This window comes from Protopterus annectens, chromosome 1.part1, assembly GCF_019279795.1.
Source record: "Protopterus annectens isolate FY-2018-M chromosome 1.part1, PAN1.0, whole genome shotgun sequence".
Taxonomy (NCBI): Eukaryota; Metazoa; Chordata; order Ceratodontiformes; family Protopteridae; genus Protopterus; species Protopterus annectens.
Window position 1 is genome coordinate 655,482,973 of NC_056726.1, and position 72,089 is coordinate 655,555,061.

Sequence of the window (72,089 nt, forward strand, 5' to 3'; positions counted from 1 at the left end):
CATGTTACTGTAAACACAGGATGATGGGGGTGCTGGCACTGAAAAAGTATCATTAGCCCTTTCTGTGTTTATTTGTGTGTGTGTGTGTCTGTGTGTGTGTGTGTGTGTGTGTGTGTGTGTGTGTGTGTGTGTGTGTTTATGTATGCAAAATTATCTTGAACAAGTTTAACTTACTGATTATTAGATAGAACTGGAAGACATTGGGTTGTGTGAAAGGTAGGTAAAAGTTTCAGAACTGACTTCTTATAACTAATCTGGAACAGTAAAGCTTATTGGAGCAAGTGTTGGATATAACTCAATGCAGCAGTCTGCTTTTGTTGTACACTCCTAAGGCAATTTTTCCTTTAGCTAGTAACCTGCCTATTACACATTAATTTGTGGAGGTGGTGTAGATTGTGAGACTGCACCTACAATCATCACATATTGATTGGTTTGCTGTGGTATAAGTGTTATAAACTAGGCTTATATGGCTTTCAAAACAGTTTTGCCACTAAGATGTACATGTACACTTACAGTCACAAGGTAAATATATATATAATTATACGTTGCATAGAATTTATTTTCAATATTTTAATTTTTGCACAGTGAGAGTTAGGAAACAAACAAAAAAAGGTCTGTATGATATGGAAAAGTATAAGTGTCACCAGAACCATAATTAGGGTGGGGGTGGTTGCCAAAGGACTGGGTGGTTAGAGTGTCCAATCCTCAGTTCATGAAGGAACACAAGTGCAGTGGCAACACAGTCACATTGTCAGTGGCTAAACATGTGCACACTCACCTATGGTGATGGAAGACCAGAAGGACATGAATTCTGTTTCAACTACAAATAATTGGAGCATTTATTTTACTGACACTGAAGTGTAGAATTAGGGATGTGGGTTCTGCGATCCTGAGTGTGCTGTCCTTTGGATGAGACAGTAAACCAAGGTCCCATGTACCTGTGTTGGTGGTAGCTCAGGTGGTAATAAAAGATCCCATGGCACTTACCAAAAAATAGTAGCTGGGCTTTTTATATAACATCATAATTCAGTACTTTTACATATTTATTTAAACATTATCTATTTCGCATTATTCATCTTTTAACACAATAACATTTTTAAACATTTCTACATCAACTACAACAAACAAAACAAGTATCTTTCTCTTTTTTCTTACAATTCACCTTCTCTACCCCTTTGCCTACAGCCATTACCTTGTCCCCGTTAACACTACTTTGTTATACAATAATTATTCATGCTATATTGCCATACATTCCATATTGACTCATCAAAATTTAATCCTTTGTTATCTGTTTGCATCTTTGTAACATCTTTATATTCCGTATATAACTATATGTCCATATTTATTTCTGGAAACAGTAATATCTTTACTCTTCTTGGACATTTTTCTCAAACACTTTCATCCTCCCTCACTCCATTGTTTTCTCTATATCACTAATGTTACATAGTTATCCATTCTGCTGGTTATATGTCATTTGTCCCTTCACAGGCAATTTTCCCAACATTAATCTCCATATAAAATAATTTATTTCATCCACTTCTTTGAACATTTCTTGACCCCATTTTATAAATATATATATATATATATATATATATATATATATATATATATATATATATATATTTTTTTTTTTTCTACAAAAATTATCCAGGGTCAAGTGTAATAAAACATACAATTTATTGCCTCATATCAACATTTTCCTTTAAAACCTTTTAACACCAATTTTCAATTTCCTTCATCATATTTTATGTATTTATTTCTCCATCTCTTTACTTACAGGACTGCATTTATTTTTCCATCTGAATACTTAACTACCGTGTTTCATACTCTTATTCCTTAAAATTTTTTGTAATATATTTCTTCTCCCTTGTTCCATCTTCATCAGCATTCAGGACAAATTTAAAAATACAAAAGTAAAACCCACTAGAATGATTAAAACCAACCTCCCCATTTTTTGTACACTATAATACTCTATATCTAAGATGATTCAGCTTCCAGACCCATGTAACCCCAAATATTATCCCTGATAATGCTTTTCTTTACATGGTGGAAAGGCATATATTCCCATATTTAAAAACAATATGTTAGAAAGCTTTCCATATCAAAGGATTGCTTCTAACTATCCCTAAAATCCCTTCTCACTGCTTCATTCTTATTTCCTACTGCCCAAACCTCACACTAAACATACATATCTCCTAATTAGTGAAATATAGCTGCCCTTTTTGTCACAGCCCCAGAGCACATATTTTTTTCCTTAACATATCTTCCAGTACCCAGATATTTTGCTTCATACATCCTTTATGCTTCATGATAACTAATTAATCATCACACCATAAAACAGGATACCTTTAACTATCTTACAGATTACTTCATTTGCTTTCCTTCTACTCTCAACTATCACAATATTCATTACTAAAGCAAATACCCACTTATAGGCCAACCTTGCTTAGCCCCTTTCTGTACTTTCAGTTTTTTCCTATCCATTCATCTTTTTTACCATAACCCTATTCCATATATGTTCATGTACTCTTTTAAAAACTTTTATCACTTTATCACTCAAATTATAACTCATGAATACTGCCCACCTTTCCTCATGCTTTACACTGTCAAATATTTTTCCGTATCATGCAATATCTTCCTATTCCCCCTTTACTCTATTCCATTATGCACTATTCATCCCCCTGCTTTTGATAACTTCACTTGTGTAATCACGATAAGAATTTTATGATCCCTATTTCCTCACATCATAGGTCATAGGTAAATTACATTGTGAATGCCTGTTATAGTATATGGTGCCAACTAGGAGATTTGTAATAAATGTAATTTACGCATCAAGTGCATCTCTGTCTTCTGACAGAGATATACATTATTATCATCTCACTATCATAAGAATAACTATTTTGTTTTATGCCATTATATTCAGTGTGCATTTATTGTGTTTTTTATGTTTTTTTATATAAAAGGAAGATTTTATATATATGTATATGTTTTGTGGAGGGTCCTAAACTTATGTGCTTTTAAGTTCTGATTGATGTTGATTCTCATTGGATGATTGATTTTTAAAAAGATTAATTAGTTGAGTGTCACCTAATTATTTGATGAAGGGGTTTGTATTTAAATGGAGACCGAGGCACCTTAGAGTATGTCTGAAGAAGCATTCAGTGTGAATGCGAAAGTGCGTACTCAGTATACTGTTTTTAATTTTGGAATAAACGTTTTTTCAACCTCCTGTCTTTTGGTGATACCTCAAAGTTTTTTTACCAGTGGATAATATTTGCTTTCTCGTTGAGGCGCCTTATCCTGTGTCAGTTTTTGTTTTTAACGTTGTACTTCTAAAATAGCTTCTTAATGCCTAATAGTGTCTCCTTTCTCATTTCTCATACTTTCCATTCTTTCTTCTTCATATTTCATAATTTTATATAATCAAGGTGTCACGACTTCCTTGTTTTCTTTTAACCACCCACTTCAGGTTATACATGTAGTCCTTTATCTTGTCTTTATTTCTAACATATATTCCTCATTTCTTTATTAGCACTCTTCAAGAAACATCTTGATGAGTGGATGGGAAATAGAAAATACACCCCGGGGATCACTTCTGTGTCTCTGCTCGACAGTGGCACAGGAAAATAACTTTCTTGGGTGGCATAAGCCAGGGAACCTTGTTGGCTAGGCTTACTTAGGCCCTCGGGCCGATAGCCTAGTACCTATCTATGAACCTATTTCTTCAGTACCCTAACTTTCTTATTGCCCCCAAATTCCCCATACTATTTAACTATTTGCCTAGAATCATTTCCCAATTCCCTTACTTCCATTTCTACCATTATAAAACATTTCTGTATTCTGTTTAAATATCATCCACCATTCCACCCGGTTTCTATAAAACAGCCACACACTTTCATTATTCTTCCCCATCCTAATTATTTCCTGTCAATTCTTCATCGTTTTGCATTTTTCAATATAATTTTTCTCTACCCTAGTTCTGGATCAAGCTGCCATATGAGCAGGAAAAAAAAATCCTATTCTCCTTCGTTTACCTCCAGTAACACTTGTGATAATAATACCTAACCAACTTCTGTTCTGCTACTTCCTTTTTCTGTAAGTAAAGTGTATAACTTTGCCTAACCTTAACTTCCTCCATCTCCTAACACCCCTACCAGTTCACGCATCATGCATCAATTTTCCAACTTCTGCCTTATGTTACAGTTAAAATCTCCTACTATTAATATGTCCATATTCACAGTCACATATTTTTTAAATTCTTCCAACATCTCTATCGTTTTTTCCATCACCACAATATACATATACCACAATAAGCCTACATGCACCTCGTCTACACTCATATCTGCAAAAAGTACCCTACCAAAAATAAGTACTGTCATATCTAGTGGTTTAAATCTTCCTTCTTTCAGCAACACTACTATTCCTAAGTGGGTTTCATTACCTGGACTTCATACTACTTTCCCCCAACACACATGGCTTTAATTTGATATTTTTTGTTTCTGTGATAGCAACATTCTGCAGACTTACAATATCTGCACTTAACTTTTTATGCCATTTTCACACTTATATTTTCCTAACTTTATTTCCCATACTGTTAAGATTTACTGTCACAACAAAGCAGTATTCCTTTTCTGCTCTTTGCAGTTTTTGAACCTCCTAATTTCAGTTTTCTTTTTTTTTTACCTCTAGTACCTATGAAATTCATCCTTCTCCCTCCATTCTATTTCCTCTTTCTCTACATCCTTTTGGAACACTTCATATTTATTATGTGCGGGAATGCCATGTATGTACTCCTCTTCCTGCTCCTCTTATTCACTTTCTGCATGCGATTTGTTCTTACTCAGCCCTTCTTCACCTTCATCTTCATTAAGGATTACCACTTTTTGTCTATCTTCTTCATTACTCAATTGTCCTCTTCCCAGTTTTCATTCTGATGCACAATATTTATTGCTGAAACTTTTTGTAAAGCTCCTTCCTGCGCTAGTAACATTGGACAGTCAAACAAGAAATGGTCTGACTTATTACATTTTCTACATTTTGTCCCACATTTTTTTAAATAAATGACATACTTCTCCTTGCTGTGCTCATCTTTTCTTTTGGTGTTAATGAACTAAAAAAAATATTTTCTGCTGCCACCCCATCCCCCCATATTTCATGTTGTCCCTTTGCTTGACAAGATTATTAGCTATATAAATAGTATTCCCTTCTTTCATGGTTAATGCAATCCATACCTATAATGCCCCCATTCCAAATATTTATATCATTCTATACTTTTTAATTTCATATACAACATGACAACATTGCTGAAAGTAGATTATTCAGTATCAGCTATTCTAAACTACATGCTTAGTTTATTTTTTGTATTAAATTTCTTTCATGAAAAAATATAATTTTTCTAGTGCTCACAAAAACCTTTAGCATCCCACAGTCTTACAAACTTTTCTGCTAATCTAGCTTTCTCAAATGTTTATTTATTTATTTTACATTTGTTGACCGGGGTAGTCTGACTGGATGCATGTCCATTTTCAGCCGAGGTCCGGGGAGAAAAGCTCCAGGGTAGAACATACAGTAAAAAATCACAAAATGATTACAAGTTACACACAGTTTACAGGCTCCAGTTGAGCAAGCAGGTAACATTATCATACATTTTTAAAACAGTGTTGACAAACTGACTAGGTAATGTAACATGATTACAGACTATAGAGGAGAATCTAGTCAGGTTTTGGACAAGGACATAGCCAGTGAGTTTTAAAATATAGCTTGAGGCTTTTTTTGAACTGAGTAAGAGAGGTTTCAAGAGTAATTATTTATTATTTATTTATTTGCTTTGGTTAACCAGGAAAGTCCACTGGGCTGAAATGAGTCCATTTTCACTGGAGGCCCGGGGAGAAAAGCTCCAAAAAAACAAAAAAAACATAAGAAAAAAAAAAAAACAATGTACATAATTAATTGATTATTTAGAGAGTTGATAACAACATTTAACGATATACAAGAGTAATAACAGCATTTAACAATATGCAATAGAATAATATATGAGTCAAAAGTGAAACAGTAAACATAGGCAATGTATAGCAACATTTTGTGGAAGACTCGGGTGTTTGCCAGGTATTCGATAGATCAGACAGATAATGATTTGCTTGACAGGTATTCGATAGATCAGACAGATAATGATTTGCTTGGCAGGTATTCGATAGATCAGACAGATAATGATTTGCTTGGCAGGTATTCGATAGATCAGACAGATAATGATTTGCTTGGCAGGTATTCAGTAGATCAGACAGATAATGATTTGCTTGGCAGGTATTCAATAGATCAGACAGATAATGATTTGCTTGTTAGGTATTCGATAGATCAGACAGATAATGATTTGCTTGGCAGGTATTCAATAGATCAGACAGATAATGATTTGCTTGGCAGGTGTTCGATAGATCAGACAGATAATGATTTGCTTGTCAGGCATTCGATAGATCAGACAGATAATGATTTGCTTGGCAGGTATTCAATAGATCAGACAGATAATGATTGGCTTGGCAGGTATTCGATAGATCAGACAGATAATGATTTGCTTGTCAGGTATTCGATAGATCAGACAGATAATGATTTGCTTGTCAGGTATTCGATAGATCAGACAGATAATGATTTGCTTGGCAGGTATTCGCTAGATCAGACAGATAATGATTTGCTTGTCAGGTATTCAGTAGATCAGACAGATAATGATTTGCTTGGCAGGTATTCGATAGATCAGACAGATAATGATTTGCTTGGCAGGTGTTCGATAGATCAGACAGATAATGATTTGCTTGCCAGGTATTCGATAGATCAGACAGATAATGATTTGCTTGCCAGGTATTCGATAGATCAGACAGATAATGATTTGCTTGGCAGGTATTCAATAGATCAGACAGATAATGATAATGTGCACTTACACAATTTTTACACACCATGTGAGGCAGGGTGAGGCACACTGTGCTGTGATTAAGGGTGAGTGCACAATAGGGAGAGTGAGGAATAGTGTGGGTATCTGATAGAAGAGTCAGGTTAGTAATCAGGTGATTGAGGAATTGGGGATGGTGCAAGGGCATAGCCAGTGAGAGGAGAGATGTTGGTAGAGTTAGTTTTTGAATGATGGGGCATTATTTATAGTCCGTAGAGAAAGTGGAAGGGCATTCCAGAATTTAGCTACAGTGAAAGAGTAAAGGTATTGGTCTACAGGGAGTTTAGGTCTCTTAACTTGGATAAGTGATTGATTTCCAGATCTTAGTGAATGGTTTGGTTGAAAAAGAGTCAGAAGTGAAACCAGGGCTGGGCATTTGGTGGAATTATAGATGAATTTGTGTGCTGTGGCTAGTTGTATGTAAGTTAGGTGTTGTGGGAGTTCTAGCCAGTTCAGGGATTGTAATGAGTGACAGTGGTGGGATGAATATTTTGCTCTAGTAACCAATTTAGCAATTTTGTTATAGCAGCTCTCCATTTTATTTTTTAATGATGATTGGATGTTTGTCAGAATGGGGGCACCATAAAGGAGAGAAGGTAGGAGAAAAGTTTGGGCAAGTGTTTTGCTAGTACAGTAGTTTAAAAAGTGTTTATGTCGGTAGAGGGTACCAAGTTTTTGTTGTGTTTTTTTATGGTGTTGTGGATATGTTGGTCAAAGGTTCAGTTGTCATCTAAGGTTATGCCAAGTAACTTAGTATGGGAAACTACCTCTAAGGCAGTCTTATTGGAGGAGAAAATGATGAAATCAGATTAATTAATGGTGGTACTTTTTTGGGGTGTAAAGAGCAAGAGTTTTGTTTTATTTGGGTTGAGGGCGAGGTGATTATTTGTCATCCAGGTTTTGGTAATAGAGAAAGCATTCTGGGTGATGGTCCGAAGTTTGGTTTCAGAGTTACCAGAGCAGATAATAGTACAATCATCCACGAATTGAATTACAGATCCATGAGTGAGAGTGGAGTGAAAGTCATTAATAAAAATACTGAACAGGAGGGGGCCTAAGATGGATCCTTGGGAAACTCTGGTAGAAGTAATGAGAAAAGGAGAGACAGAGTGCAACCATTTGGTGGATTATTGTCTGTTTGTGAGGTAACTGGTGAACCAGTTAAAGATAGATGTGGACAAGCCAAGGTGTGAGAGCTTAGAAAGGAGGAGAGGATAGGAGATGCTGTCAAAAGCTTTAGAGAGATCAAGAAAGAGTGCGGAGACAAGTTTACCATCATTCCAGCTGTGGTCAACAGTGTCTAGGAAGGATAGGAGAGCAGTTGTAGTACTATGGCCAGGGCAGAATCCATGCTGAGTTGTGGAAAGTAGTTGGTTTTGAGATAGGTAATCCATGAGTTGAATTTGAATACATTTTTCCATTATTTTAGAGTTTCAAGTTTTGCCAACAGAGTTAGCAAACAGAGAGTCCCCAGCAGAGTTGTTGATTTTGGATGTTTGAATCAGTAGTTTATTAGAAGAGTGACGTGACCTCAGGTTGCTATAAGGGTTGATGATATTTTTAAGTGCAGGTGTATTATCAGGGTGGTTGAGAACTTTATGGGCAATTGAAAGCTGGTTGTACTGAAGTAGGCTAGGCCATTCTAGCCACACCAGAAGATTTAGGTTGTAACAGTGGTGGGTCCTGTAGGCCATGCCTTTTTCAAATCTAGCAATATGGTTATAACAGCTGGAGAGTTTGCTAAGAGCAAAGTTGTTCAAATTAGTGAGTAGAGGGGAGGCATAGAGAAGAGTGCAGAGTAGGTGGGAATGAGCAACAGCAGTCCTAGAAAATGGAGTAAGGAAAGATTTGATCTTATTGAGGGAGCCAAGTTTTTTGTTAATGGTTTTGATAGTTTGATTGACATGGATATCAAATTTGAGGGTGTTGTCTATTGTGAAGCCTAAGAGTTTGGTTTGTGCATCTGGGGAGAGATAATGGTACCTTTATTAGATTTTATGGTAAGGAGTAGTGAGGAAGACTTACAAGTGGGAGAGAAAAGAAGCAACTTTGTTTTGTTAGGGTGTAATATCAGCTGATGGTTAGAGAGCCAGTTTTCAACTATACTGAAAGTATTCTGGGTTAATGTCATTAGATCTGTCGGGGAGGTGACTGAACAAATCAAAGTGGAATCATCTGCATATTGGATACGGTTAGCATTTGGGATGATAGTGGCAAGGTCATTAATAAAAAGAAAGAAAAGAAGGGGTCCTAGTATGAACCCCTGGGTTCACCTAAGGTGAAGGGTAGATGAGTTGATAGTTTGTCCTGCCATAGGATGGCTTGTTGTCTACCACACAGGTAAGATTGGAAGCATTGAAGTGCATGGCTATTTAGTGAGAATGCCTTAAGGGTGTGCATGAGTATTTGGTGGTTGACCATAACAAAGGCCTTGGAGAGATCTAAAAAGAGGGCTGAGGAAAGCTTGCTATTATTTCATTTATGGTTTATGGTCTTAGAGAAGGAGAAGGGGGCTGAGGTGGTACTGTGATGTGGCCTATAACCACGCTGAGAGTTAGCCAACAACATATTCTGGGTAAGATAATGCATAAGTTATTTATGGACACACTTCTCCATAATTTTAGCCAATGCTATGGGTCTAAAGTTTGACAGTTTGGAGTTGTCTCCTTTATGGAGTGGTATTACATGAGATATTTTCCAAATAGAGGGGGTAGTGGCTTCAGATAAGGTTCTGCTGATTATGATGGATTTGGGGTATGCTATGGCATCTGCTGCTTTTTGCAGATACTCTGGTGGGAGGAGATCAGCAGCTAGAGTAGTTGGTTTTCATTTCTTAATTAGAGATCTGAGAAGTGATGTAGAAACAGGCTGAAAGCTAAAGGAGAGTGGGGTATTAGCTAAAGGAGAGTGGGGTATTAGCTAAAGGAGAGTGGGGTATTAGCTAAAGGAGAGTGGGGTATTGACTGTGGCAGAATTTGGGTTGGAGCAGCTGGGTGCCAGTCAGCTGGCTAGGGATTGGATAGTCTCTGTGAAGAAACTGTTGAAGGTATTTGCAATATCCTCTGGGGATTTATGGTTCGAAGCTGATGGGGTAGGAGTGGAGGACTGTCCTGGGTGAAGAAGTTTGTTTATTCCTGCCGAAAACCTTTGAGGTTTGTTGTGATGTTTTTGTTGAAGATGGTAGTAGAAGTTTTTTTGTCTAGTACATTAGTTGTCGGTATCTGAGTTGATCTAGTGGGTCTTTTGTGGCACGCCATTTGTCCTGTGCCTTATTTCTAGCTATGATTTTAGATTTGGTCTCCTTTGAGAGCCACGGGGCAGTTTTTGTTTTTGTTCTAATGGAGCGAGCAGGAGTGTGAGAATCAAGAATAGTAAGGAATATGGAATTAAAATATGCTACTGCATCGTCCAGTGAAAGGTGCTTTAGGATTGACCAATTGCAAGCTTTAAGTTCCTTTTGAAAATGGTGGAGTTGAAGTTCTTATTATTTCTGATGGTTTTAAAGGTGGTCTGGTGGGGGTTGCCCACCTTGTGCTTGATAATGTATGTAAGTAAGTGGTCACTTAGGTCATCTGGGAGGGTCCCTGACTTGTACATATAGGGGTGGCTGTTGATAAGTATACAATCTAGGATACTGTCTTTGTTATTGGGTTTGCCTATCCTGGTGGGGGAGGATATCAGCTGTGTAAAACCATGTAAGTTGACATGGGTTGTAGGAGATTCTGAGGAACAGGTGTTCCAATCAATGTTAAAATCTCCAAGCACCATAGTTTCTTGGGGGTAGGTACTGGATAACCAGTGGAGGATGTCCTCTAGGGTGTTTGTATTATTTCCTGGGGGAATGTAAATGCATACAATGTTTATGCATTTGTTATTGTTAATCTGTAGTGTGGTAATAAGAATGTCTGCATTATTAAACTGGGGTGGTTGTAGGGGAGACTGTAGTAACATATGTATTTTTATGGAGTACAGCTACTCCACCACCCCCACCCTTCATAGTAGTACAATATAATCTAAGTCTGTTGTACCTGGGTGGTATTACCTCATTGTCTTTAGTTGCCAGTTTTAGCCAGAGGTAACAGCAAAAATAGTAGCAGTATTTTGAGGGATAACATAGTGCCTGGCTGGGGCATTATGTTGGAACTTTATTTGGAGCAGGAGTAAATTAAGAAGACTAGGAGTAGTGGGGTGGTTTGATCTAGGAGATTATCTTTGATAGGTTATAGTGGGGGGTGGTTTTTAGAGCTTTAAATTTAGCATCAATGGGGGAGGGTGAGATTTGGCAGCAGGGTGGGATTTGGGGGCAGGGTGGGGCACGGAGCAAGCCCGAGCACTGTGAGGGCGAGCGGAGTGGGGCCAAAGCAAACCACGAGGTACCTGATTTCTGTGCATGCAAGGTAAGTAATTGTAAAAGTTTATATTTTGTTTCTCTAGTTTTATACTGCAGATGTTATATTTTATTTCTCTAGTTTTAAACTGCAGATTGATAGTACACACTTGGGGAGGTAAAGATTATATTTGCCACTAGTAGCTCTTTAACTAGCGACTACATTAGCTAAAAACAACACTAAGAAATTCCTGAGGTCTAATGGCTTACTAGTGAGCAAAATTCAACTGCTGATGAGCACTTGTGTCCTGATGGGAGACTAGTAATTTAAAGGTGGCTCCACAAACAGCAGGAATCTAATATAAACTTAGTATTGGGGTGGGAGTAGCAAAAAGGGTATGAACCAAGTGCAATGCAAAGAAACCAGCCAAACCAGAACCATAAATGTTATTTCATAAAAGGCTGCAGTTCATAAATGTAAAATAATCCTAATATCTTTAAGAGTGACTCCGTAAGGCACACCGACAATATCTCAAACAATTTACCTATCTGTAGTGTTTGCATTTATTTACAGTATTATAACAGCTAGTTTCCTCCTCTCTCTTATAATTTACACTACTGTTAAACAATTAACTGCCTGCTCCGAGCTCACAGGATGAGCATATGAGCATTTCTCCTCAGTTCTCTTGGTTTTTCTCCTTCTTTCCAGCCCACAAAATTAAATCATTACAATCCACAATGTTTTGCTGCACAGTCTCTTAAGTCCTTTCCCATACCTCTCAACCAACCTCTTAGTGCAAGAAATCTGGACAAAGCCTAAAAAATGAAGGGACAAAGGCTCAACAATAGGAACAGATTTTAAATATTACTCTTATAAACATAGAAAGTTGATAGAATAACAAGATTTGTGTTACCATGCATTTTCTGATGGATATGAACTCTGAAACTCAAATGTATGCCATTATTTAACAACTTCAATCCTCAGTGATTTGCCAGAAAACCACACATTTTATGGCGAACAGATACAAATATGATGCAAACAATGTGGACATTCTGTGAAAATCTGGACAGTTATGAGATATTTAATAACTTTCCCCATTGCCATGATTGCCTTTTTCAGTTTCTGGAGTACCTCCAAAAGAAGTCTCCATTTCAGCATCAGCATAATTCTGCACACAAACACTTTAATAAGCAGCCTCAAATTCAGCATTTTCAGATTCCTGCACACATTTGCCTACAGTATAATTCCAGGAAACTACAGATTTGTTATCCAGTTCATTGCCCTGAATCATCTGCAACATTTTTTCAGTCTCCAGACCTCCTTTCTTCATTACCACAACTTTAGTTTTATTCACTGCTATAACTTCATACTGCATATCTGTTATTTCTCCAGCAACATTTTCCTTCATACTGTATTGTATGCATCCTTCCATCTTTCCTAAGGTTACAGTCATCTGGTGCCACCTACAGGAATAAACCAGGGGAAGTTTGCCAGTGGCCTGGCTATATTTCCCCTAATCAGTATGAATACTACCTTAGGTTCCCCTCAAAAGAGGTCAATGACCTAGTGGGGATAACCTAGCCAACAAATGGTAAAAATTAAAAGTAAAAAATATAACTAACTAACTAACTAACTAACTAACTAACTAACTAACTAACTAACTAACTAACTAACTAACTAACTAACTAACTAACAGAATGAATACATAATAAGGGCAATCATTTAATAAGCCACAGGTGATATTACGGCTTAGAATGTATTTTGTAACTAGAAGCTTGCATTATCAGGTCTGTCAGTCCATACTTTGTCCTCGACTTCTGAAGATGTTTTCTGGTTCACAGAAGAGATTTCCTTTTTTTGGTTCTCATCGTCAGAGGGAGAAAGAGTTGGAAGAGAGGGAAAAGTACTGGCAACATGAAAAGGAGATGCTCAATCTTTAGCAGATGCATGTGAGTAGTGGGTGAAAATCTAGCCCTGGAAGTCAGGTTCAGTACTAAATTGCTTCCTTAGTATAAAGATGGCTGGGACTTTTTTGCTTTTATTGAGGAATTTGAACATGAATACTATCAGTATAAAACTGATGAGTAGCAATGGTCGAGATTTCTTCACCCCTCTCCTTACAAGTAAAGCTATTCATGTAATAAGTGAGATTTCTTATGCTGAATGTCTTGATTATAGTAAATTGAAGAGTATTACTTTTGAATGTTTTAAACTTATGCCAGAAGCTTAGTGAAAAAAAAGTTTGGGCAACACAGGAGGAAAACAGAAGACAGAGTCAGCAGTTTTATTGCTGAATTAAGCAATTACTTTAATAGGTGTGTGAGAATGTACATAGGTTAAGGAGATGGGTCGAAAGGGTTACCTCAAGTTAGCTAACTGTGCACAATCACACAAGAGGGGCTTACCTTGCAATACATAAACCATCATAACAGATTCAACAGGTGAAAGGGGAAACCATTGATTCCAGTGTACACCAGGGCCTGAAGGTTAAATGTTTCCAGTGCAACAAAGGGGGATTATGTGGCTCATGTATAATCCAGATGTCCACAGTGTCGGAAAGGGGAGAAAAAATTCATAAATGAACTAATAGAGGCAATACCTTGATGATTGTGGGTTATCTTGATAATGCAACTTTATAGGTTCATAAGACCTTACTAGGCTAATGGCCACTAGCGCCATTACAAGCCTAGTTGCTCACCACAAACCATTTGGGTCCCAAGTATCATAGGCATCTATGGGGGGGCATGTTAGTGGGGAGGTAACTAAGGATTTGTAGAGGGGGATGTTAGGATAACACTTTTCTTATTGGCATCCTGTGTCCATAAGGGACATGGGGGTTCAAATCAGAGGTAAATTTAAGATTTTCCATCCAGTTGTCAAGGTTTCATTTGAATAAGGTCATGAATGAATTCGGCTTTACAAGGATGGGTAACCTATTCCATAGTGTGGGGATCCCTTGGGACACATATCTGTCGCTCCATCACATTGTGTTTATGTCATAAGCGAAATTCATATCCATGGATCTAGCGTTTATGGTGCTGTTTGTTTAGTCCATGTGCAACAGATCCACCAATGCTGGGTCTGCAGAAGCCCTGTGAGTCAGGCAAAGATCCATTCTCAGTAACTTGTCAGAGACTGAATACAGAAACAGAGCCTTTAGAAGATCAGCATAGGGCAGGGTATTCATGTGTTCCAAGTTTGGCAAGTATCTGGTTAGTTAAATGCCAAAGGGGTATTGTATTCAGTGATAGGTCTGATAAGTGAGGAGTACAATGATACTATAACTTCCTTGGACCTGGATGCCATATGCTTACCTATACGTCGGGTGATATAGAATGATTTTCTAAAGCCACATTACTGTTTACATATGTTCCCATATCCCTTACTACTGGGTCAACTCTTAGAGGCATTTTATTGATGAATTAACTTGGGTTGACAGTTTCCCAAAGGGCATTATAATGCATTTTTCTGGTATTGAATTTTAGGCCATAGCTTTGCCACCAGTCATTTGTCTGTGTTAAACCTAATTGAAAAATGTTTGTGTTTTGGTGGGAATCTATAATAGCTCCCAATTTATAGTCATCTGTGAATTTGGTGAGCTAGAGGCCGTGAATGTTAGCTTTGACTTCTAAGAAGTAGATGGCAAACAAAGTCCTGAGATACTCCACTGGTGACTTCTGTCTTGATGAAGGTTGTCTCACTGATCCTCACTTCTAGGGTCCTGTCTGTGAGCCAGACGGCAATCCATTGAGTTATGTAGTGATTTACATCTAGTTCAGAGAGCTTGTCAACAATGCCTGAGTGGGGTATTCTATAGAATGCCTTAGCCAGGTCATGCACAGTATGCACTGATTTACCCTCATAGATTGCTTTGGTGACCCTCTCAGTGCCTCAAGTGCTCCTGATAGCTCATGTTTTAGACTGTTTAGGAGGCAACTGGGATGTTATTGGTACCAGTGTAGGCAATGTTTTTAGATTTAGTGAGAACTGCCAGCACATGGTCCCTTCTGATAGCTGGGAAAGTATGTTGGGGGGGGTTACCTGGTGGAGCTTGGGGGAACTGGGAGGTGAAGTTTGAACTTGGTTTATCAGACAATAGCTTTGCTATGTCACCCCAACTGGGAAGGTGGTACCATTCAGCACCAGTTCAGCACATTGCTGTGTTTTTCTGTCAAGGTTCTGTACGAAACGGAAGAAGGCCTTCTGGTTGCCCTTAGCCTGTGAAGCTATCCTGACCCCATAGTTTGCCTTGTTGGACTTAATTAGACCTCTTATTTTCTTGTTTATTTGTTGATTTGTATAAGAGAGCACCTCCTCCTTTGGCCCTAGTCTAAGCTGTTGTTGGTCTAAATGTATGAAAGGCACTGTAGCCTTCCACTTCCACAGTACTTTCTATGGCTTTAAACCCAGTTTCACTCAAGGCACATATGTCTACATTCTACAGAGTAAGGAGGGCTTGAAGGATGTGGTGTTTTTTTGTTTAGGCTCCAAGCATCGAGCAGTTAACACCTTAAGGTTGCAACTACCAAAATTTAAGTCCATGGCTAATTCAACCTTCTGCAAGGAGATTTAGAGGCTAACAGAACTAGAAAAGCCAACAAATAGAGAAATTACTATTTTGGCCACAAAATGAAATGAATGATTTAAAAAATACACAAAAACAGTAGTGATCACTGTGTAAAACAAGTACAAGTGCAGTAAATCACTGCTCCAGATTACCTCAATGGCCTGTACCTTAGTGTAGCAGAGGCTAAAGGACTATTGCTTAGATGGGTACCGCACCAAACATAAAACTATTGTTTAGCTTGCGGTTGATAGAGAGGAGTATTACTTGCCTGAGCAGCCACCTCCAGTTAAGGTCGATGGGGTGTGTGTTTTCAGGTACCAATGTCAAGGCTGGGGAACACGTAGTGTGGTGGTTATCTCAGCAAATGTTTTAAGAGAAAATGATTTTGGTGCTACAGCACCTCGTGTACATGCAGTTACATACAGCCAGGCCCAGCGACTAGCATATGGTGAATTCAGCAATGGGGATCCCTAGTCACTTTTCATATCTTCAGTTGAGGCTAGTGATTTGGCTATTTCATGGAAAGAGTTAACTAGTATCAGTGATATTAAATTGGAGCCACAAATCCCCAAAGGTACTGGATGTCCTTTGGAAGGGGCTACTGTACAGAAGAACTAGGTGACAGCAGTAATTCTAAACCTGAGTCACAAGGTGCCAAAATGTATTATTCTTCATCTGGAAACAGAGCTGGAGAGGATCATAAAAAAGATTGCAGATAGGCAAAGCTGTAAGATCTTACCAAACAGGGCTCGAGAGAGAAAGCCAAGGAGGATCCTACTACTGGATGGCAGACGGACTCTATGTATTGGGAAAAGAGGCTATTGTACAGATTGGACTTCTGAAGGGAAGGTCAATGGAGAAATGTCACAGCAGCAGGTAGTCCCAATGGCTTGCCAAAAGACATAGCCTATGGTATTCTTTTTTTTAGAATATGTTGACAAAAGAGCAGAAAAATGAAGCCTATAAAAGTTTTTGCATGCAGAGAGATAGCCCAAAATCTCATGGTCTTTTTTCCATTTGAACTACTTTTACATGCCAGGATGAGAGGATATTTTGAATTAATTCATGGTGCACAGCAGGGTGAATGTGATTATTACTATTGTGGACAGTGTACTAATTTTCAGGAATAAGGTTAGGGAGCACGTGTTTGGCAGAAGCAAACCTTGTACAAGTACAAGAGCAGCAAAGCGTAAATTGCAATAGCATGATAATATATTGTTGGATAAAATGCAACTGTGACTATTCCCGTTCATCACAATAAGCTTCAGGAAGCATGGGAGGGTCTTATTAGTGTTGTGAGGAGGATATGTGGTGTTAATTATATGGTGAGTTACCTAGGAAGAAGGCATAAGCAATAGTACCACACTGACATGATGAATCTGTACCTTAGTGAAGAAATATTTGTGCTCATTATTTGCACAGTTTTATGGTGAGGTACCTAGGAAGAAGGCACAAGCAATAGTACCACACTGACATGATGAATCTGTACCTTAGTGACGAAATATTTGTGCTCATTATTTGCACAGTTTTACAAGAAGACTCTGGGGGAGGGTCTTGTGGTTGACCTTCTCTGTGAGGCTCATTCTGATGCTTCATTGAATGAGATGGTGCTATCACAGTGACCATTTCCTATCCAGGTTAAGGAAATCCAAGCAGTACTACAAGTGTTGGTAACATGTCCATTGCTATATCAGAGTACACTTAAACAGTGGAGCATTGTATGGTCACAGGGACCCAATATCAAATAAAACAAGCTCCTCTATGAGTTGCCTGAGGAAGTTAAGTAAACTATTTGGAAGGAACTGCAGGAGATGTGGGTTCTGGGTAAACCCAGGAATCCAAGAGGTCACCTCACCAGTAGTGCCAGTGTCAACTAAGGATGGCAGCACCATATATTTTTGTAGTGTATCGGAAGTTAAATAGACATATAGAATCCTACACTTATCCTATGACCACAGCAGATGAAACATTGGAGCAGATGGGTGGAATTGAGTATCTAACTACTATTGATCTGATTAAAGGTTAATTGCAATTACCCTTGATGCCTGCCACAAAGGAAAGGTCAATTTTTTACTCAGATTATCTGAATTCATCAAGGCACCCTTTAGAATGAAAAATGTCTCCTTATCTTTTGAGAGTCTAGGAGACTGCATCCTGGTATCTGTTAGAAACTATATTCTTACTCATATAGAAAACACTACAATGTATAGTCTTTCCTAGCAGGACTATGCTCAACCTGTTCAGGAGGTACTTTATAGACTATAAAGTGGAGGGCTAACAATTAAATCAAACAAATGCCAAGTATGAATGCCAGAAGTAGGTTACCTTGGTTATTTGATGGATGGTAGCAAAATTTGTCCAGAGCCTGCCATGGTGGTAGTAGCTCTACAGATATAGTCTACTCTTTTTACCAAAAAACAGATAAGGATGTCTTGAGACAGTGACTTATTACAGAAAGTTTGTCTGTCACAGTGGCCATGCCTTCTATATATCCTATTCAACAGAACAAGACATTAAGGTTATATGTACCTCAGGTAGTGAATATTCATTCCAGAAAGTAAAGGAAACCTTGACTGGATCCCCTGTACTAACCATGCAGGTAGATGCTTTAAACCATGTCCTGGACAGCATACCTAACCAGATTCCTTCAAAGGGAAAACAGCACCCAGTAGTTCATATTAGTCACAGACTCTAGTGAATGGTACAATCATATGCATGGTGTGAAAAACAAATAGATCTTCAAAGCTTCAACCCTACCTATTAGGTAGGAAGTTTATTATTGTTACAAATCATAATTCCATAAAGCAGTTACATAGAGCCAATGGGAAAACTGTTAAGCTTCTTAGATGGAGTTTGGGATTACATTCGTGTAACATGACAATCCTGCACCAGAGCTGCCAGTACTGCAAATACAGATAGCCTGCCAAGGCTGGGGACTAAGTAATAGAACTTAGTTGCACTTTTAACCCACCAAGTTTCATTCATAAGTTCATAGGTTCAGAGGTGTATGCTAGGCTAACGGCCAATATGGCCTTTATAAGCCCAGCTGTGCAACCCAAATGCGACCCAGAAGTTTGATTTATATAGGTGGTGATTTACTGACTGCCTTTGTCCATCAGAGGCATAGGAGCCAGACCAGGGGTTTCCCATTATCCATCCATTGGTCCAAGTTCTGTTCAAAAAGGGATAAGGATGAACTCTGCTTTAAAGAAATAACCACCATGGAAATTAAACCCATAATTCGGGGAGAACAGTCTTTTGCTTTCTTGATTACCCAGTTGAGTTAATTGTCCTTGAAAATGTCACAAAAAACATAGTTAAGGTCTAGGAGAGAGGCAGGAAAAGTGAATTAATCTGATATTTAAAAGTAAATACACAGTTTATAATAGGTACAATTTGTATAAGAATATGCAGTTGCTCTCGTTTGTAGAACTTAATAAACTGATTGGTTTTAAACACAAAGAACAGCTCTAGTTTCTTCCTAAGCCTGTGACTTGCTTTCAAAAGCTATTGCAACTTGTTTCAAGGCTAAATGATACTGCAAACATGGTGATTACATTAAAATTCTAAAGATGGCATGAAATTAGACTCTTGAAAAGAGAGATTTGTCTAAAAATAAGCTGAGTTAATTACATTTTCCGGTGTTTCCTCATTCATTTTGACATTTTGCAACTGTTAACTCATCTAACTGCAGCTGTTACGATTTCAGCTTGTATTTGCTATAGTTCTAAACAGTGCGGTGGAAGTTTTGGCAGAGTTCATGTCTGAATTGTATTTTCTCAAAATGCTAAATTGTTTTAAAAGGCATAGGTAGATTGATTACAGTAAATCATCAGCATGTGGTAGTAACAGAATGAGATAGCTGTTAGCAAGTATTTTCCTTATTGCTGTTTGTTACAACTTTTCTTTTTTTACTCTGCTGTGCAGCTGCATATATGTGCAGGCATATTTCATTTTCTGTGCATAGCCTGATTGTCATTCCTTAGTAAAAGTCTCAGTGTTCTTTGTGTTGATCATTGCTGCAGTAGCTTTAGCTATATGGGTTATATCCTGCTAAGGATATAACAGCTAGTCAGCTTCCAATGTTGCAGGGCACCTTGCACACACCCAAAACATTAGTCAGCTTGAGTTGAGCTAATTAAAAGTCAGGTATGGGTATCAAGCCCTTCATGGCTTTCCTTCCACTGAAGAGAGTGTTCCTCTGTGGGCTTTCAAGATCGAGTCGGTTAATGCTGTTCCATTGCTTGACAGATAAGTTCCCCTTCATGGAATATTTCACTTTACTTTTTGTTTTAGAAACTTAATTTTTCTGGGAAATTTTTATTTAAATATTTAAGCTAGAAAAGTGTTTTTTACTGACTGTCATATGACATATCTGGTAAAAAAGTTGTTGAAACTTATTTTCAACTACGTTTTCCATAGAGAAGTTGGTGTTATTCTACTTTTGGGGGCTGCTGAAAACAGTGTTTAAAGTGGTGTTATTGTGTTTTATTGGAGAAAGGTCACTTTTTCACAACTTACCTGTCTTATTAGCCTTTTCAGTTTAACTGTGGAACAGCCTAGGATCTTCCTTCTTCCAGCCACTCAAAATGAAGTAAAGTGTCAGACAGCCTTTGCACCATAGCAGGCTGGTAAAGGGCCTCAGCCATACATGGGTGAGTCTGCTGTGACCAAAGCTAGTTACTTGGACCACTCTTCTTTTTCTTTATGTTCACTAGTGTGATCCCTCTAGCCAAAATGGAGCAGGGCAGTGGTTGGACATGTCTTCTGTAGCTGCTGGAATGCTCTTGGCACGCAACGAAGAGCCACTCTTGTTGGTCCTCAGAGAGTAGATAAGGTCTATTTGTCTAGCTAGAAAGTTGAGCCTATATAAGACTCTAGGGGAGCCTATACCTAGGGAGGTTATTGTGGCTATTCTGGGTATGTTTCTTCAGAAAGTCCTGTCAAAAAGAAACACAAAATTAAACTTATGTCTTATCCTGCCTCACTGACCCTGGACAGGAGTAATTTATTGGGCATAGCTCAGGGCTTAGTGCAGGCTCTTGACCCTTCTTACATGGCTGCTTCTTGTAGAAGAAAAAGGAATTCTTCACTTTATGAAGAGAGTCAAGAAACTGAACCTCAAAATGATTGGAAAGGGAAAGATAATGTGTTATCACAACAGATTTCTGACTCTTGACTCTGATTCTGAGGACAGTGTGGCTTTGACCAGTACCATTTAAGGATTATCTTTCTCTGATACTATGTCTGGAAGACTCAATTGTTTCAATGGGTTAACAGTGATGTTTCTCAGTCCTGTAGGAAATATTGCAACTTGTTACATCTGGAATTTACAGAAAATATTGCTGATTCTCATGTTCTTTCTGCTACAGAAGATGTTTTATCACAACCTGCAGCTTCCCTGACAGTCTGGCTGATGCCCCTAAGAAGCAGAAAGATTACATGAAGTACCTCAGTCCTTTACGTTTTTATACACTCATCCCAGATCTGCTTTAGTAAATTCAGCTGCTGCTAAACTTTTGGTTAATACTAACCCTTTCTGTCTGACAAAGATGGGAAGGCTTTTGATAAGTTTGAGAAAAATGTGCATTATTCTGCAACACTTGTTTTTATAATTCTTAACTGTCATGCTTATATGTTGAAGTTTATGCTTGCTGCTTGTGAGAATCTGAGGTATCTTTTGACATCTGTTTTCTCTTATGAGTTGGAATCTGCTTTGCATAACTTTTGTTTTTCAAGTGACTATATATTGTTTGTAATGTGCATATGACTCAGCTGATTCCAAGGTTGTCTCCGGAAGTATTATGAAGAAATTTGCCTGGCTGCATACTCAAAACCAACCAGATGATATCATAATGACATTTTAAATTCTCCCTTGGATAGAGAACTATTTTTGGGCCTTCTGCAGTAGAGGGTATTAAAACGTGTGATGAGAGATGGAAGTTGCATGACACATTTTTCTACCATCCATCTCCAAGTTTACCCAGGGATTCGGTATCCTGCAACTTTCAATAAAAAATAAAATAAACACTCCCGGCAATCTGCTGGTAAGCAGATGTTTAAAAAAGCAACATCAAGGAGGTTTCAAAAAGAAAGCTGGAACCACCTAGAATAAGGGACAGTCTAATAAGTCTGAATAACTATATGAGGGAATTCCATCTCCCCTCCTACCTGTGTAATCATTTAATTCTTCCAATAAGTCTGCACTTCCATTTGACTCTTTGGCAAAAGATTGTTTTAGACAGAAGGGTTCTTAAATTAATCCATTAAGGTAACACATAGCTGTGGGAATCTCTCCCTCCTTTTCAGTGGATTCCTCTTCATCTACCAGACCAAACTTTTCTTTTCCCTCATGTCATATTTTATATGCTCACTGAGGGGGTAATAGAACGTATTCCTCATCCTCAGCCAAGTGAAAGGTTTTAGTCAAGATGTTTCTGGTGCCAAAGAAGAAAGATTCTTGGAGACCCATTCTGGACCTTTCCTTCCCAAAACAATTTGTGATAATGCCCAAGTTCAAAATTTTATACTTCACAGCTGTAATCCCTTATTCTCCTTTTCAGTTTCCTAATGAACTTAGATTTAAAAGATGCATATCATCACATTCCTATAAATTCAGATTTCAGATGTTGGTTAGTTTTTTTTTTTTTGGCTGGATCACATTATCAGTGATTGTTCTTACCCTTTGGGCTATTTACAGCTCCAAAGGTCTCCTATGGTACTCTACTGCAGACTGCAAGATAGTCACATTTTTTCCTTATTTAGATGACTTGTTTATATCTGTAGAGTCTTTTTCAAAGTGTCATGAATCATCACTGTGGTAATGAATCTCCTATGTAAGCTGGGATTCCAAGAGAACATTCAGGAGTCTTTTCTGACTTCTTCTCACAGAACTGTTTTCCTGGGGTGTCTCCTAGACACCTCAGTTCAAACAACTTTTCTTCCACAGGAAAAAATAGATATGTATTTATATCTATTCTGTAGTTTTTCACTCAGGCTTCTATATCAGCAAGGGTATTCCTCAGGATTCTGGGTTTCATGAAATCTATGATAGTCATAATATCTCTTGCAAGACTCCATATAAGAAAGATCCAGCAGTACTTCAACTCTATATGTTCACATAAGTAACAGGTCTTGACTTTTCAGATTACACTTTTTGGTCTTGTGAAAATAAAATTATGTGGTGTAGACACCACATTTCTCCGAATACAGGTATCCTCTTCTCCCTTCCTGCTCCAGTACAATCAGTCACAATAGCCATCTCAGACCTTGCTGGGGACCGTGTCTATGGGAATAAAAGTGCATGGTCTTTGAAACAAAAAAGACAAACCAAGACACATAAACATAAAGGAGGTGTTATCCTTTATAAATAGGGTGAACTCGCTCCATCATCTGTGGTCCCTGGAACCTCTACAAGTATTTACAAAAACACTAAGGTGATGTGATATTTCACAGACAATGGGGAACCAGAACTTACCCTCTGAGCAAACTAGCCATAACAGCCTGGGATATAGCTTTTCAGCACCATCTCACTCTACAGGCATCTTACATATTGTCAGAGCAAAACTGTGTCTCAGAAAAACTGAGCAGGACCAGCACAAACCCTCACAAATTAAAATTGGATCAAAGGGTCCTCCAAGAATTGATCCATCTGCGGGGAACCCCTCAAATATATATTTTTGCCACTGCTCTAGAAAATCAATTCTGTTTCAAAACTCCATGCAAGAAGACCTGGAAGACAGATTTTTTTTCCCTTGGACAGGAACATTCCTGTATGCTTTTCCATCCTTTCCACTAATATCCAGGGTACTTTGAAGATTCAGAAGGAATGTCCAAAGATCATTGTCATGACTCCCTTCTGGCTCAGGCAGCAGTGATTCTCTCTTGTTTTGGAAATGGCCAGAGCCAATTATCGCACACTTCCTCACAGACTGAATTTACTCACACAAGACCAGGAGTGTTTGATATCACTTGCACCAACACTGTCCTGAAGCCCTCTATTCTTAAACTGCTTCAGGGAAGGTAAAAATGCTTTCCTCTTGTTTTATAGTGCTGCACTATAATCCAATGAGAGCCTCATTTCAGAGTTCCTGATCCTGCTTTTGAGCTTCAAGTCTCTGTCTCTCTTGAGAATTGCCTCCATGTTACCATAGTTCATAGAGCAACAGATGATGTGTTAAGGCATATTAGAGGCAACCTGTTTAATATCATTTCAAGTTCCCATCTAGTAAGTGACACTGGATTCTCAACTTCAATTCCTTCAGCAAGGACAGTGATCCAAAGATTATCGCATCACAACCTGTCCTCCAGGTTATCCAGTTTGAATTGAAGCAGCTTATGGTAGGCTGACGACTCATCCAGTTTGTGTCGGTGGGTGTTTAGGAGATGCATGTGCACCATAATCTCCTGATGCTGCTGATCAAACTGTTTCCCTGTAGCAGGCACCTCATTCCTTGTTTCATCTCCCATTGCCTTTAGTTGTTTAACATCCTTATGTACCTCTTGTAGCAGTGAAGCAGTGCAGAGTACAAATGTTGCATGAGGTTAACTTCCAAAGTATGACAACTTCTCACTGCAGATTTGGCTTTCTGCTTAGTCACCATGTTTGTTGGCACACTTGCCATACTGAGGTCGAATCTGAAGGCAAATGGGTTATTATCAATGTTTTAACAGGTTTTCCTTCTTCTGGGATATGCCAGTCCTTTAAAAATTCTTTAACTGCATTTAGTCAGGGGCTAAAACTGGGACTTTAATATAATCCAGCCTGGTTGAGGAGACGAGCAAGTTAAGGCACCATCCGATCACGTGCATTGTCCTGAGTGCGCCCCCTATTGGACAGTCAGCTGGGTGCCTCCACAACCATTATGTGCCTGGGCTGATGGAGTGACCAGCACTCATCTACCTCCTTTGTGGTTACACCCCAATGGTCAGGCAAATCATGTTCACATACTGCTACTTCCTCCATATTAGCCACCCTGGAGTCTGGGGAAGCATGCCATTAGTGTCCACTGTGATGTGGAGTATGCAACAGTCAGCCACAGGCCATTGACAGGCAGTCACTGTCTCATGTTTTTTTCATTTCCCTGCCAGTGAGTGTTGGTGTCACTGCCAGTTCCCTGAGGGGATGTAGTTAATCCCAGGGATGTCTATGGCCTGCGTTCTTCCCTCCTGAGGCCCCAAAACATCTGTCAAACATATACACATAGTGCACTCATATCTGAATGAGTCCCTTAGCACACACACTCTGAACACACACCCACTTCTATGGATACATACTCCATCATGAAATACTTCCCCCTCCCTACAACGTCCCTTGACCATGTGACACACTCCCTTCCACATCCTTAGTTAACCCCTACCCTAACACTATGCCAGTTGCTGCTTCCTGTATCTGTGCCCCTCCCCAATCATGCCCTGTCCACATGTCTTTGTCATGGATGCAATGGTATGCTAGGTCAAGATGCATCCTTCTGTGTAGTGGACACTGGCTACATGCATGTTCTTTAACAAATTCTGCTTGGCTAAGACATCTATTACACCTAGCATCATAGCATGGTCTTTTTAATGTACAAATCTGCTTGTGTGCATGACTGATTGCACAATTTTAATACATTTCTAAACCTCAACATCATATTGTTTACCCTCATTTGCATTTGGAATGAGCATCTTTAGCATAATGTTGCTAATTTACTTAGTATTATATGAACCTCATAATTTCACCTGTTTGTCTCACAGAGCTGTCTGTGTCTCTGAACTGGCACCACCCCGTGCATTACTACTTGCTCAATTTTGCTTAGTGCAATGTGCTATTTGTTTCTGAATTCCAGTCTATTTATGATAAAAAAAATGTAAAAATAGTTCTACTGTTGGTCAGAGTAACTCAGTTGTATGCAGGGTTCTGTGACAAGATAACCTGAAATTGTACACAGTGACCAGTTCAAGGTGCCTGAAGAAGGAGCTTGCTATTGACTTGCTATAAGTCTGTTGAGAACTAGCATGCTGAATCCTTTACACTGTGGTCCAAAGTATCAGATTAGAAGGCATGTCATTGGTTGTTGAATCAAGGAAGTGCTAGTGCTCTCTAATTCCTCATTAGTATTGAAGCTGCCTTTCGGGCTATGGCTCTGATTGCTGTGGTTTCTTTCTGGACTTCTCACTGACTACGAGATGATTCACAAAGTAGGACAGAGTGTTACACTTTGGGATTATGTAAAACTCTGAAGTAAAACACTTGACTCTTAACAGAGACTGCACTTGCAGCTGCCAAATCCAAATAAAAGAGATGTTATGATAATCTTTTAAAACATTTTATTTAGGTCTGTTTTAAGTTAGTCTCAGTTCAGATAAGTACTTAATTTTATTGTTTATGCTGTATGTATTGAAATGTGGAGTTCCACCTTGATTAGCCTGTGTAAAATGAGTTAGTGTCTTTAGGGAGCGCATGCACAACAGGGCACATACGGATTATTTGAATAGAGTTCTTACTATATAATTAATATATAGTCTTGGTTGTTCCAGAATAATACTATTAAGAATTTGAAATTTCTGGCTATGGTGGTAGCTTTCTTATAGGAAAAATGTAGCACTATATATATCTGTTTAAATAAGGAGGGGTTGTGTGTTTTTGTTTATCATCCTTAATCTATATAAACCAAATGCAGCTATTAATTTATAAGGTTTTTGGAAAGTATACTCGTGATGAATCTAAAACTCATAATCTCAGATACTATGATTTTTTTTACAAAATTAATAAATAAATAAATTATACTGCTGGTAGTCATATAGCAAGTCTGAAAAATAGTTTAGCGCTCATTAGCAAACAATTGAGATAATTAGCATATAATTGCCTAACTTTGGATAACTGATAACTGGAGTGCTGATTGTAGTTAAATGTTAATATAAATGACATGGAATTGAAGTGACAATCTGTTAACATGCACTCTTATACACTTGTAGAACTAGCAAATGATGCTTTTCAATCAGTGCATTTTATCCAGTTGATTTAATCTTAAACTCACACATTAGCTTCGTATCCAAAGTACATGTTGAACAGTGTGATATAGTAAGGATGCTGTACCAGGAATTGTGGTGTTTAACCATTGCTTTACTGAGCTCTTTTTACATAAATAATATCAAATGTCTCTAAGATTTCTAATGGTACAGTGAAAGGCTTATAAATTTAAATAAAGTGCAATCTGTAGAATATGAGACACACATCATACTAAATTCATAAAAAGTAAAACATTTATTTATTTTTATTTTATTTTACATTTGATAACTGGGAAAGTCCACTGGACACAGGTTCTTTTTCAGTGGAGACCCTGGGAGAAAAGCTCCACAAATAACATAACAATTGACATAAGTTGAGCACAGCAATTGAGATAAGCTGACAAATAGTATATGACAGTATATAAGTTGATTTAGAAAACATACATTCTTGATAGTACATAATTTAAAAGAAACACACTCAAAATACACTCAAAATAGTTATACATACAAATGTGTCATCAAAAACATTGTAAATCAGTGTAAGATCATTTAAAATGTAGCCCCCATAGGTACAGTAGTAGATACAGCAATTTCTGGGTAGTGAATGCTCAAATTGGTGAGGTGAGATTGCAGTATAAAAAGGTAGAACTAGCCTGGGCAAGTACAGGAACATAGCCATGTAGTATGGAGGTGAGTTCTTAGTGCTTTCTTAAACTGAGTTAGTGAAGAGATAGAAGATATAGTGAGTGGTTGGTAGTGAGTTCCATGTTTTAGAAATGCAGTTAGAGCAGAGTGATTCGCCTGCTGTGTTACTGACTTTAGTTACTTCAAGAAGGCATTTATTACTGGATAAGGCATTTATTACTGGAGCACAAAGTCAAAGTTCTATTACTAGTATAGGGATGAAGTAGGTTTTGTAGTGAGGGGATTTTTTTTTGGTTGGTTAAGGATTTTATGAGCAAAAGTAAGTTGGTTGTATAGTAAAAGTTGGGGGAACTCTAGCCAGTTGAGCAGCTTTAGAGATGTGCAGTGGTGTGCTCTGAATAGGGAATCAGAGGCAAACCTAGCTATTTTGTTGTGACAGGAGTCTAATTTAGCTAGGTCTGTCTTCCTGTTAGTAAGAATTGGTGAAGCATAGAGACGTGTGGAGACCAGATGAGTGTGTGTTATTGTAGATTTGGTGTGTTTGGTAAAATTCTTCTATAAAGGGTACCCAGCTTTTTATTTACTTTCTTAATGGTTTGGGTGATATGTATGTCGAATCTCAATTTATTATCAATCTTGACTCCAAGATGTTTTGTGTGTGCAGTGGGAGAGATGATAGTGTTATTGTTAGATGTGATGTTAAAGGAAGGGTCTGTAGAGGTGGATCATGTGGGTTTGAAGATAAGAAGTTTAGTTTTAGAAGGGTTAAGAAAAAGTTGAAACTTGGTAAGCCAGGTTTCAACAGAGAGGAAGGATTCTTGTGTTAGGGTGTGAGGTTCCTGTAATGAGGAAACGGCACATATTAATGAGAAGTCATCTGCATATTGTATGACAGACGCATGATGTGTAGAAGTATGAAAGTTGTAAGTATATATAGAGGAGTAATGGTCCGAGTACTGAGCCTTGGGGAACTCCAAGGGTGAGTTGGAGTAAAAGTGAAAGTTCATGCTTCCAAAAACTACTTGTTGGAGACCAGTTAAGTAGCTTTGGAACCAGGTTATGGAGGACTGACTTGAGTCCTAGATCAGTAAGGACTGTGATAGGTATATTATGACTAACCATATCAAAGGCCTTAGACAGATCTAGGAAAGTAGCTGATACATATTTGCCGGTTATTTATGTGGAAATTAACTATGTTAGTAAAAGACATTGGAGCTGTCATGGTACTTTGAAAGGGACAGAAACCATGTTGATGTTAGAGAGGAGTTTATGAGTTTGCAAGTAGTCCATAATTTGGATGTGAATGCATCTTTCCATGATTTTGGCTGTAGGGAATATAATAGCTATTGGTCGGTAGTTAGCTCATTAGAATTACCTCCTTTATGTAGAGGGATAATATGGGATATTTTCCAGGTTTCAGGGACAAGGGCTTCAGACAAAGATCTATTAATAAGGATGATTATTGGGTATGCAATGGCATCGGCAGCAATTTTTATAAATTCAGCTGGTAATTTGTCTGATCCTGGTGTTGTGGGCTTAAGTTTCTTAATGTATTTTCTAATCATATTAGTAGGGATAGGTTGGAAGTGAAATGTGTTAAGGTTGCTGGGTGTCTGACAGGGTTCTGTGGGGGATGAATTATATTGGTTATTTTGCTGGTTGGACAGGACTAGGATGGTTTCAGTAAAGAATTTGTTGAATTGTGTAGCTATGATCTCTGATGTGTCTGTAAGGGTAGGGGAGGGAGTATTACTTCTTCCAAGTAGAAGTATTTTGTTAATGGCAGCCCAGAACTATAATGGGTTGTTTTGATGTTTTATTTGTAGATTATAGTAGTAGTCAATTTTGTCTAGTTTAACTAGTTTCTTACATTCTCTCTTGGTAAGTTTGCTTAGTATTTTGGGACTTACTTTTTTGCCAGTGGTACCAGGCTTTATCTCTGGCTTTGAGGAGGGATCTGGTATTCTTACTTAGCCATGGGGAGGGGTTGGTTTTGATTCTGATGTTTCTGGCAGGGGCATGTAGGTTTATGATATTAAGAAAGCTAGTATTGAAGTGTTTTACAGCTTCATCTAGGTCAAGATGTTTTAATGGTGTCCAATTACAAGTTTTTAGGTCAGAATTGAAGTTGTTGGGGTTGAAGTACTTTTTATTTCTTATTAGTTTGTAGACTGTGCCTTTGGTCTTGTGAATACACTGTCTTAGCAGAAAGGTTGGCAGATGATCACTTAGACTATCAGGGAGGCAACCTACATGAATTGGGAGGAATGGTCTATTAGTGAGTATCCAATCAAGGATAGATTTCCTATTGGATGCTCTATCAATTCTAGTAGGGTACTGGATGGTTCGAGCAAAACCATGAAGGTTAATATCATTAGTGGGGGCATAAGAGTTGCAGGTAAGCCAATCTATGTTAAAGTCGCCCAGGATAATGGTTTCATTTTGGAGTGTGGTACATGACCATTGCAGTAGGTTTTCAAAGAGTGGGAATATTGTTACCTGGTGGGAAGTAGCAGTAACATGTAGAACAATACGGCATATAGTGTACTATATCTAGCAAGAGATAGAAGCAAAACTGCAGTAAAAAGGGCTGCACTGTGTGTAGTCAAGATGAGTTTGTACTAAATACAATAGCACTGTGTTTCTATATTGAAGGATAAATAAATCAACAACTCTGAAGTGTGACATTAGGAAAATGGAAATGGAAATAAGAAAAGCAACCAATACATGGCATGTTTTTCAAGCAGTAGTCAACAAATAACAAGTATTACTGAAGCGTAATAAGTAACTTTAACATACCAAAAAATGTAAAATTGGTTGTCTTGTTTGCATCCTGAGTCACAGCACTGAAACCAAATGAATGCGATATCATATATGGCTAAGACATAATTATTTATATACTGCATACCGAAACAAGAAAACAAATATTCACTGGCAAACATAGTAAGTATTATGGGACAAGTTAGAAATCTAGCCATCCCATCCAGAAATGCTTTTTTTCATAAATGTAGTACATTTGTGCATTTTATTAATGGAATTATTCCTCTAAACCTATTCAATATGGTCTTGACTGAACGGAAGGTACAAACCATTTTGATATGAGTTTTGCCATCTCTCCCTTACATACAGACACACACACACACACACACACACACACACACACACACACACACACACACACACACACACACACACACACACACACACACATCTACTAACTGAGTGTCACTCTACAGTGGTGATGTGACACTCTGTCATAAGAATGGCCATAAAACCGACCCAGGTAGTAGGTTCATAGTTTCATAGGTAGGTACTAGGCTATCATCCCAAGGACCTACGTAGCCTAGCCAACAAGGTTTCCTGGCTTACGCCACCCAAGAAAGTTATTTTCCTGTGCCACTGTCGAGCAGAGACACAGAAGTGATCCCTGGGGTGTATTTCCTATTTCCCATCCACTCATCAAGATTTTTCTTGAAGAGTGCTAATGAAGAACTTTGCCTAACATAGATGGGTAGCCTGTTCCAGAGTATGGGAAGTCTCTGGGACATGAATCTATCCCTCTAGCATATCCTGTTTATTGTGGTGACAAGGTTTAGGTCCCAAGAGCATGTAGCTTGGAGGGATTGGGATTTCATTAGGTGTAGCATGTCCAACAGCTCTGGGTTTGACATAGCTTTATATGTTAGGCAGAGATCACCTCGGAGTAGGCAATATGCTACGGAGTAAAGCTGGAGTTTTTTGAGACAGTCAGTGTAGGGCATTTGTTTGAGACCAGTAATCCTCTTTGTGAGGTACTTCTGTGGCCTTTCCAGCTGCTGCAGATGTCTTCTACATTCCAAAAGGGGCGTTTTACTCTATAATGGGTCTAATGAGTGTCGCGTAGAGAGGAACAATGACCTTTTTTTCCTGGATGAGAACTCTTTTATGATTAGGTGTGCCAGGTAGAAGGACTTCCTGACTACTGTAGCGATGTGACTATCAAAGGAGAGACTACTGTCCACCTGGGTCCCAAGGTCTCTTATCACACATTCGGTGTTAAGTAGATTGCTGCCTATGTGGTAGTTCATGGGTACAGAGTTTTTACCAAAGGGGATGACACTGCACTTTTTGGCATTAAGCTTGAAGTCATGGCTCTGACACCAGGCATCTGTCTCAGCGAGGCCCTTCTATAGGATGTCCACATCATTTGCGGACTTGACTATGGCTCCTAGTTTGCAGTCATCTGCGAACTTTGTTAGCCAGAGGCCTTCTCTGTTAGCCTGTACTTCAGAGAAGCAGCTACCAAACAGGAGACGTCCCAGGATGGAACACTGTGGTACTCCACTTGTCACTGCTATGAGGTCAGATTTGGAGTCTGCAACTTTTACATTGTGGGTTCTGTCAGTGAGCCAGTTGGCAACCCATCTTGTGATGTAGGGATTTATACCTAGTTTAGTGAGTTTAGCTATAATTCCAGAATGGGGATGGTGTCGAAAGCCTTGGCGAGGTCAAGATAGGCTGTGTAAACCATCTTACCCTCATCTACAGCTTTGGTGACTGCCTCAAAGAAGTCGATCAGATTCAGGAGGCATGATCTGCTTTTCACAAACCCGAACTGGGTGGGATCCAGAGTTTGGAGGTTACCAGTGTCTTTGTTAATGAGTTCCATTATGATACGTTCCATGGCCTTGCAGACCAGGCTCATCAGGCTAATAGGCTGATAGTTTCCAAGATCAGTGGTGGCTCCCCTTTGTGGAGTGGGATAACTGTTGCTGTGCGCCATTCAGTGGGCACAAAGCCTGATGCGAAGCTATTATTGAACATGGCGCTTAAGTGGGGAGCCAGTTTGTTCTGAAGTTTGTGTAAAACGCAGCCTGGGATGTTGTCCGGTCCCATGGATGCTGTGTTTTTGGCTTTAGAGAGTGCAGCTTTTACCTGCGTAGTTGTGATTACAGGGACTCTGCATTCTTCCTGTATAGGTATGGGCCCTTTAGGGAGTGAGGCGGGGGTAAAGTTAGCACTGAACATATCTGCCAGGATGTTGGCAATATCAGTTGGTTCTGTAATTTTCATGCTGTTGTGCTGTAACTCAGAGCAGATCTAGGTGCTGCCATCGAGATTCTTGAAATAGCTATAGAATGAATTGTGGTTGTCCTTAGAATTAGTGGTGATTTTGTTTTCGTAGCTAGCTTTGGAGGATCTTATAAGGGATCTCAGCTTCTTACTGAGGCTGACCAGGGAGCTCCTCCACTCATGGGATTTTACTCTCTTTTGCAACAGTTTCTTCCTTCTGTTGTACAGTTTATTTATGGCAGTGGACCACCAGGTTGGCTTCCTTATTTTGGAGGATAGCATCTTGGTTATCTTTGGGATAGCACAATCCATGCACTCATGAAAGTGCTTATAGAGTGCATTTCTGTAGGATTCAGCAGTCATAACTGTATTGTCCATCTGCATGGGTGTCTTGAAGTTCACCACTTCTGTCTTAAGAAGCATGAAGTTGGCTTTGGAGAAATTTTTTACCATGGTTTCCTTAATGGGGGTTGGGTTGGGATGTGGATATCAAGGGTGATTAGCTTATGGTCGGATCGGACCAACGAGGAGTTGACTTCAGGTGTGGAACACCAGTCACTCATGTTGGTAATGACTAGGTGTAGGATATTGTTGCCCCTGGTGGGGGTGTGGATAAGTTGATCCAAGGCATTGGAGTTTATGAATTCCAGAAAGCGTTGAGCTAAGGAGTTGGTACACAACTAGTTTTCCCAGTTAATGATGGGGTAGTTGAAGTTGCCCATTATTAGGGTGTCTGGTTGAACCCTAATATTTTCCAGTACATCAAGAAAAGAGGAGTGGGAATCCTGGGGCATGGTGGGGGATCTGTAGCAAGCTACAATTTGGATTGCTGTTTTGCCCAGAGTTAGTTGCACTTGGATAACCTCGGATGCATTATGCTGAGCAACTAGCCTGGAGGTGTGGATATCCTTAATGAATATGGACACACCTCCGCCTTTGGTGTTCTGGTCCAGGTTACATGACTGAAAAGTGTGGTATGAGTTATAGCCTGGTAGTGCAGGGGTGCTCTCCATATCCTTGAACCAGGTCTCAGTCACTGCACAGATATCGATGTTCTCCATTTTAAGGAGTGACTCGAGTGAGTGCATACCTATCAGTCTTACAAGCCTCATCTGCAAAGCCATGGAACATATTATAACTGGCCTCATAAACTTTGATATCAAGAATCTTAATCAACTTGACACCCAACAGTTTGGCTTTGGGAAGGGTAGCGCTTGTCTACTGCATCTGATAAAGTTCTTCAAAAGGATTAAATAGGTTGTAGATAGTGGCTTTTAGGTGCACACAGTATATATTGACCTGGCCAAGGCCTTCAACACCATTCCCCATGCTGGGCTGATGTTAAATTCTTTGAAAGTCAAGCTATATGTGGTAAGATGAGGAGCAAACTGAATGAAAAGAACCCACACAGTGGGTTTCAAGTGCCTCATCAGAAAGCATGAAAGTGACCAGCAATGTTCTCAGGGCCTGATATTGAGATCTGTCCTTTTTGGCTTTTACTTTTCAAATCTCCAAACAGAGAGCCAAGATGACAAACTGGGGTTATTTTTAAGTTACCCTGTGACATCCCACCCATCCGGAATGAACTTTCTCCAGTAAACTCTTGGTGTACTAAAATTAAATGCTAGAAAGTGTAACTCCATTATCATGTGACAGTGGTTGTCAGGAAATCCTTTTATTTAATACAACTAATTGCCAAAGGAATATTTTCAAGGTCTGAACAGGTGCTCACTCCCTTATACTCAGCATTAGCTATAATAATTATTAAGTACACTGCACTCTTTGGGATATATCTCACTTGTTGTTGTTGTTTGTCTTTCAGCTTTTCCCGGTTAGGGGTCGCCACAGCGGAACTCCGGTCCGCTAATGATTGACAGTAGACTTTCACGAACACCGAGGTGCCAGCTCAACATTCAACCTTCAATGAAGACATGCCCATTTACGCATGTCTTTCGAACGCCCACCCAACCGTGGGGAGGACATGCAGACTCCACACAGAAGGCACTCCCCGCACTCCAGCCGAGAATCGAACGAGAGAACCTCTTGTTGTGAGGTAACAACGCTACCGCTGCACCACCGTGGATTTTGGGATATATCTCACTAAACATGCCAAACAATTAGAAAGACTTGGAGAAGACAGAATATTCCAAGGTATGGCCATCTCATACTTGTTATATGTAAGTCCATTTTCTGGGCCATTCAGGACTTGCTGTATGAAGCTATAAAAAACTCTGTGATCAGGAAACCATGAAATAAGTCATAATACACATCTGACACGAGAAGTACTGCAAACAATAGCCTGAGCAATACAAAGATACTAATAGGGGACACCATACAGTCCTGGGTTGACTTAGACGAGGGATCCTTTGATAAGGAAATAGAGTGTGAAGTACATTGGCATGACTTGAGACAGCTGGTGACAACAGCAAGGCTGATAACTGTAATACTTGACCTGAACACGTACTCTGATATGTATACAGAGGTTTCATTACACTTATCTGTGTGACAGCATCATCAAAACTGTGAGTTGGGACTACACTTCTCAACTTCATAGAACAAGAAATCTGGACAAAGCCATAAAAAGCGGAGGGACAAAAGCCCAAAAGTAGAGACACTTTTTTAAATATTGCTCTTACAAACTTAGAAAGGTGATAGACTATTAGGTTTGTATTAGTATGAATTTTCTCAAAGGTATGAATTCTGAAACTCAAACATCTGTCATTATTTTCTGAATTCAACCCTCAATGATTTACAAATAATTTGCCCAAAAAATACAATTTGATGAGAGACCAAAAATATGAGGCAAAAATCTGGACATCTGTGAAAATTTGTACAGTTGTGAGATATGCAAGTTGGGACACATAAAGTAACAGGACTGAACTGGAGAAATCAACAACACCATCAAAGCATTCATTTTACTGCCAACATAGATATTAAGAGCTGTTGGTTGCAGAAACATGTAAGCATGTTGAAATAGAGGCAAGGGAGATGATTTGCCACATTCCATGCCAAACACTACTGTATGCTGTGAAGACTGTGTGCATGTGTGTGGGATGGGTTTATTTGATACTATCGACATCACCCATTTGTCGACCCTAACCATTCATAATTACATCAGGTTGCTAGGCTAGACCATTGATTACTTGTGTCACTTTGCAAAAGTCATACCTGAGCTGGGGAGTCCTGTTGGCTTGTTACAGAAATTATGGATATGTCACAAATATATGACAGAGCTGTCTGTGTATGGGGGGGAGGGGGGTTGAAGCAAGTAACTAGTGTATTTGTATGGCCTCTTAAGATGGCATAAGGTATTCAATTTGCATCTCATACAGGCCATGGTGGAACACATGCAGACTATGATGGCCCTGCTGGATACAATAAGTATCATACAAGAGGTCACTGCACAGTACACATGCATATTCATGGCATTCATACATCAGCATATGATGCTGTTTTCACAAAGGAAATAGCAGACACCCACCCACCCACAATGTGAACCTATGGTCCCTTTAGACTGCGTTTACACATATTGAAGTAATGATGGCTGCCTGACCACAGCTGTAGAAAATGTCCTGTTTGACATACAGTTTTTTACACCATCTATACACATCAGGGATGCACACATTTGGAAAGTCCCAATGGCTAGTGGACAGGCACAGCAGGTCTGTCCCAATGACTCCCAAGTGGTCTCTCAATTTGTCAGTGACTCAAGAAATATTCAGTCACTAGGGCCAGCCTTACTGCAATGTCTTTACTTCTCCAAGTAACACCAACTGCAAAATCTAATTCACCCTAGTACCCTACAGGGACACCCCCAATTAATACTCTAATCAGCCAGTGGCTCCCCAGACTCCTGTATACCTTTGCCCCTCTTCCTCTGATGACCAGGTTCCTATAGAAGGCATCAACATGCAAATCATAAGTAATTCTCATTGTTTGATACTGGTCCAGATCTGGTTCCCTCTTCTCTAGCCTCATCTGAAAAAGCTCTTTTGATTTCAATCTAGATCCACAACCAGATCATCTTCTTCCCCTTCCAGTCATCCTCACCCAGACCTTCAAAGATTTAAGCTAATCACATGATTTCTCTAGTTCCACTAATGGCCTGAAATGACTCCCTGTCCAAGACACCTCTGCTTCTCAGAAGCACTCAACTCAGCAAACATATAAGAGCAAATGGAAAAAGAAATCACCACCTAGGCCTCCAGCCAAGGACTTGACCCACATTCTGTTACTATTGCAGATGTATTACACTTTCTATCTACCATGTTTGAAGCAGGTTCCAGCTTTACCAGCATTATGGTGCAGTTAGCTGTCATCTCCATTTACAACCCTGGATACCACAACAATACATCGGCCACTCTTCCTCAAAGAGGGATTCCTTCTTTGCTCCTCCCATTAAAGACCCTACTCTGCACTGGGATATAAATTTAATCCTGGAAACAATAAAAAGTCTCCATCTGAACCAACTTCATCTGCAGACTTGAAGTACTTATCTTGGAAAACAATTTTCTTGGTGGCTTGATGAATTTTGTAGCTATATGCATTATCTATAGTTGAGCCATATTTGGTCTTCCATAAGGATAAAGACATCTTAAGAACTAATCCATATTTTATTCCAAAGGTGGCTACTGAAAGCAAAATTAATCAGTCGATTAATCTTCCAGTCTTTTTTCCAAATTATTCCAACAAATGAGGATACCATTTAGTCTAGTTAACAACCACAGTCAACTGAGATTTAGCCCACACAAAAAGAAAACATTCAGAAAGGACACCTGGTTGTTTATCTCCTCTGCCCCTAACAAATTGGGCATCAAAGTTTCTAAACAAATATTGTCCATATGCCTATCACAATGTATTTCCTTTGTTTCCTCTACCAACAACAAGAACCCTAGCTCAAAGCCTATGGCCCATTCCACTAGATCTATGGTAACTTCTACAGCAATCTTCAGAAGTTCATCTATTGATGATATCTGTGCAGCAACCACATAGTCAATACTTCACCCTTTTTTCCAAACATTATAAATTGGACATCATCTCTAGGAATGGAACTGCATTTAGAGCTTCATTTCTCAGAGGCATCTCATCATGAACCACCCGAGATCTCATGTAACTTGGGATTCTGTCCCAAGTGTCAGATCAAATGGACTGATGAAACAAGATATGGAAGTTCGAAAAAACAGACACAAAGGTATCAATATAAACCAATAAGTCAATCCAAGGTACTACAAGTCCAGGAATAAGTCGGAGTTCTTGTAAAATCCACTTTAATATAGGCACAAACACATGAATGCACACATTAAAAAAACAGTGTTTTCATTTAAATCACTTCATCAGATGTGGGTCAGAGAACAAAATAATGGCTTTTATAATCTTCTGTACAGAACGGTAACACTTGACAAACTTTATTGCGAAAAAGACTAAACACTTTCACCCTGTAGCTCCCAGGGCTTCATCAGATGTGACTTGGTACCACTCTGAGCTATCAGATGGACTTGGATGAAAAGGATACAGTGTTATGGTGAGCACATAACTTCCATTTATTCAGCTTTTAAAGTGTGTATTTTAGTAATAGAAGTATTGCCTTTTTACTGTCTTTTAGTATGTTCTGTTCAGATGCAGATGAGCATGTCTTTCTGCATCCATTGTTGTGTCTGGAAATACCACTGTACCACTAAAAATATAGAAATAATAATAGTGTAATCCATGGAATCCTCTTCAAAACATTGATTACTTACATTATCAAATCCTACTTAATCGCATCCGACTTTATCGAATCTTCATTATATTAAACTACTGGAACAATGAAAATGAACCCCAGGAAAGGAACCGCTTGGCCACTATGTTGAATCTGGCCTTCCTTCACTGTAGTGCAATCTCAGAGTTGGTATATTTATTTATGGGGGGGGGGGCAAAGCCACCCACTTGAAGGTTTGTTTTGTTTTGCTGTTTATTGTTTTCTCCAGGTGGTCGAGTGGTTCCTTTCCTAGGGTTCATTTTTGTTGTTCCAGGAGTGCGATATAATGAAGATTGGATGAAGTCAGGCTCGATGAAGTGGGATTCGATAATGTGAGTATTCATTGTTTTAAAGTAGACCCAGTCCATGACACTTTTAATATATATACACACACACACACACACACACACATATATATATATATATATATATGTGTGTGTATATATATATATATATATATATATATATATATATATGTGTGTGTGTGTGTATATATATATATATATATATATATATATATATATATATATATACACACACACACACACACACACACACACACACATACAAACAAGCTTTCATGTTATACAGATACCTCAAGTTTTTAAAAAACACACACAGAAGCTCACAATTAAATTCATTTAATGAGTCAGATAATTAATGATGTAATTACCTGGAGTGAAGCACTGGTTTTAAAGGGCAACTCTCATTTAAACTGGGGTAACTCAGTGCTGTTAGTGTACTAATTCAAATGTATTTCTTACATTGTTTTACTGTTAATATCATCCCTCTTTTTACTGGGAAAAATAACTTGAGACACTGAAAATTGTGACCAGCACCCATTCGAGAAACATGTTTGGCCAAAGCCTTATTTAAAATTAACCTTCATATCATAAATATGCTGTGCTATACAGTTCTTCAGCCTTCTTTCAGGCCTGCCAATATAGAAGGCCATACAAGACATGCACTTGGCAACATAAATTAAATACATAGTATTACAATCAGCAAATTGCCTACATTTACACAATCTCCCTGCCAATGGATGTTTAAACACATTACTACACATTTTATATTGACAATAATTACAATGCAAACAAGGATATTTACCATTTCTAGAACTATCTGATAAAATAGATTGTGTAGGGTTATACCAAAGTTGACATTTTACATTCAATTTATTCTTAAATGCATTCCTAGGTGCAATACTCATAAGGTTTTCGATCTTAGATGAACTACTTCAAATTGTCCAATTTTGTCTAAAGGGTCTAGTAATATAGTTATAGTTACTCCCATATGTCAGAATACATGTAACCTTTAATGATTCAGTCAACGTATCCTGTGGTAACAAAACATTCAAAGACTGAGAGTATGGATTCATAGTACTACAACACAGAGATCTTGCTGTAGATACAGCTGCTTCTGTTTCATCAAACTTATAACCATGCTGAATAAAATCACAGCTCATAGTGTACAGACTTATCAAATTCTTAATCATCTGTAGTTGATAATATACAGAAGTGTCTCCTTAAAGCACTTTTAAAAATAAACCTAGGGTGCATACTTCTAATGTGTAAATAACTATTTTTAGTTAACTATTTTTTTCTAAATCATAGTTTCTATGAACCCTTTTATATTTTTATAAACACATCCATCCATCCATTCATCCATCCATCCATCCATCCATCCACCATCTCTTTTTCCATTCCTGCACATGGGATCAGGGTATCACTTCAACAATGACAATCATCTAGAGCCATGGTCTACATCTAAAAAATCATAGCAGTATCTGAGACATCCATATCAAAATGTAGTATTGTTATTGATTCAATGATTCAAAAGATACTTTTTTGTCATTTAGGAAACACAAGTGTTACCTAAATGAAATTTTGAGTGCCAGCTCTTTCACAGGAAAAAACAAACAGAAAATGACAACACATGATAAGTATTAAAGAATAAATATAACTATAGTATAAAAGTAGATGTCCAGGTAGCTGACGCACATGCTTGTACACTATTTATATACACTGGACAACATTGACTATTAGATGATTAACACATGAAAAGAAAAGTACACTATCTACAGAGGTGAAATTGGGTGATATTGCACATAAGGAACCGAGTGGAATTGCACTTGAATGAGAATATATTAATTTTAGTATGCAATAAGTAAATAGAATTACTATATGAAAGATAAGGAAAGAACGAGACGTAACAATCTATTATAGTTTTGATACATCTGGATTTACGTCTGCATTAATGAGTCTTATTGCAGCTGAATAAACACTGTTCATGAATCTGGAAGTCCTGCAACGGATACTTCGTAACCTTCTACCAGATGCAAGTTTGGTGAACCAATCATACGCTGGATGAGAAGTGTCACTCAGTATTTTGTGCAACCTCTTTTTTTATCACATTTGAAAGAGCTCCTGTAAGGTGGGAAGACTAGTGCCCACGATCTTTTCTGCTGTTCTTATTATTCTTTGCAGCTTCTTCCTTTTGGCCATTGTGCTGTTACCGAACCATACGGTGCAGTTGCCAGTGATAATGCTCTCGATGACTCCTCTGTAGAAAGTATTTAGAGCATTCATAGAGAGCTCTGCTTTTCTAAGCCTTCCTAGGAAGTATAGTCACTGGTGGGCTTTTTTAATTAGCTGGCCTGTGTTTGTACTCCAAGAAAGACCCTCTGATATATGTACCCTGGGAACTTTGTAGTTGGTCTCTATCCACTTCTTCACCATTGATCTTGAGGGGCAGGTGCATGGCAGAGCTTTTTCTGAAGTCAATAGTGATTTATTTTGTTTTATTGATGTTCAGGTCAAAATTGTTATTATTGCGCCATTCAATCAGGGAGTTGACCTCAGTTCTATACCCACTCTCGTCATCACCACTTATGAGTCCCACTACTATAGTGTCATCTGTAAATTTGATGATGTGGTTGTTGATATCTTTCGCAGAGCAGTCATGGGTAAGGACTGTGAACAGTAGAGGACTCGGCATGTATCCCTGAGGTACTTTGGTGTTGATTGTAATACTCTGAAATGTTGTCACCAGCACAGGTCCTTTGTGGTCTTCCAGTCAGAAAAATGAGGATCCAGTTGCACAGTCCTTTATTTATGCCAAGGTTGAGTAGCTTTTCTGTAAGTTGTACTGGAATTACATTATTGAATGCTGAGCTGAAATCTAGCTACAACAGCCTGGCATAGTTGTTGTTCTCTTCAAGATGCTCCAATGTGAGGTGAAGTGCCACTGAAATGGCATCAGCAGGTGATCTGTTTGCCCAGTAGGCAAACTGCAGCGGGTCAAAGAATTTGGGTAGTACTGTAGTTAAATGCCTTTTAATCAGTCTTTTGAAGCATTTCATTACCTTTGATATAAGGGCCACTGGCCTATAATCATTTAGAAAGGTGGGGTTGGCTTTTTTGGGCAGAGGGATTATGTTGGTAACTTTGAAGCATGCTGGTACTTTTTCCTGGACAAGTGAGGTATTGAAGATGTCCATCAGAACTATGCTGAGGTGGTCTGCACAACCTTTCAAAACTTTCTCCAGAATGTTATTGGGGCCAGTAGCCTTTCTGGGGTTCACTTTCTTCAGTTGGTTCCTTACATCCACAACACTGAAGTTGAGTACTGCCTCCTTTTGGTCATTGAGAAGCTTTACAGCCTCCAGGTTGTTTTTCTGTTCAAATCCACCATAAAATATGTTTAGACTGTCCAGAAATTCAGTGCTATCATCGCACTGAGCTGACTTGGCCTTGTAGTCAGTTAGCTGTTGAATACCTTGCCACAGGCATCTTGAGTCTTTTGTATCCTCGAAGCATCCTTGTATCCTCTTTCCATACTCCCTCTTGGTCTCCTTGATACCATTTTTTGGATTAGCCCTTGCCACACTTAGGCCCTTCTTATCCTTTACCCTCAAAGCAGTGTGTCTTGCCTCAGCAGCTCATACACCTTGCTGTTTAGCCACAGTTTTTGGTTGACCCTTACTTAAATATTTTTGATGTTCATTAAATCATCCACACATTTGGATATGTAAGCCATAGTTGTCATTTATTCATCAGATTATTCACTGTGGCTGCCTCCCTGAAGACATCCCAGTTTGTGGTATCAAATAAGCCTCTGAGACTTTCTATGGTTACTTCATGCTGGACTCTGATTTGTTTTACAGTGGCTTATCTCTGATCAAGAGAGGTTTTTAAGCTATTAGTTTTATGGAGATATAATCAGAGCAACCCAGGTTTGGTTGTTGTACAGTTCTGTATGCCCCTTTTATGTTAGTGTAAGGCTTGTCCAGAGTATTTGTTTCCCTTGTGGGAAAATCCATAATTTGGTAGTAATTGGGTAGCACCTCCCTGAGATCTGCTTTGTTGAAGTCACCATCTATCAAAAATTGCACAGTCAGAATTCTTGCATTTCAGCTGATACATAGTATTATGCAATATATTCAGTGCTTCATTGATGTTAGCACTTGGTGGTATATACACAGCTGCTACATAGACACCATTTAGTTTTCTTGGCACATAAAAAGGTCTGCATTTCAGTATCAGAAATTGCACATTTACAGAGAAATGTTCATTCACAATGTTACAGTTTTTGTGCCAGCTATCATTCACAAAAATGCACACTCTGCACCTCCTTTAGCTTTTCTACACAGAGCTGGGTTCTTATCAGCTCTGAACAAAGTGAAATCATCAAGGCTTACATCACTGTCAGTAATCCTGTTATTTAACAAAGTCTCTGTGAAGATTAAAAGACCGAAATTTCTCACCTTGTTTGTGGTGTTGAGCTCAAGCCAGAGAAAGTCCATCTTGTTGTCTAACGAGCATGCACTTGCTAACAGAACTGAGGGAAGTGCAGGCCTGTGAGGGCTTGTTTTCAATCTGGCAGCAGTTCTAGCCCTGCAGCCACTTTTCCTGGTTCTGTTGCATCTCTTCCTTTTGGGTCTCATCCTGATTGTTGCAGAACCTTCCATTTCCTGATTTAGGTACTTTAAAGATGCTGAGTTCCAGCAGTTCTGTGAATGTTGTAGGCCCAAGATGCTCCGTAGTAAGTAGGGAATCCAGCAAGAATGATAGCAGAATTGAATACTTGATTTCCAGAAGTTTGTTTTTACTGTAAGTTACTGCAACATCATTTAAATAACTGGAAATTTTTTTTCTCATTTTTTTGCCACAAAAATAAGACATATTAAGCATTCCTGTATCACAAGCTAACACAGCAACAACCTCCATTTTTTTAAAGAAATATGCAAGACAAGAAACTTATTTAGGATATCAGCATCTGAACCCCATACAATAAAGGTATCAACAAATCTACCATAGTACAAACAAATTCTCTGTAAGGATTATTAATAATAAAAACAGAATTCAATTTTCAGTTCTAGAGCACTAAATTGGCAAATGTATTGATCTGCCCGTAGCAACACCAGTTTTCTGATGATAAACATTATTAAAACAAAACAAAGTTGTTCTCTAACTCCAACTTGAGTAACAAACAAATAATATTAAATCTATTAGCATGTTTTGTACATAAACTCATCACACATCTAGCAGACTCAATCCCTGAATCAATGCAAATTGAAGTAATAAGGGATTTCACATCTAAGATAAGGCAATAGGCAAAAATCTATTGTCATATAGCAACTCTTTAACTTTAAAAAAAAGTCAACAGTGTCTATAATTACATGTTGAGCTCTAGCCAGAAAGTGCCTAATACCTGTTCTAAACAAATTGATAGTGACTCTGTAACCTATCCACATCCCAAAACTATTGAGGAGAGGAGTTGGACTATTAACTCTTATGTAGATTAGGCTGCCCATATATCATGGCTAAAATGGACTCCAACACACTAAAATATTCAAACAATTCTGAAGCAATATTAGAAATCAAAAATAATTCATATACAGTTAAACCTGATGTGTTGTTATAATATCATATACTGAGCCATCAGACAGCATATCATTCATCATCTCAATATAGTAAGTGGTGTCTAATAAAATGATACATTCTCCTATATCAGCAGGTCATGTAATTATATTAGTAGAATATTTAAGCATGCCCTATGCTATTAATTTATCAGGTTTCAAGTTAAATTACTACCAACCACTCTTTTTAATATTATAAAAATAATCATAAAAGTCTTGCTCTGATTTATTAAGCAACATAAGTACTAATGTAAGGTATATTGGCATAAAATGACTAGGCTTTTTTATATTAAAAGTCACAGCTGAAGGGTCATCATTAGTGAATAACAGTTTCAAGCTCTTAAAGCAATCAAAACATCTACCAGCTCACACTCCTGAGCTGGAAACATCTACCAGCTCACATTCCTGAGCTGGAAACATCTACCAGCTCACACCCCTGAGCTGGAAACATCTACCAGCTCACATTCCTGAGCTGGAAACATCTACCAGCTCACATTCCAGAGCTGGAAACATCTGCCAGCACACACTCCTGAGCTGGTATATAGGTGAGGCCAACTATGCAATGACAAATTATGCATCAAGGTTACCAGTTTGCTGTTCCATGACATTCTGCAAGTCGACACTCTCCACTGATAATTCCCTCTCGTTTTTTTCTTTGCACATTGTATCTGCTGTTGTAAAGGATGCGCACTCACTGGTTCAGGCAAACTAGGGAAATAAGTCTGATTAGAAGAAAACTGTCCAGAAGGAGTGGATGCATCATTTATGGATTCTAAATTCAAGGAATTAGTTTGCATTTTAGTAATGTTAATGTGCATATTATCATGAGCACTGATCTGTTGCACTGGTTGCCATGTGTTATCCTTAGTTCAACTAAAAATTGTTTCCTTTAAGCAAATCTGTGCAAACATGGGCTAACGTCCTTTTTCTGGTAGTAGTTAGCCTATGCTCAAACACTTGCAAATTATTAACAATCTCATTAAAAAGAGTTTCCACAACACTGGAACTAGTATTTTCTTTAATCTGATTATACAGTCCATTCTGTTCATTCAGTAAATCATCCCCAGTGGTTTTAAAGAACAAATTCATCAATGTTTTATACTCTATAATCTGACATGCTTGGTTTTATCAATGGAACCTAAAACTCAACAGTTTAGGAGACTTCAATGGCAGAGACTTAATTCTGAGGTTTATTTGAAGGAGAGTATAGTTCCTTGTGGGTTGTGCATTCTCAAAACACTGACCTGTGGGGATCACTATACACAGTTATTGAAGGACTGGCAACAGCTGAATTTACAGTTCAGTTTCTGTTATATGACACAGGTGAATGCATTATTTAAAACAATTTAAAATTAGTGCTTTGAACCAGGTTATTAATGCATCATTAATCGTGTGACTTGGTAAACTAATTTAATTGTGAGCTTTTGTGTCTGTTTTAAAAAAAAACTTGAAGAAGCATCTATGTAAAGTGAAAGCTTGTTTGTATATATATTTTTATTAAAAGTGCCATGGATTACACTGTTTATTGCTATTTAGTATCATACTAGGCAACTGATTACTGGGACCATAAAATGACTAGCTTTATATACTTTTAAGCAGATAAATTTAAAACTTCTTGCCACTCTTTACAAGCACTTAATTGTGCTTTCCTCCCAAATTGAGCAGGGACATATATATTACAACCCTGTTATCAATTTATATCTATTCATGCAGTCATTAATACTAGCCTTAAAGGTATCCAAAGCAGTACTTTATTTGAGCTGCAGTGATAACTTATTTCATAGGCTAGGAATATGTTAAGTCTGGCACCTATCCATTGAATGAGTCTTGTTTCATTAGACATTTTTAGACACTCCAATTGATAGTGGCTAATGTGGCACCACAGTGGTATTTGATATGGTCACTTTGGGATGTATTCTTTTGCACAGATGTCACTGTTCTTTTTAACAACTTTCCTTTCTGTAAGAGTAATGAATAATATCAAACACTCACACTTCATAACCATCCTCTTGTTTTATTTTTCTGTGAACTGTGAAGTACTGCCACTCTTGTTATAGGGAGATAATGCCTGCTAAACTTGGTCAGCTTCTTTGAAGCAGTCACCAAAGTCATGGACGAGGGGAAGACTGTGCATACTGCATACCTTGACCTAGCCAAAGCCTTCAACACTATTCCCCACTTGGGCATAATAGATAAACTCTTCCAGCTAGGCATCAGCTAGTATGTTACCAGATGGATAGCTAACTGGCTCACCAATAGAACCCGCTCAGTCAAAATAGGGGAAGCCACTTATAGTAGTAGACCTGCTACGAGTGGAATACCCAAAGGATCAGTCTTGGGGCATCTGCTATTTAGGATATAGTTTTCTGAGGAGAAAGCCAAATCCAGTGGTCTGTGGCTGACCAAGTTTGCAGATGACTGCAAGCTGGGTGCTGTCTTAAATTCCCCTAGTGATGTGAACATCCTCCAAGAGGGCCTTACCCAAACTAATGACTGGTGCCAGAAGCATGGCCTGAAACTGAATGCCAAGAAATGCATCATTATCCCCTTTGGGGAAAATGGTGCCCCCACTAATTATCACATTAATGACAATGTGCTAAGCATGCAACCAGGCATGAGAGATTTGGGCACCCAGGTTGATAGCAAACTGACTTTTGACCACCATGTTGCCTCTGTGGTACGGAAGGCTTTCTACATGGCCCACATCATAAGTAAGGGTATTTCATCCAGGAACAAGGAGGTCATAACATCACTGCACTCCTCCCTTATCAGACCCATTACTGAGTACAATGTTCCCCTCAGCAAGTACATTGCCAAACACATGCAGCAACTGGAGAGAAATCAGAGGTTCCTGACCAGGAAAATTCAGGGTCTCAAACACCTATCCTATACAGATAGGCTAAAATCCCTGTCCATCTACTCAGTCTCATACAGACTGCTCAGAGGTGACCTGTGTCTGGCATACAAGGCTGTCTCAGACCCAGCCTTGATGGAGTTCTTGCATATCCTAAGTCAAACTCCACTCATGCAAACCACATGCAAAGCCTCAACCTGGTCTGTGACATTAATTGAACTTGTTGGCGGGATAGATTTGTGTCCCAAGGACTCCCATATCTGTGGAATAGACTCCCTCTCCATGTCAAACAGACTACCTCACTAGCCCTCTGGATGACTGGATGGGAAATAGAAAATAACCCCTGGTATCCCACCTGTGTCCCTGCTGGACATGGGAAACAGGTGCTGACTTTGTGTGAATATGGGTGAAATTCTTGGCTAGGCTTATAAGGGCCTCGGGACCAATTGCCTAGTATTGTCCTATGAACCTATGAAGCTATCTAGATTGCTTGCTTTCCATTTGTCTTGTACCAAATCCCATTTTCACTCTGTAGTAAGGAAGTAATGATATCTATTCTAGTCATGCATGCCCCATTAATAGCTTATGCTTTGAAAGAGACTACTTCTGCTCTCCAGCAAAGGTAAATGTGTATCTATGTGGCTGTTAATGATATAAGTTTCCTCAAGAAGTTTTTCTTTTTTGAGTTGACCATTATACCGTGGATAGTCCTGACTATCTAAAAATGTCTTGAATTCCATACTTGCTTATTGTGGGGTATTATCTGAGTCAAATGCATGGTTATTATATGTTGCAGAAATGAAGCTTTAAATGTATTAATAACATTAACCATTGTAGTACCCTTTAGCTTCACAATATCTAGAATTTCCAAATATTAATCAGTACATATTAGATATACACCAGCCTCTAAACTGAAACAAATTGCTTTCATCTTTATTTCATAGTCTTCCCAGTATTTAGTAAGAAATTAACTCTTGGGTCGGATTCTTATAATATGTATGGCATACAGAAAAGTCAATAACTTCTTGATCACATGAAACAGACATACGTGTTATTATGACATATCATGGGCTCTTGATTTGGACTTCACAATTATTACAGTGAAATTTGTTCTTGCAAACATTATTCTCCTAGTGAATTAAGTACTCTAACTTTATATACTAAAACATCAAACCTTGTATGCAGTTGCTTTCCCAGTAAATAGAAAGTAAGATTGTATTCTTTTTCTTACAACAGACTTTTACTGTGTCTACACTTTCAGTGTTACATGTCAAAGCTTTCTTTTTTCTGTTATTTTGTGTACTCTATTAAAAGAGTTTGAGCTTTTCTTTTGTCATAAACAGTGATTAGCTTATCCATTTCTCTCACAGGCCTTGCCCAAGCATTTCAAGCCCTCTTGCTGCTCTGGTGGATGGGATCCTATTGAAAGTTCAAGGACTGCAACTGTGATAACTGGAACAGTGAAACCAGTTGTCAGTGGTGCCCCAGGTAGCACACTAAGCTTTGGTACCGAAAGTCCAGAAGGTTGTGAGTTGTATTCCCACTTCAGATAATTGGAGTGCTGATACTGCAATTCAGGATTAGGGGGTGCTGCACTCCTGAGTGTATAATCCTTCAGATGAGACATTAAACAAAGGTCCCATCTGCTTGCAGTGGTGATATCTCATTTGAATGCTAAAGATCCCATGGCAGTTATTAAAAAGAGTTCCCCAATATCCTAGCCAAACTTCCCCTAGCAGTAGAAATACCATGTTGTTATTTTTGGATTTCCATTGAAAAGAGGATACTAGCATAGTATGACTAACCTAGTAAACAAAAGGACATAGGGATAAATTAAAAATAAAAATAACAATTGTCAAAAAAAAATATATAATAATTGCCAAAAAAAAAAGAAAACCGTTCATGAACAAAGTCTAAGACTGAGGTACCGCAGAGTTTTCCCTTACACTGAGGGCCATTGACCTTGGGATTGATTAGCATAGATATAAATAGCAGGAGTGTGGAGTGTGTGGGATGCAAAGACTCTTTAATGGCAGTACAGCAAGTTTTGAATGTAACTGTTATCTTTGCAAATTATATTTTATTGTTTAATCACAGGACTCCCACTTGTGGTTCTTCCCATTAGGACAGAGAGTCCAGACAGATATGCATAACTCGCCACGAGTGTTATATGCATTTCCATGCCTGGCTTGTACTTCATACTGAAGACATGCTTCTGAATTCCCAATAACATAGTAGTCATTATGGTGTCTTATACAATGACTTCTATATTATACTGCACTAGTTTATGCACTTATTCTACCAATACCGATTTTCTGGCAATATATTTCTGAAACTTTTATTACCCATACTTTATAACAAGCAACTCCTTTTCTGTCTGAGCATGCCACCTATAGTGAGTCATAAGAAATGGCTTACCTTCTTGCAGAATCGATGGGCTGGTACTGTTATGATCAGCTTCCTTTTGTAATCTGACTCATTAAAAGGAAATTGCTTCGGTGTAAGTGCTTCAGTTACTACATCGTTAAGCATTTCAAAGCTCTTTTCTTGCTTTGTACTTCAGTAAAATTCCACTTCATTTAACGGTCATTTCCTAAATGACAAGTTCACCTCTGACAGATTTTCAATAAGCATAAACGTCTATAGCATTATATATTAAAACTTAAGAGAGTTTCATAGTCCTCAATTTTTGGCATTTGCAATATGGCTGTTACTTTGACAGTGTTTCATTTCAAGCTTCTTGACATTAGGACATAACCCATACATCTTAGATTTATTACTCTAATTTGTCATGTACTCTTTCTTGTTCTGCTTGAGCTTATTGTGCATTTCAATAACATAGGCTATTTCTTATCATGTTGCCCATTGTTCTGTTCCCCATATTTATATGTTCAGTTATATTAGCAACACAATCAATCTTCTCAATTATTTGTAGAGCAGTTTTCAGGCTCCTGTGTGATGCTTATGACATATCAAATAAATTCCTTTCACATCTGTTTCTTACCGTAGACAAATTGAAAGTACACATCTTGGAAGTTTCCTCATGCTGATAAAATCCCTGTTTTTCAGGAAACAGAAAAATACACTGCTACTGGGATGTTAGTCACAACTTTATGATTTGTATGAAGTTAATAGTGATGTCTTTTTTACTGTTTTATTTCAGTTTTGTTAATCTATAATAACACACATAAAGTCTGGCTTTACTACAGTAACTGCGATATTGACCTATTTAATAGATTATATCTACTTTTTATTCCTGTCCTTTTTCTCACTGTGATTTAAATCTTTCTTGATTCAGGCATGAAGACCTATTGGATCTTACATTGGAGTATGCACTCCAGGCAAGAATGTATGAGCTTTCCAAATATAATAAAGACCTCATAACGAAACCAAACTAGTAAAAAACTATCAGGCTTAAACATTATCTGCATTCACAATGAATTCTTTTTACACTGCTTAACTTTTGGCAAGTCATATGATCCAATACAGGTAATGCATTTGCAATATCTAAACCTGAATATTGTATTGTATTGCATCTCTTAGTATTATATTCACCAATAAGAACTTTTCACCTTTTGGTCTCACATGATGACCACAAAAGCCAACAACTGCTTCAGATTGTTCTTTTTCAAACCATGCACTTTCATTGTTTGAACAGAATCTTAAATCCAGAATCTTGGAAATCTCTGAAATGCATGTTTTGATTATTGATTCTAAGTTTTTCTTCCAGGTTTCCAAATTAGTTTTTGCTATCAGCTTTTTTGTGCTTTTATCATGCACACTATCAAAGGAAGCATATGCTTAAGCCACACATGCTACAGAAAAATAAAGTAACCCCTTCAGTATATAACATTGAAGCCTATAGCAACTGTGTAAAATTGCAAAGAAAAGCTACTAGACAAGTTAAATCATAGTATGAATTTATACTGGCTAGTTATACTTCTGATATTTAAAAAATATTTAAAGATGTGAACACTTGTATCTACAAACTTGATAAAGGGATAATTCCCATAGACAATGGGATATTTTTTAAAATAAAATAGAAGTTAAAACCTGTTTGCACCAACATTTGCTAAGAATTGTAGTAATGTATCCCAAGGGTTTGATTATAAAATTCCTGAATACAGTAACTCCATGTCTACAGTGATAATTAAATCTTTGTAGTATATTGCTCTAAACAAACAAAATATGTTACTTCTGGCCAAAATGCAATTAATGGCCTCTTTCTTTGGAATATCAAGGATTTTATTACTCCTTCACTGGTATTCTTTTTCAAAATACGATGTTCCTAAGTTTTTGAAAAACACCTTTTGTTATTCTAATGCATAAAAGTGGCAAAAGAAATTCAGTAAAAAATTACTGAAAGATTAGTGTCACTTGCCTTCTGGGGCAAAAAAAAATGTAAGAATTCTTTTAAAGTATATTAATGAAATAGATCATATTAGTTTTTAAAGTATTCTAACATGGGTTTGTAAAAGGTCAGAATTGCTTAACTAACCTGAATTCTTTTTATTTAGATATTAGAGAGCAACAAGACAGCTTTTTCACTTTCTACTTTCATCTTAATCAGCAGGCTCTTCCTCTTCAGTCATTAGAATTGTATCATGTTCATATATAAGGTTGTTGGAATTTCTACTGCAGTTTTGATTCTGAATCTGATTCATCTAAACCAACATTGTGCATAATATATTTAGTGTATAAATTAAATAGAGTGGGCAGTTTTTTTCCATCTCTTTCAACTTTCTGGTTTAAAAGGCCACATTTGCACTTGTTTCCCACCTTTCCTGTAACTAGTCTAGTCCAGATACAGATTTGCTGTATCCAGGACTGTTTGTAAGCTTCTGAGCCCCCAAAGCCTTTCTGTGTTGGAAGGAAGCCTTCTAGCTTATCAGTAGGAATTTTAAGCACTAGGTAGTCTATCTACCACTAGAGAAGTGGTTTCTGGCCTAGAAAATGTAGTTTATTATCCGTTTGGGCAGTTTTTCCATATCTTTCAACTTTCTGGTCTAAAAGCCCGCGTTTGCACTTTTCTTGCCTTTCCTGTAACTAGTTTAGTCCAGATACAGATTTGCTGTATCCAGGACTGTATGTAAGCTTCTGAGCCCTGCAAGCCTTTCTGTGTTGGAGGGAAGCCTTCTAGCTTATCAGTGGAAGTGGTAAGCACTAGGTAGCCTATCTATCACAAGAGTGGTTTCTGGCCCAGAAATAGTAGTTTATTGGCCGTTTGGGCAGTTTTTGCATCTCTTTCAACTTTCTGGTTTAAAAGCCCGCATTTGCAATTGTTTCCCAGCTTTCCTGTAACTAGTCTGTTTTATAAGCTTCTGAGCAGTGCCAAAGTCTCCTCTTCAATTTTCCCTTAGATCTGCTAGTTCTCTCCTCTCCTGCACTTTTAGTAGCTTATTAGTCTAGCACTTTACCAGACTTCTTGTAGCAATTCTTGTAGCACACAAAAGTTCTACTAGCACTAAACGTTCTACAAGGGAACAGCTCCAGTACTTATTATTAATGCCCGCCCCTCCAGGCATGTCTAATGGTCAGTTCCCTGTGCTTTCTTCTATTAACCTGGTGAACTTGGGATCCTGATGCAATGTAGCAACTGCCTCATGTACACCAACAACCCTCAACTCTTTCCTTCCAACACTCGCGAGAGATGCAATTATATATCCAAATTGGAAGCCACACACTCTCCAGCCAAGACCAGAATAGCTGGTCAAGAGGAGAAGGTCAACACTTGCACCACACCACATGAAGCCATAGCCCTCCAGAACATACACCAGCACTGCCTTCACATAAAAACACAAACCACACACCCACCTTCTCAGCGGCTCTCAATAAAAATCTACCCAAATAGTAGAGAGCGCCAAGGCATAAATGCACTCGACCACCACAACACAACACTAATCACGAGACACGTAACTCTCCTAAACAGTGTGCAACTCAACCAAACCCCTAAGGCAAAACAGCATGCCCAACACACTAGTCATAGGTGACTCGATAGTGAGGCACACTGATGTCTCACTCACTAAGTTGAATAAGGAGAAAGTAACAGTCAGCCGCCTGTCAGGTGACAGGATCCACAACATAACGCATGCACTCAGGTCCCTCAACAACATGTACAAATATGACTCTGTCATTGTACATGTGGGTGTGAATGACCTGAGATGTACCTCCCTGGACTATGTGAAAAGAAATATGGAGGAGCTCTCGGATTATGTAGCCCAGGCGGGTATGACCATAGCCCTGAGCAGCATCCTACCATCACCCAGAATGATACCACAGTACAATCAGAAAATTATTGATTTCAACAATTGGCTAAGTTTCTGGTGTCATTCTAAGCAGATCCAGTATCTGTCTGCCTGGGATGACATGATAGATAGACCTCGATGCTTTGCCAGAGATGGCCTGCATCTGTCAACCCTAGGCATCCAGATACTGGCCAAGGCTCTTGCCACCCCTATAGTGCCTTTTTTAGGCAGTGTTCTAAAGACCAAATTACCATTGTAACAGCTACAAATAATTGCAGTCTGAGAGACATGATGCTCAATGCTAGAAGTCTAAATCTCAAAATTCACTCGCTCAAAGCACTCCTTAAAATGGAGAACATCGACATTTGTGCTGTAACAGAGACTTGGTTCAAGGCAGCAGAAAGCACCCCTGCACTACCAGACTATAACTAATTCGACACCTTTCAGCCCTAGAACTTGGACCAAAGCTCCAAAGATGGTGGTGGTTCCATAATCATAAAGGATGTGCACACCTCCAGACTGGTAGCCCAACATAATGCATCAGAGATATTTCAAGTGCAGCTAACATTGGGTAAGACAGTGATTCAGGTTGTACCCTGCTATAGGTCCCCAACCATGTCCCAAGACTCACAGTCCATGTTCCTAAGCACCCGGGAGAATATTAGGGTCCGACGTAACACTCTCATACAGGGCAACTTCAACTACCCCTCCATTAACTGAGAAAAATACTCATGTACCAATACACTTGCCCAATGTTTCCTGGAATTCATTAATTCCAATGCCTTGGACCAGCTCATTCTTACCCCCACTAGAGGTAGCAACATCCTTGACCAGTCATTAGTAATATGGGTGACTGTTGCTCTACACCAATAGTCAACTCTACCCTAGTTAGATCAGACAACAAACTAATCACTTTGGAAATCCACATCCCTCCCACCTCCTGCAAAGGTAACCACCATGAAAAACTTCTCCAAAGCTAACTTTGGGCTCCTAAAAACAGAGGTGGCTAACTTTATGGCACCCATGCAAATGGAGAATAGTTGCATGACCGCCAAATCATACACCAACGCACAGTACGAACACGTACACAAATGCATGGATTTCACCATACCCAATAGAACCAAGATGGTCTCCTCCAAAAAAAGAAAGTCAGTCTGGTGGTCCTCTGCCATAAACAAACTCTACAACAGAAGAAGGAAACTGATGCAGGATAAGGTGAAGTCCCCAAACTGGAAAAACTCTCTTATCAGCCTCAACAAAAAGTTGAGATCCCTCATCAAATCCTCTAAAGCTACCTAGGAAAACAGAATTGCAGCAGATGGTAAAGACAACCACAAGACCTTCTATAGTTATGCAAAGAAACTCCATGGCAATACCCAGATTTGCTCTGCGCTACTGCACAATGGTACCTCCTATACTGAGCCAACAGATATTGCCAATATACTGGCTGACAGATTCAGTGCCAACTTTACCCCTCTGTCCCCCCAAAAGACCAATCACAATACCAGTAGATTGCCAGGCACCCAGTATTACTGCTGCACAGGTTAAAACAGCACTGTCCAAGGCCAAGAATACAGTTTCTATGGGACCTGACTATATCCCTGGCTGTGTTCTACATGAACTACAGAGTGAACTGGCAGCTCACCTGTGTGGCCTGTTCAATCACAGCCTCACCTCAGGCTTTGTCACTACTGAATGGTGCACTGCTACAGTCATCCCTTTCCACAAAGGAGGAGTGACTGCAGACCCTGGGAACTATCGCCCCATTAGCCTGATGAGTCTGATATGCAAAGCTATGGAACACATCATCGTGGACATAATAAAACAAGGATACAGAGAATCTCCAAACTCTGGATCCCACACAGTTTGCTTTTGTGAAGGGTAGATCATGCCTGCTTAACTTGATCAACTTCTTTGAGTCAGTCATCAGAGCTGTGGATAAAGGCAAGGTGGTTGATACAGCCTACCTTGATCTGGCCTATGCCTTTGATACCATTTCCCACTCAGGAATCATTAACTAAAACAATCAGTGAGAAGTTCACACAGAAAAACCAATCAGTAAAAACTAAATGAAAACTCCAGCCATGCTACAGCTTCCACTGAGTGACCTCCCAAGCCTCTTGTATCAGAGGCACATGGGATATATGCAAATTACACTTTTGAACTTTTTATGTCATTTAATGGACAATTTCAGGCCAACAAAGCCAAACCCCACTAGCTGTGGGCATGCAATATTTCGGCCTTGTTATAACCTTACCAGCACAGCACAAGCAGAGTATTTGATTAAGCATTAGAAACACAGGGCTATTATACCCAGCTGATGTCCATTATCATTAAGATTATTGCAAAATATCCCAAATAACTAAAACAATGAGTGAGAAGGTCAGACAGAAAAAAACAATCAGTAAAAACAAAATGAAAACTCGAGCCAAGCTAGAACTTCCACTGAGTGACCTCCCAAACCTCTTGTAACAGAGGCACATGGGATATGTGCAAATGACCCTTTTGAACATCAGGTGTTTCAGCTATATGGCGATTCTGAATGCCCATGACTTTTTTCTTTATAAGTCATTTAATAGACAATTTCGCACCAATAAAGCCAAACCCCACTAGCTGTGAATATGCAAATTTCGGCCTTGTTATGACCTCATCAGCACTGCACATGCAAAGTATTTGACTAAGTATTTGACTAAGCAGAATCATCATATAGCTGAAACACCTGAAGTTCAAATGGGTCATTTGCATATACCCCATGTGCCTCTGATACAAGAGGATTGGGAGGTCACTCAGTGGAAGTTCTAGCTTGGCTGGAGTTTCCACTCAGGAATCATCGAAAACGTCACTAAGCTAGGCATCAACCTCTATATCACTAGGTGGGTTGCAAACTGGCTCACAGATAGAACCCACAGTGTGAAAGTAGCTGACTCCAAATCAGGCTACCGACCAGTCATGAGTGGAGTCCCACAGGGTTCGGTCCTGGGTCCTCTCCTGTTTGGTATCTACTTCTCTGAAGTCCTGGGCAACATGAAGGGACTCTGGCTGACAAAGTTCACAGACGATTGCAAGTTGGGAGCTATTATTAACTCCCCAAGTGATATTGACATCTTACAGAAAGGCCTCACTGAGACCAACGACTGGTGTCAGAACCACGGCCTTAAGCTCAATGTCAAAAAATGTGTCGTTCATCCCCTTTGGGAAAAACCCAGTTCCCATGAATTACCATATCGATGGTAATCCACTGAACACAGAAAGTGTTATAAGAGATCTGGGAACACAGGTAGACAGCAACCTCTCTTTTGACCACCACATTGCCACTGTGGTCAGAAAGTCCTTTTATGTGGCACTTCTCAATACTAAGAGTTTTGCATCCAGGAAGAAAGAAGTCATTGTCTCCCTCCACTCTTCCCTCATTAGGCCAGTTATCGAGTACAACTCCCCATTTGGCATGTACCTCACTAGACACCTGCAACAACTGGAGAGGCCGCAAAAGTACCTCACAAAAAATCCTAGGCCTTAAACACTTGTCCTATATGGACAGACTCACAAAACTCCAACTATTCTCTGTCTCATATCGCCTACTTAGAGGTGATCTCTGCTTGACTTACAAAGCCATGTCTGACCCAGCTCTGTTAGATATGCTACATCTAAAGAAATCACAGTCCCTCCACACCACACACTCCAGAGAACTCAACCTGATTACCACAATCAACAGAGCATGCTGTAGGGGCAGGTTCATGACCCAGAGACTGCCCATGCTATGGAACATTCTTCCCATACATGTCAAACAGAGCACCTTACCTCTTCAAGAGAAATCTTGATGAGTGGATGGAAAATAGAAAATTCACCTCGGGGATCACTCCAGTGGCTCTACTCGACAGAGGCACTGGAACTAAGGTCAGGTGGCATGATGCCAGGGTAATCCTATGGGCTAGGCTTGCAAAGGCTCCAGGGCCATTAGCCTAGTACACACTTATGAACCTATGAAAAATCAGGTATTCTATATTTGGTTCCAACTGTCACTTATTTTTCTGTGTACAGATTCCTCAGGAGGCAAATAAAGTGACTTGATATCCCCATTTTAAGGATTTGCCACAGTTTGTTATAGTCCACATTAGCAGAGGGTGTTTAGAGTAGTCAGTATAAAGCAGAAATAATATTTTCTATGGAACTCATTTGCTTTATGCATTATCCAGAAAATGCTGGCACTTTGATCTTTGGTGCCTCTGCCCCTTATAAATCTAGACCGTATATTTCTCAGATTTTAATCCTTATATTGCTAGCTTTTAGCTTGCACGATTTCACTATCTTTCTAGCAAGTACAATTGCTTGATAACATGATTTGTTTTAACATTGTTTTTTGTTTAGATCTGGAGTATAAACTTGCCACATGCATGCCAGTGGGTGATTAAGAAGATTGTCAATCCACTTAACTCATTCCTTCCAATGGGACTCTTTTGAGTTTGTACTCTAATGTCTAATTGGTGTGACCTTAGCTTTTTAAAAAAATGAAATTATCACCTTACAGTTTAAACAAAAGCTCATATCTCTAGGACCATAAGTGATGCAAGAAAACAAAAAATAATAAATTGTTCAGGGCAAAGGAATATTAATAGTGGTTGTATTCATAAGCCTCTAGGTCTCAAACTGGATTTGTGAACCACAATAAACATATTAAATATTATATGATGTAATATTGTATAAATTGCTTAAGATATCTCAGTAATAATTCATGTAAACTGCATACGCCAATAGCATTTTCTTCATACAGCTAAGAGCTTTCACATGAGGTTAAACAGTTCTATCTGTGTCTTAACTGTTGATATTTAGAGAAATATGAAAATAAGTACAATACAAATAAACAAATAATCAGTAGAATACAGATATGAGTACAAATATCAATGCAGTTGCACATGCCATCATGCAAGCTTTAAGACAAATTCTCCTAATAATTTTTATGTGTAATGGTTTACAAATTGGTGGCGCAGTGGTGCAGTGGTTAATGCTGTTGCCTCACAGCAAGAGGTTCTCCAGTTCGATTCTCGGCTGAGGTGCCTTCTGTGTGGAGTTTGCATGTTCTCCCTGCGTTCACGTGGGTTTCCTCTGGGTACTCCGGTTTCCTCCCACATTCTAAAGACATGCTTCAGGAGCATTTCTCCCCAGGCCTCCACTGAAAACAGGATCTGTGGAACCTAGTTGGACTTTCCCGGTCAAGAAATGTTAAATAAAATAAAAAAAATATTAATGCAAATATTAGCAAATAATATTTGATGCCTAATAATATGTAACTACAGAAATTCCTACAGGCATCACTAGGCTATAATGTGTTAACCATCATGTGTTTGGCATGAGTGAGGAAGCTGGAGCACCTGGCAATATCTCACTTGAACACAAGAAGAAAGGGGAGACAGGCAGACTCCATTCACAAGGGACCACAGCCTAGAACCAAACCAGGGAAGTAAGAGCTTAGCTGCAGCAATGTCAACCACTGCACTACTATGCCACACTGTAAGTATATACATGCATTTAAATGTGACTTACATTCAGGGCACAGCTCATTTACTACTGCTCAACTAGGATAAAACGTATATATCCAGGCTAAAAAATACCTTCCCAAAGGACAGTATATGCAGAACTGAATGTTTTCTTAATGATCAACAGTTTTTGTTTTATACAGTCCTTTGTGTTACTCCAAGAATGACATATTCTGAATGTAAATGAACTGTATAAAAAGTCATTTAACTGACACTAAAAAAAAACAAATAAAAGAACATGTAGACAGTTCTCAGAAGAGTTTTCACATGACTACCTGACATTTCATAGAAGTATATCTGACATTTAGAGAGATTTGTTAATTTAGTGTGCCTCATTCCAAAAGAAAGCAATGCTTTTCATTACTCATCAGAACATAGCACATATATTATGAAAACAAAAAGGTGGAATCTCTAGACTGTTTCATTTGACAGGTAATTCTTGACCACTTAAATGTCAGTGCGGAGATAGAAAAGTTTATGGTTGCATTAATGGTGAGTCATAACTGTTCGCTATTCCATGACCAAAGTGTCAGGAATAAGTAAATGCTTTATGTCAGATGTGCACTTCTAACTGAAATCTTCATCAATAGAAGGCCAAACTGTTGCTAAGAATGAGAAAGTATTTTAGTTTATTGTGCTTGTTGGCATAGTATCGTCATATATTTCAAAGCAGGCTTTGTAATGTGTCTGTGTGCATGTGTGTGTACATGTATAGTTGAGTGCAAACTGAGTGCTCATATGAGCCAAGTCACTGTAGCGATTATAAGTCACATTAAAGGAAATGATACAAGGTGCAGGATATGTGGTGGAGCTAAAGCACCTTACAATTGACTTGGGTTGCACTGTATCAAGGCTTGTATTTTTCTTTTTCCTCCACTTTCCTGCAGCTGACCACAGGCACCCACCAGTTCCTCTCCTTATTCATCAAGTCTATGGGACACACCTTAGCATCCTGTGGGCTCAACCCAACCCCATGCCTGGGGTCACTCAGGAAACTGAGGATGCTGTTCAGTCATTTTGCTTCTTGAGAGTGTTTCCTAAATTCCTTTACCTCCTCACAGTAACACCCCTTGCAAAGACGGTATTAGTGCTGTGTTGGCAGGTGCATGCTTGCTTCAGTGCAAATGCAATCGTCAACTAAGCAGTATATCCACTTGCAGCATGGAGCTCAACAGGCTATATATATATATATATATATATATATATATATATATATATATATATATATATATAATCTATACATATTATAGATATAGATATATATAGAAATATAGGTTTACTATCAGATTTGAGCGTCACTTTCGACGAGCGTTGTATACGAGCATAAGGTCGAACACAAATGTCGAAGGCAGTAAAATCAATCGAGGAACGGTTTTACCATGGGTCGAGGTAGGTGTACAGTATAATACCCTACTACAAACATCCTCCCTACCTCGACCCATGGTAAAACCATTCCTCGATTGATTTTACTGCCTTCGATTGTTTCCGACCTTATGCGTTCGTCTATACAACGTTCGACCGAGTGACGTTCGCGAATCTGATAGTAAACCAGAAATATATGTATATAAGTGACACACTGACTCCATGTGCAAAAAAGGAAAAAAAGGGCTGTGGACACATACATACATACATTTAGTAGGCTAAACATCATTAAAAATTATCATTAAACATTATTTTTGGTTTGAAATTCATAATTATAGTTAAGAAGAAAGTGTTAAAATATCCATAGTATGATAATTCTCCAAAGCTTGCAAACTGTCAGTTTGTCTGGTCACACAAGGCAAGTACAGGAGTTACTAATTAAAGAGAGATAGTTCACTTCATATTTGAATTGAGAATTGGATTTACTGGGCAAAAGAGATGGAGAAAATTATTGTCGTATTAGGAAGTTGTTTAGAATGTAGATATTAAAGCATTGTAGATATTAGAGCATTGCCTTTTTTAGGCAAGGTTCAAATGACAAATTCACCACCGTAACAGGTACAAGCAAGCAAAATCTGAGGGTAATGCTACTCAATGCTAGAAGTCTAAACCTCAAAATGCACTCACTCGAGGCACTCCTTAAAATGGAGAACATTGACATCCATGCAGTGACAGAGACCTGGTTCAAAGCTCCAGAGAGCACCCCTGCATTACCAGGCTTCAATTCATACCACACCTTTCAGCCACCTAACCCAGAAAGAAGCACTAAAGGCGGAAGTGTGTCCATATTCATTAAGGATATCCACACCTCCAGGCTAGTTGCACAGCATAATGCATCTGAGATTATCCAAGTGCAACTAACTCTGAGCAAGACCGCAATCCAAATTGTAGCTTGCTACAGACCCCCCCACCATGCCCCAAGATTCACACTCCTCATTTCTTGATACACTGGAAAGTATTAGGGTATAACCCAACACCCTAATAATGGGCGATTTCAACTACCCCACCATTAACTGGGAAAACTACTCATGTACCAACTCTTTTGCTCAACGTTTTCTAGAATTCATAAATTCCAACGCCTTGGATCAACTTATTCACACCCCCACCATGGGCAGCAATATCCTAGACCTGGTCATTACCAACATGGGAAACTGGTGTTCCACACCAGAGGTCAATTCCTCGGTCAGATCCGACCACAAGCTAATCAGCTTAGACATCCACATCCCACCCCCAGCCCCAATTAGGGAAACCATCGTAAAAAACTTCTCAAAAGCCAACTTCACACTTCTTAAGACAGTAGTGGAAAACTTCATGACACCCAATAGAGGTATGACTGCCGAATCCTACACAAATGCACTTTATAAGCACTTACACGAGTGCATGGATCATGCTATCCCTAATAGAACCAAGATGTTATCCTCCAAAAAAAGGAAGCCAATCTGGTGGTCCTCTGCCATAAACAAACTCTACAACAGAAGAAAGAAACTGTTGCAAAAAAGAGTAAAATCCCATGACTGGAGGAACTCCCTGGTCAACCTCAGTAAGAAGCTGAGATCCCTCATAAAATCCTCCAAAGCTAGTTACGAAAACAAAATTGCTACTGACTCTAAAGACAACCACAAAGCATTCTATAGCTATGTCAAGAATCTAAATGGGAACACTCAGATCTGCTCTGAGTTACAGCATAATGGCACTAAATATACAGAACCAACTGATATTGCCAACATCCTAGCAGATAGGTTCAGTGCTAACTTTACCCCCCTCTCACCCCCTAGAGGGCCCATCTCTATACCAGAAGAATGCAAAGTTCCTATAATCACAGCTGCACAGGTAAAAAACACACTCTCCAAAGGCAAGAACACAGCATCCATGGGACCTGACAATATCCCAGGCTGCGTTCTACACGAACTACAGAATGAACTGGCACCCTACCTAAGCACCATGTTCAATCATGAAGAAATGGTGTGGTTATAGTCGATTATAATGATTATATTTCATACATGAATGCAATGTTATTGGGGGATGCATATGTGGAGGTTAGCAGAAATGAAATAAATTTATCACATAAGAAAATTGATATATTACTCAATGATATGTTACATCAAGGTGAAGTGGATGAATCGGAATGGTTATTTTTGCAGAATGAATACCCTGTCATCAGTGGAATTTTTGGTATACCAAAAATTCACAAAGGATTAAGTAATTTACAATTCAGACCTATTGTAGATGGTAAGCGGAGTAAAACCCATTTTATTAGCCAATTTTTGGATTACCATTTTAAGAAGGGTATAAATACATTCACACACATTCTGAAAGATTCTTGGGACTTTTTAGACAAGATAAGTACCATTAAGTTTAACCAGGGTGACATGTTTGTCACAATGGACGTCTGCAACCTTTTTACGGTTATTCCACACGACAAGGGGCTAGAGTGGTTGGAAGAACAGTTGTTCTATACCAACTTATATGATCAAAATAAGATTAACATTTTAACAAAATTAATGGATACAGTGTTGAAGAATAATTTTTTGTATTTTGAAGGTGCTTATTATCGTCAAGTGAGTGGAGTGGCCATGGGGGCGGCATGTGTCCCCATGTTTGCAAACTTCATAATGACATACTGGGAATTAAATTATTTATTTAATACACAATTTTTTACACACGTTAAATTTTATGGTTGGTATCTGGACGACCTATTTATTATATGGAATGGGGATTTACCAGAACTAAATGCCTTTTTGGAATACATGAACAACAATGTTTGGTTTTTAAATTTTACACACGAGATTAGTATGGAGAGTATCACCTATCTGGATATAAGGCTAACACATGATAAAGTTAATAATGTGATAAAATCTAACATTTATAGAAAGTCCACTTTTTCTAATTCTTATTTACACTTTGACAGCTGGCACCCTCACCATCAGAAAAAGGCGGTGGTTAAAGGCCAGATGGTGAGGGCGGCCAGAATGGTCAGTGATGAGGTGGATTTTATAAATGAGATACGATTTATTACATCCCTATTTACAAACAGGGGATACCCAGAAGAATTTTGTAGTAACATCTCGAGGGAGGTTGTAAACAAAAGGCATAGTGGCGTGTATAAAGCCATATTGAATGGCAAACATTATATTAATGTAGAGGACACTAATTCTCACGCTGAACGGTACAATTTTAATACAATACCTTTTTTTATTACTACTTTTAATGGTACATCGGATAACATCAAAACCATTATAAAGAAAAATTGGAAATTGATTAAGTTAGATAGTGGTTTGGGTACTTTGTTTAATGGTGACATTACGTATATTTACAGGAAGGACATGTCACTAAAAGACATTTTTGAGAGTATAAATTTTAATGTAGACAAGTATTCTAACAAAACACCAGGCAATTTCAAATGTGGTAGGTGCTCTACTTGCACACACATGTTGAATACGGGTCCAACCATGATGGTTAATGGACATACTGTTAGGATTCACGAACACATTAACTGTTATACTGCTAACGTTATATACATTGCGGTCTGTCAGCAATGTGAGGCCTTTTATGTCGGCAAAACGTGTAGACAAGTGAGGAAACGAATACAGGAACATTTGGGGGATATCAAGAATCTTAAGCTCACTAATGCATTAACCAGGCATATAGTGAAATACCCAAATCATCAATTTAAGTCTTTTGGTGTGTCCCATTTAATGCAAGATCCACAAGGAAGGATCACTAAATACAATTTGGACACATTGGAACTCAGGATGCAAATTTTGTTAAATTCACATCAGCATCCTGGGTTGAATGAATTTGTAAGCATAAAGCCTGTTTTAAGAATGCATAACATAAAAGGCAAGTAAAATTGGTAAATATTAATTATATTATTAATTATATGTACTACATTGTATTAAATTTTAGCAGTAGACACGTGTCCATGTGTTTATGATTGTTATGATTATGCTATTCCTTTTTTAATTATATATGATTAAGGTTTACACACTTTTTTATACACAATCCCAATATACTAAACAGCAGGTAGTTTAATAGAAGGTAGTTTTAATATTGTATTATTTTATTATAATTATATTTACATTTACACACAATATTTAGTTACTAATATTGTCTTATTTTTATACGTACATTACATCAAATTACATTGGTTGATATGTAAAGGATGTAGCCAGTTTGACGCATATTTACATTTATACATTTATATTTTTGTAGGTCAGTTTAATTGTGTACATATATTTACTAATTTATTTATTTAAATTATTTACACAAACAGGATGGAAAAGTTAACTTATTGTTATATCAATTATGCAATTTAGATTTTTAATTTTTAATTATTATTGTTGTATTAGATAATTAAATAATTGTGGGTAGTATTTAAGCGGCTTCTGTGTATGGTTTAACTTGTGTTCTGATGAAGTCAGTGGTTACTGACAAAACCTAGGTCGACGCAGGTTGTGTGTTCTTCATTCACAAATAAAATATATTTGGAGCGTTTATTGGCCTTGGATTTGTGACCTACTTAGAGATATCGTATTATTGGGGTTTTTCATCTTCAACCACTCGTACTGTGACGCTGTGCCTTTTTTCTTCCTGTGGAATACCATGTTCAATCATAGCCTCACCTCAGGCTTTGTACCCACTGAATGGTGCACTGTGACAGTTATCCCACTCCACAAAGGGGGGCCACGACGGACCCTGGGAACTACCGCCCCATTAGCCTGACGAGCCTGGTCTGCAAGGCCATGGAACATATCATCATGGAACTCATAAACAAAGATATTGGTAATCTCCAAACTCTGGACCCTACTCAGTTTGGATTTGTAAAAGGCAGATCATGTTTCCTAAACCTGATTGACTTCTTTGAAGCAGTCACCAAAGCCATACATGAGTGTAAAATGGTTCACACAGCTTATCTAGATCTTGCCAAGGCTTTCAACACCATCCCCCACTCTGGAATTATAGATAAGCTCACTAAACTAGGTATAAATCCCTATGTCACAAGATGGGTTGCCAACTGGCTCACGGACAGAACCCACACTGTGAAAGTAGCGGATTCCAAATCCGACATTAGACCAGTGACAAGTGGAGTACCACAGGGTTCAGTCCTGGGTCCTCTCCTGTTTGGTATCTACTTCTCTGAAGTGCAAGCCAACACAGAAGGTCTTTGGCTAGCAAAGTTTGCAGATGACTGCAAACTAGGAGCCATAATCGAAACTCCTAATGATGTGGACAAACTACAAAAGGGCCTCACTGAGACAGATACCTGGTGTCAAAGCCATGGCCTGAAGCTCAGTGCCAAAAAGTGTATTGTCATCCCCTTTGGTAAAAACTCTGTACCCATGAACTACCACATAGCTGGTAGTCTACTTAATGCTGAAAATGGGATAAGAGATGGGATTATATAGGTAAAGTACTTATATACTAAACAAAGTACTACATTAGCCTAGAATCCCCTTGAGTACCCATTTCCCTATAGGTCCCTTCTGACTCAGTTACACAGCAAACTTTTTAGATTTTTTCTAGCATGTCGAAGGGTCAGTTGCTAGCGTCCTCTCCTGTTCAGCTGGTGAATCTGGGCATCTTGAGGCAATGTTACAATTGCCTCATGTACACAGACAACCCACTCCTTCTCCCACAAAACACAAATACATGTGAGAGATGCAACTATATAGCCAAACTGGAGGCTGAGCTCTCTCAACTCAGGACTGGCAAGACCAGACAGGAGGAGAAGGAAACCACGCACACCACAAACCCAGTTTCACATAGAACTATCACAACTGCAAAACAAACACATAAACACACAAAGACATACTCGGAGGCACTGATCAAAATCTACCAAAACTACAGTGGCCTCCAAAGCAGACACCCAAGCAACTGCCACCTCAAGACATAAGACATGCAACACATAGTTCTCAAAGTCAGTGTGCTAAACAGTCACAGCCCTTAAGGCCAAACACAATGCCAGACACACTTGTTATAGGTGACTCCATAGTCAGACACACTGACGTCCCACTCACCAGACTGAACAAGGAAAAGATCACAGTAAGCTGCCTGTCAGGCGCTAGAATCCGCCACATAACACAAGCACTCAGGTCACTCCACAGCAAGTACAAGTATGACTCAGTCATTGTCCATGCCGGTGTGAACGACCTGGGATGTACCTCCCTGGACTACATGAAAAGAGACATAGAGGAGCTCTCAGATTATGTAGCCCAGGCCGGTATGACCCTGACCCTGAGCAGCATCCTACCCTCACCAAGAATGATGCCACAATACAGAGACAAAATGATCAGCTTTAATAATTGGCTTAATTACTGGTGTCATTCTAAGGGGATCCAATGTCTGTCTGCCTGGGATGACATGCTTGACAAGCCACGCTGCCGCAAGGGACGGCTTGCACCTGTCACCCTGGGCTTCCGGATATTGGCAAAGGCTCTTGCCACCCCCATAGTGCCTTTTTTAGGCAAGGCTCAAATGATAAACCTACCACCCTAGAAAACAAAAATGGAGAAAAACTAAGGGTAATACTGCTCAATGCCAGAAGTCTAAACCTCAAGATGCACACCCTCCAAGCCCTCCTCAGTATGGAGAACATCGATGTCTGTGCTGTGACTGAAACCTGGTTCAAGGCTCCTGAGAGCACCCCAGCACTATCAGGTTATACCTCATATCATGCGTTTCGGCCCCAAAATCCGGACCGAACCACAAAAGGAGGGGGAGTATCCATATTCATAAAGGATACCCACACCTCCAGGTTAGTGGCAACGCACGAAGCATCGGAGACCATCCAGGTGCAATTAACCATAGGTAAAACTGCCCTACAGTTTGTAGCATGCTACAGACCACCTTCTCAAACTCAGGAAACCCACACAGCCTTCCTGAAGACACTGGAGAGTATGAATGTCTCTCCAAACACCATCATATTGGGTGACTTCAACTACCCAAACATAGACTGGGAACATTACTCAAGCCCCAACACCCTAGCCCAAAGGTTCCTGGAGTTCATAAACTCAAATGCTATGGAACAACTAGTCACCATTCCCACAAGAGGAGAAAATATACTAGACCTGATCATCACAAACATGGGGACAAAATGCTCCACACCGAAGTATATCCCTCATTGGTGAGATCAGACCATAAATTAATCTCACTGGAGATCCACATCCCGCCCCCACCCCCAGCAAAAAAGACCACAGTGAAGAACTTCTCAAAAGCAAACTTCACACTTCTTAAGACTGGAGTGGTATCCTTCAAGGCCCCGAGCCAGTGGAAACCACAACCCACACTGCTGAAACCCTTACAAATGCCTTCTACGAGCACCTCCAGGAATGTATGGATCAAGCAATCCCTAATAAAATCAAGACCCTTTCCACCAAAGGCAGGCGCCCGGTCTGGTGGACCCCAGCCATAAACAAACTCTACAACAAGAGGAGAAAGCTACTACATGACAGAGCAAAATCCCTAAAAGGGAAGGCATCTCTGATCAATACTAGCAAAAACTACGATCACTCATAAAATCATCCAAGGCCAACTTTGAGAGAAAAATCGCTAATGACACAAAAGACAATCATAAGGCCTTCTTTAGCTATGTTAGAAACCTGGGTGGAAACTCCCAGATATGCTCAGAATTAGTCCAAAATGATAAAAAAAATCACTGAACCCACAGACATTGCTAACATACTGGCAGACAGGTTCAGTGCAAATTTCTCCCTCCCCCCCAAAAGGAAAAATATCTATCCCACCAGAGTCTAGCCTCCCAAACATCTCAGATGCCCAGGTGAGAGCTGTTCTCTCTACAGAAAAAACACAGCATCAATGGGACCGGACGGTGTCCCCGGCTGTGTGCTACACAAACTCAATGAGGAACTAAACCCACACATAAGGCTGCTGTTTAATCTTAGCCTTACTACAGGATACGTACCCAAAGAATGGCGTACGGCAACTGTGGTCCCACTCCACAAAGGCAGTGCTTCTACGGACCCTGGAAATTACCGCCCCATAAGCTTGACGAGCCTTGTCTGCAAAGCTATGGAGAGGATCATAATGGAACTCATAAATAAAGACATTTGGGACCTACAGACACTGGATCCTACCCAATTTGGCTTTGTCAAGGGCAGATCCTGCCTCTTGAACTTGGTCGACTTTTGAAACAGTCACTAAGGCCACTGATGAGGGTAAGGCAGTTCACACAGCCTACCTTGACCTAGCAAAAGCGTTCGACACAATACCCCACTCGGGCATCATAGAAAAGCTCACCAGCTTAGATGTAAACCCATATGTCACAAGATGGGTTGCAAACTGGCTCAAGGACAGAACACATAGGGTTAGAGTTGCTGGTGCCATGTCAGACTCTAACCCGGTCACGAGCGGTGTCCCACAGGGCTCAGTCCTGGGCCCCTCTTGTTCGGCATTTATTTTTCTGAAGTGCAGGCAAACATAGGGGGATTGTGGCTGACAAAATTTGCAGATGACTGCAAACTGGGCACCATAATTGACACTCCATCAGACACAGACATCCTCCAGAGAGGTCTCATAGAAATGGATAACTGGTGCCAGAGCCATGGCCTTAAGCTAAATGCCAAAAAATGTATAGTCATACCTTTTGGGAAAAACAAGGTAACCCCTAATTACCACATTGGTGGTAATCCATTAAACATGGAAGAAGTTATCAGGGACCTGGGGACCCAAGTTGACAGTAACCTCTCTTTTGACACTCACATTGCCAAAGTGGTTAGGAAGACCTTCTACATTGCCCACCTGATCATGAAGGGATTCACATCCAGATCAGGAGAGGTCATTGTACCCCTGTACTCTTCACTTATCAGACCAATGATTGAGTACAATGCCCCATTCGGAATGTACCTTACCCGACACCTGCAGCAGTTGGAAAGACCCAAAAGTTCCTCACCAAAAGGATAAAGGGGCTCAAACATATGTCATACGATGCCCGACTGAAGAAACTCCAGCTCTGTTCAGTCGCATACCGTCTGCTCAGAGGTGATCTGTGCCTGACATACAAGGCCATGTCCAACCCGGAATTAATGGACATGCTCCACCTCAAAAAATCCAAATCCACCAGAGCCACGAGAGCAAGAGACTTAAACCTCAACACGGATATAAATAGGACGTGCTGGAGGGACAGATTCATCACCCAGAGACTCCCTACACTATGGAACAGAATCCCAGTCCATGTGAGGCAGAGCCCCTCACTGACTCTGTTCAAGAGAAATCTTGACGAGTGGATGGGAGATCGTAGGTTTACCCCGGAAATCATCTCTGTGTCACTGCTGGACAGAGGCACAGCAAACTAATGGGTATAGTATTCTCATCCTAAGGGGTGGTGAAAGCCACACACACTCTGGCTAGGCTTATGAATGCCCTAGGGCAGATAGCCTAGTATGAACCTATGAACCTATGAACTTAAAGAGACCTTGGGACACAGGTGGACAGTAGCCTCTCCTTTGATAATCACATCACCACAGTGGTCAGGAAATCCTTCTATGTGGCTCATCTCATCACAAAAGGATTCTCATCCAAAAAAATAGAGGTCATTGTTCCCCTCTACTCATCACTCATTAGACCCATTATAGAGTACAATGCCCCTTTTAGTATGTACCTCACAAGACATCTACAACAACTGGAAAGACCACAGAAATACCTCACAAAGAGGATTACTGGCCTCAAACAGATGCCCTATGCAGACCGTCTCAAAAAGCTACAGCTTTACTCCATCGCATATCGCCTACTCAGGGGCGATCTCTGCCTAACATACAAAGCTATGTCAAACCCAGAGCTGTTGGACATGCTCCACTTAAAGAAATCCCAATCCCTCTGAGCTACACGCTCTATGGACCTTAACCTTGTCACCACAATAAACAGCACATGCTGGAGGGATAGATTCCTGTCCCAGAGACTTCCCATACTCTGGAACAGACTACCTATCTATGTCAAACAGAGCTCCTCATTAGCACTCTTCAAGAAAAATCTTGATGATTGGATGGGAAATGGGAAATTCATCCCGGGGATCACTTCTGTGGCTGTGCTCGACAGGGGCACAGGAAAATAATTTTCTTGGGTGTCGAAAGCCAGGGTACATTTTTTGGCTAGGCTTGTATGGGCCCTAGGGCCAATAGCCTAGTACCTACCTATGAACCTATGAAACTATTCTAGAGAAAGCAGGCAGTGATTTGAAAGATATTGTTTGAGCCACCATCCTCAGATATTTTTGTGAACTGCTAAACTATTTAATTTAGTAAATTTCCTTAAAAATGTCACAGAGTTCTTAGATGGTGGTCATATGAGCCACACAGCACAGCCTATCTGGATCCAGCCAAGACATTTGTCACCATCTCCTATACTGGCATTGTAAGTAAACTCAGAGGCCTAAATTTAAACTTTATACAGTAAGATAGATAGTAAACTGGCTGAAAGATGGTACTCATATAGTTAATGTAACAGGTGCCACCTCATAAAGCAAGAAAGTAACCTGCATCTGGAATCAGTGCTAGTAACCCTCCTATTTGGCATAATCATCTCTGGCCTCCAAACCATAAACATAAACCTAATTAAGTTTGCCAGTGACTGCATAGAGTGTTGTTCTTCAATCACCTCTTTATACAGTGTTACTACTGCAAGAATGAACTTTCACAAACCATTAATGTACTAAAAAAGGCAACATTAAAATACAAAAGTGTATGTGTTCATCATACTGATCACTGCTGCAGTAGCCTTAGCTATATGGGGTTATATCTTGCAAAGGATATAATAGACGGCCAGCTTCTAAGGCTTGAGGGCACCTTCCATGCACTCAGTCCATTAGGAAGCATGAGTTGAGCTGCCTAAAAAGACAGATTTGAGTGCAAAGCCCTTCAGAGCTTTTCTGACACTAAAGACGGTGTTCCCCTGTGGGTTGTTGATGATCAATAGTTGGCTTCTGCTCTTCCATTGCTTGGTAGTTAAGTTCCCTTTGAGGAAAACCCACATTTAATTGTGCATTCCGCATTAGAAGAGTTATTTTCTCCTAGGAGTTTATGTTTTAACAGGACTGCACTTTTCCCTATCATTTTTAAAGTTGTTAAAAGTAGTTGAAAACCAGTTTTCTCTGGTTAATGTGTTTATATTAATTTTTGGGACTAGCAAAATATATTAAAGAACTTCTTCCTGTGTTTTTTTAGGAAAAAGTGATTTTTTTTTTTTACAACTTTAAATTTTACTGGCTTGTACTAATTGTTTTTCCTGGGAAAGAGACACCATTTTCAGTTTTACCATGGAACAAATGGGTCCATATTATAAGCATGAAAAGAATAAATCGCGAACGCTCACATGAGCGAAAATGCTGGAAATCGAAAGTGTGATTGTGGGGTCGTGTTACAGTGAGGAGTGGGATATTTTCCCTTTCCTCACTGTAGTGCGACCTTGGAGTTAGAATATATAGTTAACGGGGTGTGGGGGGGCATAGCCCTCCACAATAGCAAGTTTGATTACCGGCATTTTCGCTCATGTGAGCGTTCGCGGTTTAGTCTTTTCGTGCTTATAATATAGACCCGAACAAACTACCAGTTATGAGGTTGGTTCTTCTTCCAACCACTAAAAGAAAAAGGTTATCAAACAGACATTGCCACGACAGCAAGCTAGCAATTTGCCTCAGCTGAAGGTAGGTGACTCTGCTGTGGCCAGAGCTGGTTCCTCAGACCACTCATCTTTAACCCTGGATCCCTCTGGTGTTGCACCTACAACCACTATGGACTGGGGGTTAGCCATTTCCTCTGCGTCTGCTGACGTCCCCACACTGGGCAATGGAGAGATACTCTTGTTAGTCCTGTCAGAGGGGGCAGGTGAGTCTTTCTAGTTCAGTCAGAATGTTGT